The sequence below is a fragment of the Scyliorhinus canicula genome, chromosome 16 (assembly GCF_902713615.1).
Source record: "Scyliorhinus canicula chromosome 16, sScyCan1.1, whole genome shotgun sequence".
NCBI lineage: Eukaryota > Metazoa > Chordata > Chondrichthyes > Carcharhiniformes > Scyliorhinidae > Scyliorhinus > Scyliorhinus canicula.
The window spans coordinates 125067057-125128004 of NC_052161.1; the positions used below are offsets into that span (position 1 = coordinate 125067057).

A 60948-nucleotide genomic window follows, 5' to 3' on the forward strand; every position below is an offset into this window, starting at 1 on the left:
CCCCCCGTACCCTCTCCGCTTCAGCACTCCGACACTCCTCAGTCGAGAAAGAAGCACAAGCCGTTTTGGAGGCTATCCGTCACTGGATGCACTACCTCGCATATAGGAGGTTCACCCTCATCACCGACCAAAGATTGGTTGCCTTCATGTTCGACAACTCGCAAAGGGGCAAAATAAAAAACGATAAAATTCTGAGGTGGAGGATCGAACTCTCCACCTACAATTACGATATCAAATATCGACCCGGGAAGCTCAACGAGCCCCCTGATGCCCTGTCCCGCGGGACATGCGCCAGCGCGCAGATCGACCGATTAAAAAGTATCCACAATGACCTCTGCCACCCAGGGGTCACCCGGCTCACCCACTACATCAGGGCCCGAAACCTGCCTTTCTCCAACGAGGAGGTAAAAGCGGTCACCAGGGACTGCCCGATCTGTGCGGAGTACAAACCGTACTTCTATAGACCAGACAGGGCCCACCTGGTCAAGGCTTCTAGGCCCTTTCAACGCCTCGCGATTGATTTCAAAGGGCCACTCCCCTCAACTAACAAGAACATTTACTTCTTAAACGTCATAGACGAGTTCTCCCGCTTTCCATTCGCTATCCCGTGTCCCGACATGACCTCCCACACAGTCATTAGGGCCCTGCATAGCATCTTCACCCTGTTTGGTTTCCCCAGCTACGTGCACAGCGACCGGGGTTCGTCCTTTATGAGCGACGAGCTGCGTCAGTACCTGCTCGGAAAGGGCATTGTCTCGAGCAGGACTACCAGCTACAACCCCAGGGGGAACAGGCAGGTGGAATGGGAGAACGCGATGGTCTGGAAGACCGTCCTACTGACCCTCCGGTCTAGAAAGCTCCAAGTCTCCCAGTGCAGGAAGTCCTCCCAGACGCGCTCCACGCTATTAGGTCCCTCTTGTGTATGGCGACCAACCAGACCCCTCACGAGAAGCTCTTCATTTTTTCCAGGGGCACTACCACGGGGATCTCACTTCTGGCATGGCTGAGGACGCCGGGTCCCGTACTCCTGAGGAAACACGTCAGGGGGCATAAAACCGACCCCCTTGTTGAGAAGGTGCGCCTGCTCCACTGCAACCCCCAGTACGCATTCGTCGAGTGCCCTGACGACCGTCAGGACACTGTATCCCTCCGGGATCTGGCACCCGCCGGATCCAGCGCCCCCTCTGCCCCCACAGAAGGATTTCTCACCCTACACCGCATGCTGCCGCGCCCTTGCGCTCCCGAGCCCACGAGCTCGCTCCACCAGTCCCGTGCACCCGCGCCGGCCAGCCCTCAGCGCCCCCAGTCCCCGGTCGAACCAGGAGAGTATGAAGCTCAAATACAACCCTCCCTGGAGTCTGCCATCATACCCCAGCACACCACACCCATCCTGCCACCGCAAGAGGCTGCAACCCCGGTGCTCCGCAGATCTCAGCGGACAATTTGACCGCCGGACGGACTGACTTTATAAACTAGACCACCATCCCCGCCGGACTTGATTTTTTTGCAGGGGGTGAATGTGGTGAATGTAATATATGAATGTATATATTTACCAATTCACACTGTTATTGTAAGCGCAGCAGCACCATCCTACCACTAGGGGGAGTAGCGCTGGGAGCACTTAGGAACTTGTACTGGGCTCCACCCTTGGTTCCGCCCACGACTCCTCCCCCTAGTGCAGCTGTATAAGTATCCGTGTCCAGAGTCAGCCTGGGTCACTACGAGTTCATCGACAGGTAACAGGCTGGCTCTGAAGTAAGTGGATTAAAGCCTAGATTCACATCGGAAACACATGTCTGGTGAATTGATGGTTCCATCACTAGCTAGAGGCACGCAGCCACCTACACAGGCCTCAATCTCGCTGATACCTAAGAAATATGAAGACCAAACGGAATGTGGATCATACAGACCCATCTCACTACTGAACGTAGACGCCAAAATACTGGCCAAAATCCTAGCCAAAAGGCTGGAGGACTGCATTCCAGAAGTGGTTGCAGAGGACCAAACAGGCTTTGTCAAAAGGTAGACAGCTAACATCGAACATCAGGCGCCTGTTGATAATGAGCTCATCCGGGGAGAGAATACCAGAGGTGATCGTCTCCCTGGACGCAGAAAAGGCCTTCGACAGTGGAGTGGAAGTACCTCATAGAGCTCTATGCGGATGACCTGCTCCTCTACACCTCGGACCCACAAAGCAGCATGGAAGGAATCATCAAGCTCCTGAAAGCGTTTGGTGCCTTCTCGGGCTACAAAATCAACATGAACAAAAGTGAGATTTACCCGTGAACCCGCACTGGTGGGATTGCCGTTTAAACAAGCCTGACACAAATTCCGCTACCTGGGGATCCAAATCGCTCATGACTGGACGGGGTCCGCAAATGGATCCTGACCTGTCTGACAGATGAAGTAAAAAAGGACCTGCAGAGATGGATCACACGCCCCCTCTCTCTCGCGGGGCGAGTGCAGAGATCAAAACGAACGCACTGCCCAGGTACCTCTTCCTACTTAGATCCATCCCGATCTACATATCTACATCCCCAAGGCCTTTTTCAAATCACGAGACAAACTAATCACGGTGTTCGTATGGGGAGGGGAGAATGCTAGGATCCCAAAGAAGGTCCAATAGAAAATAAGGAGACCTGGATCAGTGACATGGCAGGATTTATAAAATTGGAGAGGGTCAAATTTGCCCTGAGAGGATCAGTACAAGGATTCTATAAACGGTGGCAGCCTTTTCTGGACTTTCCTACAATTCTACCGCTGGGCGGCGATGGCCGAGTGAATAAGGGGATGGATCAAGGAGCCAGAAGCCGAGTGGGTGCGCGGGGAGGAGGCCTCCTGCAGGGGGACCACGCTCTGGGCCCTCGTCACGGCAGCACTCACATCCCCAACCAAAAAACCACTCCAGCAGCCCGGTGGTAATAGCCACCCTCCAGTCCTGGAGCCAGCTATGGCAGCAATTCGGCCTGATTAAAATGTCGGACAAAGGCCCCATCTGCAATAACCAAAGGTTTGCACCAGTGCTCACTGACGCCACCTTTAACAAGTGGAGACAGGACAGGGGGACACTGACAGTCAGGGACCTATACACTGACGGCAGGGTCACAGCACTGGACGAACTGACGGAGAGATTTCAGCTAGCATGGGGAAACAAACTAATGTACCTGCAGCTTAAAAACGTCCTTCAGAAGGAGACAAGGACATACCTGCGACCACCACGACAGACAGTATTAGAAGAATTACTTGATGCAAACATCCTAGGTAAAGGAAACTGTAGTGACATGTACGAACGACTGGTAGAGAGGGCTGACACCGTACTGGCGCTACGAGGAAGAAATGGGAGGAAGACCTGGAGCTCGAGAAACTGTGGGGACACCGAAGCGAAGCACTGCATAGGGTCAACTCCACCTCCACATGCGCAAGACTCAACCTAATGCAACTAAATGCGGTACATAGAGCCCACTTAATAATAACCCGAATGAATAGGTTCTTCCTGGAGGTGGAGGACAGATGTAAACGGTGCCAAGGAGCCCCGGCCAACCACGCCCACATGCTCTGGTCTTGCCCCAGACTTGTGGAGTACTGGACAGCCTTCTTTGAGGCAATGTCCAAAGTGGTGGGGGTGAGGGTGGAGTCATGTCCGATAGTGGCGGTCTTTGGTGTATCAGCCCAGCCAGATCTATTCCTGGGGAGGAAGGCGGACGCCCTTGCCTTTGCCTCCCTGATCGCCCGCCGTAGAATCCTGTTTGGCTGGCGGTCAGAACACGAGAGGGGAACCGGGGATGGTGGGTAAGACGAGGGAACACAAACTGGAAGGGGAGCAAAAGAAACAACAACGACCACAGCAAACACAGTAACAGAGAGTAAGAAAGTACAGGAGGAAGAAATGACGAATGGTCAAAGCGGAGGCAAACGCACACTAACAACAACAGCGACAAATTGACCGGGAGAAGCCAATCGACCGGGAGTAGCAAATCGACCGGGAGTAGCCAATCGACCGGGAGTAGCCAATCGACCGGGAGTAGCCAATCGACCGGGAGTAGCAAATCGACCGGGAGTAGCCAATCGACCGGGAGTAGCCAATCGACCGGGAGTAGCCAATCGACCGGGAGTAGCCAATTGACCGGGAGAAGCCAATCGACCGGGAGTAGCAAATCGACCGGGAGTAGCCAATCGACCGGGAGTAGCCAATCGACCGGGAGTAGCCAATCGACCAGGAGAAGCCAATCGACCGGGAGTAGCCAATCGACCGGGAGTAGCCAATCGACCAGGAGAAGCCAATCGACCGGGAGTAGCCAATCGACCGGGAGTAGCCAATCGACCGGGAGTAGCCAATCGACCGGGAGAAGCCAATCGACCGGGAGTAGCCAATCGACCGGGAGTAGCCAATCGACCGGGAGTAGCCAATCGACCGGGAGTAGCCAATCGACCGGGAGAAGCCAATCGACCGGGAGAAGCCAATCGACCGGGAGTAGCAAGCAACATCAGGGCGCCACCCAGGCCGGTGTTGTATTCACTCTTGTTGTTTTGGGGGGAAAAAATGTATAAAAATGGAAGAATAAACAAGACAGGCGTACAGGTTTACTGTAATTATCTCTCCAGTACCTCGATGTATATAGACTTCCCCAGTTCCCCCCCACCTCCCAACAACATGTTTTTCTTTACTTGTTAATCACGTGATTAACTGTACAGTGTTGTTTTTATCTTGTGTATACTATCTTCTCAGTTTTTTCTTTCTTTTTTGTGTACACTTGTAAATATTCTATATTCGAAAACCCAATAAAAAACATTTATGAAATAAACCAGGCAAATCCAGTCTGCTCCTCCGAAATCACCCCAGGAGGCAGGGCTCCAAACACATTGTCAACACCTTAGTACCAGCATTTAACATTGAAATAGGATAAGAAAAGAAAAAAAAGGAAAAAATTGCTTATTGTCACAAGTAGGCTTCAATTAAGTTACTGTGAAAAGCCCCTAGTCGCCACATTCCAGCACCTGTTCGGGGAGGCTGGTACGGGAAAATAGGCCAATACAACCTATGTTTCATGCGATCCTTGTCCTTCTTCAGGACCAAGGAAATCGATACCATGTCAGCGTTGCCGGCAACACTCCCCGGGGCACGGAATCATTAACCATGTCCAGCAAAAGTGGGACCAACTGACCAGCAAACTGATTGTAAAATTCAGTGGGGAACTCTCCTGGACACGGTGCTTTGCCCGTCTGCATTAACTGAAAGCAACTCACGATCTCCTCTGGCCTCCAGCTCCTGCCTTCTCTCCTGCTCCACCTCCAGGAAAGTAGACCCATCCAAAAATTCCTTCATTGATGAACCCTCCTCCAGGGGCTCAGACTCGTACAGGTAGAAGGCCTCAAACACCTCATCAAACCTCTCTGAGGCAGAACCAACTCTCCACCCGAGTCCCTAACCTGCCCTATCTCACGGGAGGCACCTGCTGTCTCAGCTGGTGAACCAACAGACGACTGGCCTTCTCCCCTTACTCATAAAATGTCCCCCTCGAGCATCGCAGCTGGCTCACCACCTTACCCATTGACAACTCAAAATCCTTTGGCAATTTCTTTCTTTTTGCCAATAACTCCAGTGTCGGGGCGATTGTGTACTGGCGGTCCACCCCGAGAATGGTGTCTACCGGCCACTGCCTCTCCACTTTCCCAGATTTATCTGTATGCACCTTATAAGGGACAATCTCCCCCTAATAACTGCCTTCAGGGATTCCCAGAGCGTGGAAGGTGAGACTGCGTCATTCAACGTACTGTCCAATGGCAGAGGATACATGCTCACAAGAACTCTTATCAACGCCGTGTCAGTCTCCATGGGGGGTTCGCTGAGAGCGGACTGGCTCCAATATCAGGTCTACAAAATGCAGAGCATGATCCAAGATCACAGAAACCCTCCCACCCCAGAAGAGACCTACCCACCACAAAAAAGTAAATCCGGGGGTGAACCCGATGGACATGGTAAAAAGGTGTCCCTCAGAAACCTAAATCTTCAAACAGAAAATGCTGAAACACTTACTTTAATTATTTCTCAAATCAATTTTTAAAAATAAATAAATTTAGAGTACCCACTTATATATTTTTCCAATTAAGGGGCAATTTTGGTGTGGCCAATCCTCCTAACCTGCACATCTTTGGCTTGTGGGGTGAAACCCATGTAGACACGGGGAAAACGTGCAAACCCATCTCAAAGCTATTTAAATGTTTGCTTTGGACTTTCAACTCATTTCACGTTTTCCTAGCCGTTTGATTCCACCTCAATTGTCCAATCAGATTTTATACCATTCCACTCTGTAGACACCCTCAGTGCCAATGTAAGAAATCACAGGGAAAGTGGGCACCCTGCCTTGATCCCCTACACAGTGGAAGTTACCCCAATCTTCATGCATGCCAGCACCTGTAGAAATGGCACCCCGATCCATGTGTCATCTTCCTGCATTGGCACACTGAGCTCGTCAGTGCAGGAATATTGTAAGTGCATAGCGGGGCGCTCCTTACCAAGTCAAATAAAACTGGCACAGTGCCGTTGAATAGCGGGGGGTTTACGCGGCCCCTGATTGTGTTCATGATAAGAACCAAATTGTGCAACAAGAGAACTATCGATGTAAGTTGCATTACCAGCTGCCTGCAGAGGCCATACGAAAGTTTGATGATTTGATAATTTAAACAAACACAGTCCAAATCACTTCAAAACCGAAAGTGTAAACAACAATACTTTGTCCTGAACAAGATCAAATCAATGTTAATTTTCAGTTACCAGTAGCCGGCAAGTATCTTTCCAACATCAGCACATACTTCTCAGAGATCCAATACTAAATCCCTTTCAAACAGAAAATGCTGAAACACTTACTTTAATTATTTCTCAAATCAATTTTTAAAAATAAATAAATTTAGAGTACCCACTTATATATTTTTCCAATTAAGGGGCAATTTTAGTGTGGCCAATCCTCCTAACCTGCACATCTTTGGGTTGTGGGGTGAAACCCACGCAGACACGGGGAAAACGTGCAAACCCATCTCAAAGCTATTTAAATGTTTGCTTTGGACTTTCAACTCATTTCATGTTTTCCTAGCCATTTGATTCCACCTCAATTGTCCAATCAGATTTTATAGAAACAATTGAACAACATTTTTATATCAGGCCTCTGACTGTACTGATATTACTGAATCCTCTTACACAACCCGTTTTTAAATCCTTAGAGGCAGGAGCAGCCATTGACGGTTTGTATCCTTACAACAGGGTTTTACCTCTTCCAGACTATTTCATTTTCCAATAGGAATTTTCCCACTTTGGCCAGATCATTTGTGGATCTCACTGCACGGACATGAGCAGCTGGAAGACCAGCTTTGGTCCTGTGGTGAATGTATTCACCATAATGCATGACACTGTAACCATTGTATCCAACTAAGTGGTGATATGGAAGTGGTGATACGAGCTGCTTCCAGGTACTGTACTGTAACCCCAGTGGGCTCCGCCTCTGGCTCCACCCTCACCGGGGCCAGATATAACCTGGCCACCTGCGGGTGGCACTCATCTGCACAACCGACTCTGGCTCGGCAAGTTCACGACTAATAAAGCCTTATTTTCACTCACTCTCTGCCTCTCGGTGAATTTATTAGTGCAAGATGGCCTACTTCGGGCTATCCACAATGACCTCTGTCACCCGGGGGTCACCCGGCTTACCCACATCATTAAGGCCCACAATCTGCCTTCTCCACCGAGGAGGTCAAGGCCATGACCAGGGACTGACAAGTCTGTGCAGAGTGCAAACCACACTTCTACCGGCCAGACAAGTCCCACCTGGTAAAGGCCTCCCGGCCCTTTGAACGATTTCAAAAGGCCCCTTCCCTCCACCAACCGTAATATATATTTTCTCACCTTCATCGACGAGTACTTCCGCTTCCCCTTTGCTGTCCCCTGCCCCAACATGACCTCGACCACTGTAATAAAGGCACTGCACAGCATCTTCACACTGCTCGGTTTATTGCCGATCTCACGATGCAGGGCGCGGAGTACACCTGCTTTAAGCTCTATGTCCTCCCCAACCTCTGCGCCCCCCTGCTGCTCGGATTGGATTTTCAGTGTAATCACCGAAGCCTGACCCTGCAGTTCGGAGGACCCTTGCCCCCCTTCACAGTTTTCAGCCTCGCAACCCTCAAGGTCTCCCCCTTCTTCACTCTTTGCGAATCTCACTCCTGACTGTAAGCCCATTGCCACCAGGAGCATGCGGTACAGCTCGCTAGACACGGTATTTATCAAGTTGGAGGTCCAGCGACTGTTGAATGAAGGGATCATGGAGGCCAGCAACAGCCCCTGGAGTGCGCAGGTGGTGGTCATCCGTAACAGGGAAAAGAACCGGATGGTTGTGGACTACAGCCAGACAATTAACCGGTTCACGCAACTGGATGTGTACCCCCTCCCCCGCATAGCGGAGATAGTCAACCAGATCGCACAGTACCGTGTGTTCTCCACAGTCGATCTCAAGTCGGCCTATCACCAGCTCCCAATCCGCCCGGAAGAATGCCACTACACTGCCTTTGAAGCAGCCGGCCGACTCTTCACTTCCTCAGAGTTCCCTTCGGCGTCACTAATCGGGTCTCGGTCTTTCAGAGAATGATGGACCGAATGGTGGACCAGTACGGTTTGCGGGCTACATACCTGTACTTGGACAATGTCACCATCTGTGGTCATGATCAGCAGGACCATGACGCCAACCTTCAGAGATTCCTCCAGGCCGCCCAATCCCTCAATCTTACAAACACCAAAGAAAAGTGTGTCTTCTGTACTACCCGACTGGCCATCCTTGGCTATGTCATGGAGAACGGAGTCCTAGGGCCCACTCCTGACCGTATGCACCCCCTCACAGAACTTCCCTCTCCCCACAGCCTTGAGGCCCTAAAACGATGCCTGGGGCTGTTCTCCTACTACGCCCAGTGGGTCCCCAACTACACGGACAAAGCCCGCCCACTTATTCAAACCACCAGTTTCCCCCTGACGGATGAGGCCCGTTTGGCCTTCAGCCGCATCAAGGCTGACATCACCAAAGCCGCAATGCACGCGGTGGACGAGTCCGTCCCCTTCCAGGTAGAGAGCGATGCGTCAGACGTCGCCCTGACCGCCACTCTCAACCAGTCGGGCAGGCCAATAGCATTCTTCTGTAGGACCCTCCATGCTTCTGAAATCCGACACTTATCGGTCGAGAAGGAAGCACAAGCCATAGTGGTAGCCGTGCGGCACTGGAGGCACTACCTAGCCAGTAGGAAGTTCACCCTCGTCACCGACCAGCGGTCAGTCACCTTCGTGTTCGACAACACACAACGGGCAAAATAAAGAAAGACACAATCGTGAGGTGGAGGATCTAACTCTCCACCTACAATTACGATATCAAGTATCGTCCTGGGAAGCTCAACGAGCCCCCAGATTCCCTGTCCCACGGCACATGCGCCAGCACGCAAGATGACCGACTTCGGGCGGTCCACAATGACCTCTGTCACCCGGGGGTCACCCGGCTTACCCACTTCATTAAGGCCCACAATCTGCCCTTCTCCACCGAGGAGGTCAAGGCCATGACCAGGGACTGAAAAGTCTGCGCGGAGTGCAAATCCCACTTCTACCAGCCAGACAAGCCCCACCTGGTAAAGGCTTCCCGGCCCTTTGAACGATTTCAAAAGGCCCCTTCCCTCCACCAACCGTAATATATAATTTCTCACCTTCATCGACGAGTACTTCCACTTCCCCTTTGCTGTCCCCTGCCCCAACATGACCTCGACCACTGTAATAAAGGCACTGCACAGCATCTTCACACTGCTCGGTTTCCCTGCCTGCATCCACATCGTTCATGAGCGATGAACTACGCCATTACCTGCTCAGCAAAAGCATCGCCTTGAACAGGACTACGAGCTATAACCAGCAGGGAAATGGACAGGTGGAGAGAGAGAACGTGACGGTATGGAAGGCCGTCCTTCTGGCCCTCAGGTCTAGAAGTCACCCGACCCCCCGCTGGCAGGAGGTCCTCCCCGATGCCCTCCACTCCATTAGATCACTCCTATGCACAGCCACGAACGAGACCCCTCTCGACCGTTTGTTTATCTTCCCCAGGAAGTCCACCTCCGAGGTCTCACTTCCATCTTGGCTGACAACTCCGGGGCCCGTCCTTCTCCGGAGGCACATGAGGAGCTATTAGACTGACCCGCTGGTCGAGAGGGTCCAGCTGCTCCACGCCAACCCCCAATGTGCCTATATCGCGCACCAGGACGGACGGCAAGATACGGTCTCCCTACGAGACCTGGCACCAGCTGGTTCCCCTGCCAACGCCCCCGCTACTCGCCCCCACCTCCAGTGCCCTGTATTCCCCCTGGGTCTCCTGTACTGTCCCGCGCCGACACTGCCGAAACCCACCACCCCCTGCCTACCCCCACACCCCAACCGTTTCCGACTCGCTGGACTGAGGCTCTAGCTCCAGACACAACGCCCCTGGAGTCTGCACTAGCAACAACTGTGCCCGCCGCACCACCAGAGCTGAGGAGGTCGAAGAAAATGATCCGGCCTCCAGAGAGAATGAATATGTAATGACCCCATGTCACCCCCGCTGGACTTGATTTTTAACAGGAGGTGAATGTGGTTATATATTCACCATAATGCATGACACTGTAACCATTGTATCCAGCTAATGTAACCTATGACCTGGAAGTGGTCATACGAGCTGCTTCCAGGTACTGTACTGTAACCCCAGTGGGGTCCGCCTCTGGCTCCACCCTCACCGGGGCCATATATAACCTGGCCACCTGCGGGTGGCACTCATCTGCACAACCGACTCTGGCTCGGCAAGTTCACGACTAATAAAGCCTTATGTTCACTCGCGCTCTCTGCCTCTTGGTCCTTTCTCCAGAGAGTTCCTTTCTCGCTAGCAGGCCATCCACTCTCACTAACAGCTCCAATCTCTCCACCAGGGGCATGGGTTCCTCAGCTCCATCGATCACCGACAGATGGTCCTGGATTTCCTGTTTTACACACAACAGCTCTGTCACTCTCCACTGGGAACCTGTTGGGAACCGAAAGCAGTACGTGCCTGAAAACTCTGGTGCCAACTGCCATGCCCATTATGAGACCTGACGCTGGTAAGCAGTGTGGTACCCGGTTGGGCCACCCACTCCCATGAGGCGGGCAGACAATTAAGCTCATTAAGAAGCTTGTAAGAGTGTGTAGTTTACACCCCGTGTCTGCGTGGGTTTCCTCCGGGTGCTCCGGTTTCCTCCCACAGTCCAGAGACGTGCAGGTTAGATGGATTGACAATGCTAAATTGTCCCTTAGTTTCGAAAATGGTTAGGTGGGGTTACTGGGTTATGGGGTGAGGGTGGGGCTCTTTCAGAGGGTCAGTGCAGACTCAATGGGCTGAATGGCCTCCTTTGGGTTATGGGGTGAGGGTGGGGCTCTTTCAGAGGATCAGTGCAGACTCGATGGGCTGAATGGCCTCCTGCTGCACTGCAGGGATTCTAGGATTCTACACAAGGCCAACTGGGTTTTTCCTGTCCACATCCAGTTTCCTGACCTATTGGGACAGTTGATCTGCCTGGGAGCAGGCACCCAATGGCTGGCAGGGGCATCAGCACTCCTGGCAGACTCACGTGCCCTCCTTGCCTGTCTGGGTGAAGGTATAGCCAACGGATACCCTGCAGAGCGTCCACTCACACCTCTACAATGGTGGTCTGGCTATTTGTTAGGTTTTTAAAATTAAAGTTTTCAGCATACCTTTATTGGACAAGAACCGTTTGCATTCCAATGAATGGCCAACCCACATTAAAATGTTAACTTTAAGCAGTTTCCCACTGCAGGCACCTTCCTACCAGAAAACAAATCCAGCTCCTGTTTCCAGAGTCCATTGCAAAACTTCTGTCAAATTTCTCCTTCTTTACTCTGTTAAAATTATTCACCATTTTAAACATCTCTTTCAAATCTCTTTTCGACCTTCTCTGCCACTCGGAGAGCTATACCAATGTAGCCACTCTCTTGACATAACTCAAGTCCTTCATCCTTTGTATAATTCCAGGTAAGGGCAAACGTGTCCCAGGACATACCTTGTGATTTCCCATTTGCCAATGACAGTTCATTAGCTACTGCTTCAGAGTTGGACATGCATTGCAGCATGCGATTGTTCACTTGTTCTCTAATGCAGGCAGCAACTTTGCCCTTATGATCAGTGCAAAGAAAAGTAATGTATCAGCCTGCTCCAGGAAAGCTGTATGTCAAGCCCAAGGTTTCAGTCTCATTTGGCCAGAAGCTGTCAGCTGTGGATAAGTTCCCTTATCCCAGCAATACTCTGCCCCCTCGAAAACGTCGGGATGGCCCCAGGACGTCACCTGAGACCCTCCCCCGATGCAATGCCCCCCGATGAGCCAAGTTCCCGATGGCGTGGAACACTTGTCCTTTTTATTTTTGTGAACCCTACGTGGTGGCTGCGGACTGCGTCCAGTGGCACCACACTTGCGAGGGAGCCGTTCCGCCGGCGGAGGGGGGGGGGGGGCGGGGACTTTGGTGGGGGCTGGGAGCGCTGGTGGGGGGATGTTCCGGGGCTGGCAAGGCTGGTCACAGGGAGGCAGTTTTTGGCAGGCCGGGTGTGCTTGCGGCCGGCACCATGTTGCACGGCGCGGCCGCTGCAGGCTACCACCGTGCGCATGTGTGGCCACAGATCTGGCAATTCTCCGGCCTCATCCGCAGGCCGCTACGTTCCTGCTAGCCCTCCACCGGACGGTGGATCGGTGCAGCTTTTGCGACGTTTTCGGGCGTAAAACGCCACTGTTTCCATGGCGGCATCAGCAACTAGTCTTCAAATCGGAGAATCCAGCCCATGAATTGTCAAACCTGTAGCCTTCAGCAGAATTCAAACATTAATCTGGGAACAAAGTGGAGTCTGTCTACCACAGAGGAATAGACCTGCCCCCTCAGCTCGACATATGTGAGACTTGGACTGTGTACCAGCTTCATTTTAAGGCAATCAAACACTTTCACCTGAGCTGCTTTCAGAAGTTTCTGAAGATCACTGGACACAGACTTTGATACACTCATCTGAGCTGGGGTGGCAAGCATCCACACGAGAGTAAGACAGTCACAACTAAATTGCCTTTGTCTTGGAGCCAGAGTGCTGGGCACTGCCTTACCAAAGCAAATTTCCTATGGAGAGTTGAGTTTGCCACTACCTACAGTCTCTTCAGAGGTCCCGTAGAGCAGTGGGTCAGAATATTTTGGAAGGGTTGAGAAATTTGTAAAAGCTGATGTTCAAAGAGACTTGGATAGGCTTGTGCAAGAAAGGCAGAAAGTTAGCCTGCAGGTACAGCAAGCAATTAGGGAGGCAAATGGCATGTTGGCCTTCATTGCAATTGGAGTACAAAAACAAAGACGTTCTGGTGCAATTGTTGGCGAGACCACATTTGGAGTCCTACGTGCAATTTTGTTCTCCACATTTAAGAAAGGCGATATTTGCATTGGAGTTGGGACAGTGCAGATTCACTAAATTGGTGGGCCATGCTCGATGCAGAGTGGCACCCCAAAAGCTATGCGCCTCAGGCAAAAAGCTTATAACAATAATCTTGATTAATGTCACAGGTAGGCTTACATTAACACTGCAATGAAGTTACTGTGAAACGCCCCTAGTCGCCAACTCCGGCGCCTGTTCGCGTACACACAGGGAGAATTCAGAATGTCCAAATTACCTGATGGCACATATTTCAGGACTTGTGGGAGGAAACCGGAGCACCCGGAGGAAACCCACGCAGACACGGGGAGAAGGTGCAGACTCCACACAGACAGTGACCCAAGCCGGGAATCGAACCTGGGTCCCTGGAGCTGTGAAGCAACAGTGCTAACCACTGTGCTAGCGTGCCGTCCTTGTTGTGATCTATGCTAGGAAAATACTAACCGTGGAAACCGATGAAGTTCTGCCTTGTGCACCACCTTTGCAGGAAGAGAAAAAACAAACAACTCTATAATTCCATGTACATTTTTCTAATGGCTGCTGGAGATAGTTATAGAACATAGAACATAGAACAGTACAGCACAGAACAGGCCCTTTGGCCCTCGATGTTGTGCCGAGCCATGATCACCCTACTCAAACCCACGTATCCACCCTATACCCGTAACCCAACAACCCCCCCCCCCCTTAACCTTACTTTTTAGGACATTACGGGCAATTTAGCACGGCCAATCCACCTAACCCGCACATCTTTGGACTGTGGGAGGAAACCGGAGCACCTGGAGGAAACCCACGCACACACGGAGTTGTTGGAAAAATATTTGTAATATTTTTTTAGAATTCATAACTTGTTGAGATCTGTCGCCAGACAGTAATCTCTACCTATTCTGATAACTGATGTTATCTGCTGGAATACGTCAATAAAACATTTAAAGCAAAATATTGAAACCAGATATAATAGTGACTTGTGCCAACTGTGCTCAGGATGCTAGATAACCACACAGATCAGTTTCATTTTATTCTTTCACGGAATGTAAGTATTGCTGGCTCGGCCAACCTTTATTGTCCATCCCTGATTGCCCTCGAACTGAGTGGCTTGCTAGGCTATTTCTGTCGCCATGATGTGGAGATGCCGGCGTTGGACTGGGGTGAGCACAGTAAGAAGTCTTACAACACCAGGTTAAAGTCCAACAGGTTTGTTTCAAACTCTAGCTTTCGGAGCGCTGCTCCTTCCTCAGGTGAAGGAGCTCCTTCCTGAGGGAGGAGCAGTGCTCTGAAAGCTAGTGTTTGAAACAAACCTGTTGGACTTTAACCTGGTGTTGTAAGACTTCTTACTGTATTTCTGTAGCAGTTGCGAGTCAGCCACATTGTTGTGGGCCTAGGAAGTGTCACATGTAGTCCAGATCAAGTAAGGATGGAAGATTTCCTTTCATAAAGAATGTGAGTCAAGTAGATGTTTTTTTGTGAGAATCGATGATTGTTTCATGATCACCATTAGTGAGACTTACTTTCAATTCCAGATATGTTTTACTATTAATTTTTAAAAATTTAGAATACCCAATTACTTTTTTCCAATTAAGGGGCAATTTAGCGTGTCCAATCCACCTATCCTGCACATCTTTGGTTTCACCCCGACAGACACGGGGAGAATGTGCAAACTTCACATGGACAGTGACCAGGGCCAGGATCGAACCCGGGTCCTTGTTGCCGTAGGTAGGCAGCGCTAACCACTGCCTCACCGTGCTGCCCTATGTTTTATTATTAATTAAGTGAATTTAAATTCCACCCATGTTCCCAAAGGATAAGCCTGTGTCTGTGGATTACTAGTCCAATGACAAAGCCACTGCATCACTGTCTCCCCTCTTCTGCCTCCTTCACCTGAGGAAGGAGCAGTGCTCCGAAAGCTAGTGTTTGAAACAAACCTGTTGGACTTTAACCTGGTGTTGTAAGACTTCATACTGTGCTCACCCCAATCCAACGCCAGCAACTCTCCACATCATCCTCTCTTCTGAGCACAGGTGCTCAAATAGTAATATTGTCAGGTGTAGGCTTACATTAACACTGCAATGAGGTTACTGTGAAAAGTCCCTCGTCGCCACATTCCGATGCCTATTCGGGTACACAGAGGGAAAATTCAGAATGTCCAAATAACCTAACAAACACATCTTTAAGTACTTGTGCGAGGAAACTGGAGCACACAGAGGAAACCCACGCAGACACAGGAAGAATCGAACCTGGGACCCTGGTGTTGTGAAGCAACAGTGCTAACCACTGTGCTACTGTGCCGCCCACACAAGGTGATAGACGTTTCCAGATCAGATCTTTCAAACCAGCTACAAACCATTTACAGTTTGAATTCATTCTGTCTTTCTCTCTCACACACCTATTCCATGGTCGCAATCTCACAGCTGCCTCCTGTCTGACTTTGGGCATAATGCTAATCTGGCTAATCTGCATATTAAGGTACTCAGTAAGCAGCACTCACTGGAGTTACCCCACCCCTCGGAGACCCTGAGTGAGTGCCTGCTTTAAAAAAAATTTATTTTATGGACTTCCGGTGGCGGCCATGAAGGAGTAGGCTGCACATTTGATGGCTCCCACTCGGGTTGGACATTTGGACCTTTTCCCCGATTTTTACTCGGATTTTACTCGGAAAATTGATGGTGGACGCAATTGTGAGGAGGAGTCTCACATCAGTGCATGGACAGGCGGACCAGGGGAGCTCGCAAAGGAAGAAATAGGAGAACAGAGAAGGCCTGGGTTGAATCTGCAGTGGGAGAAAGCATGGCAGATGACCAGAGTCCTGGCTCGACAACCCAGCGGTCGACGGAGCAGCTTATGAAGTTTATACAAGAGGGCTTCACCAAGCAGAAACAGGAATGCTTGGACCCGATTAAAGAATCGATTGCTCGGCTGGATGATCCAGAAAGTGGAGAAGGCACTGACTGAGCAGGAGGAACACCAAACAGCAAGGAAATGAAAGGAAATGAAAATCACTTTTGTCACAAATAGGCTTCAAATGAAGTTACTGTGAAAAGCCCCTAGTCGCCACATTCCGGCACCTGTTCAGGGAGGCTGGTACAGGAATTGAACCGTGCTGCTGGCCTGCCTTAGTCTGCTTTCAAAGCCGGCAATTTAACCCTGTGCTACAGCGATGGAGGTGGAGGTGGGGATGCTCAGAGACCAGCAGAAAATGCTCCAGGAGAAGGTGGAGGACCTAGAGAACAGGTCCCGCCGGCAAAACTTGAGGATCGTTGGTCTCCCGGAGGGATCCGAAGGAGTGGATGCAGGGGCATATATAGCGGGCATGTTCGAGAAGCTAACAGGGGATGGGACATTCACCCGACCCTTGGAGGTGGACAGGGCTCACAGAGTGTTAGTGAGGAAGCCGTGTGTAGGTGAACCCCCGAGGTCGATGGTAGTGAGATTCCACAGGTACCTGGACAAAGAGTGTATCTTACGGTGGGCCAGGCAGACACAGAGCTGTAAGTGGGAGAACAGCATCCTGCGTATCTACCAAGACCTGATCGCGGACGTAACCAGGAGAAGAGCGGGGTTCAACCATGTAAAGTCGACCCTTTTCAAGAAGAAGGTGAAGTTTGGACTGTTGTATCCGGCCCGTCTTTGGGTCACTTATGAGGAGCAACATTTCTACTTTGAGTCACCTGAGGAAGAAATGGACTTCGCCAGAAGGAAAGGGCTGGTAGTGGACTGAGGTGTTTGAACTTTGCAGCAGCGCTCACGTAAAAAAAGCTTTTGGTTTTGGACTATATCTGTAATGCCCTCTGTAATTATCCTGGGGCTGCCGCATTTTTGTGTAATTAAAGTTTGCATTTGCACAGATGGGGGGTGGTGGTGTGAATTTTTGATGTGGGGTTTTTGCTTTCCGTTGTGTTTCTTTCAGTCAACTGGGCTGGGGATGTTTTCTTTTGCATATGTGTGGCCGAGCGGTGGGAGGGGAGGGGGAGCAATAGGTGGATAAATGTCTGCCGCCATGGGCGGAGACTACCAAGCTAGCTGGGCCGGCTGGCTCACGGAAGCACAGTGGGAGGTGAGCAGATGTTACGCTTACTGAAGGGGGCTGTTTGTATAGTGTTGTTATTGCAGGAAGGGGGAACTGGTCTGCTGCCGGGGAAGGACTTTTGCTGGGGGACAAAAGGGGGGTCGGGGACGGAGGCTGCCTGGTGGGGCGGGTCTGCGAACGCAAGGGACGCGAGCTGGAGACTGGCCCAAGAAAGGTGATGGCTGATAGACGGAGGGAGGTGGGCAGAAGCCCCCAACCAGGCTGATCACATGGAATATAAGAGGGCTAAATGGGCCGGTTATGAAGGCATGCATGTTCGCGCATTTGAGGGGATTGAAGGCGGACGTGGCAATGTTGCAGGAAACACATTTTAGGGTAATTGACCAGATTAGATTAAGGAAGGGATGGGTCAGACAAGTTTTTCACTCGGGGCTGGACTCTAAGACTAGAGGGGTTGTGATCCTGATTAACAAGCGAGTGTCATTTGAGGTGGGAAGAATAGTTGCAGATGTGGGAGGCCATTACATCATGGTTAGTGGGAAGCTGGAAGGGCTGAAGGATGATGTGGAGTTCATAAAGAGGATGTTGAGGAAGATCCCGGGCCTGGATTCGCATAACTTGATCATGGGGGGCGGGGGACTTTAACGTAGTCATTGACCCAGTGCTAGACCGGTCGAGCTCAAGGACAGGCAGGGTGCCAGCAATGGCAAAGGAGCTAAAGGGATTTATGGAGCAGGTGGGGGGAGTGGACCCATGGAGGTCTGGGTGGCCAAGAGTGAAGGAGTTTTCCTTCTACTCGCATGTGCATAAAGTGTAGTACCGGATTGACTTTTTTATCCTGAACAGGGCTTTGCTGACGGGGTTAGTGGATACTGGGTAGTCAGCGATCACGGTCTCGATCATGCCCACACTGGGTGGACCTACAGGTGAGCAAGGATTGAATGTCGGACTGTTAGTGGATGAGGAGGTGTCCAAGTGGGTGAGGAAATGTATCCAGAACTATCTGGAAGTTAATGACACAGGGGAAGTCTCGGCTGCAATGGTCTGGGAGGCGCTGAAGGCGGTGGTCAGAGGGGAGTTGATCTCGATACAGGCCCACAGGGAGAAGGTAGACAGAGCAGAAACGGAACGAATGATCAGAGAAACACTACAGGTCAACAGGAGATATGCGGAGACCCCAGAGGCAGGGCTTTTAAGGGAACGGCGGAGGCTACAGGCGGAGTTTGGCTTGTTAACTACAGGGAAGGCGGTGGAGCAGCTGAGGAAGGCGAGGGGTGTGATATATGAATGTGGAGAGATGGCCAGCAGAATGCTTGCACAGCAGCTCAGAAATAGGGAGGCAGCCAGGGAGGCAGCCCCTCTGGCTCAAACCCATGATTCTCGCACAGCGGCGTTAACATCAACATGTCTTCCACACTAAAAGGCCTTCTCAATTGATTCCATTCTACCTGTATTCTCAATACTTCAAAGTATCAGCATTTGCATCGCCTAAAATTGATGAGTTCTCCCGCGGTTTATGCTCCTTGATTAAATCATTGGACGCTTCTGGGGTCTCAAAATTGTATTCCCAGCCTTCATAGGTCACCCATAGTTTCGCCGGGTAGAGAACTCCAAACCTGATCTGAAGTTGATATAACACCACCTTGTCCCTGTTGAACCCCACATGCCATTTTGTCAACTCCAATGCCCTGGTATATTTGGACCTTGTTCCCCTCCCATTCACTGTTCTGCTTCTCCCTGGCCCACGGCAGAATCTTCTCTTTCTCCACAAACTTCTGGAGCCTCATGATCACTGCCCGCGGTGGCCCCCCTGCTCTTGCCTTCTGGCTCAGAGACCTGTGCTCTCTGTCCACGTCAGGGGCCTTGTCCAGCACCCCCTCCGCCACCAGCACTGCCAGCGTCCTCGAAACATGCTTCGTGACACTCGCACCTTCCTCCCTTCATAGGCATATGGATGATAAGGGAATAGTGTAGAGGGACTTTAGAGAGGTTTCAAAGGACGATGCAACATCGAAGGCCGAAGGGCCTGTACTGCGCTGTAATGTTCTATGTTCTATGTTCAGGCAGGCCGACGATGCGCAGGTTCTGCCTTCTCAACCTATTTTCCTTCTCCTCCACCTTTGCTCTCAATGTCTTGCAAAGGTCTCCTAAGAGCCCCACGTCCGCCTCCATCTACCCGATCTCTGTGGTCCAATATCGGCCTCTCATCCCTCGGATCAGCGGCCCCCTGTGCCTCCAAGCATTTCTCCACCTCTCCATTCTCCATTGAGCTTTTCAGGGGTGCCATAGACTCTTTGATGGCCTTCGAACAATCCTCCTGCATAGCCTTCCTCTGCTGGCGGAACTCTTCCTTGATGAAATCCATCAACTGTTCCATCTGGGTCTTTGCTACTGGCATTAGCCCCTCCCCCTCCACCATCTTTTCACTGGCTGCTGCGCCACAGGTCCCTCCAACTCCTTGGTCAAGCCCTTCACCTTTTTCTGCCAGGTTTGATAACCAGCAGACATATCACTCCCGGGGGGAACGTCTTCTCTGACCTTCAGTTACACTTTTCTGTCAAAGATACACCCGATTTTGGGTAAAAAGAGTTATTTTCTACACAGAGCAGGAGCTGCCCTGTGTGCGACCACTCACACCATTGCCGCCACCGGAAGTCTCTATTCTTTCATGATCTTGGGATAAAACCCGGAAGGGCCGGTGGCGATGGGGAACGACGAGGGGTACCTCCTTTGAGAGCACCCACTAAAGTGGTACACCCCTTTGTACTCTTCATTGGCCTCCAATACCTGAGCTTGTCCTGATTTTTGTGTACAGGACATACCTGGGTAATTTTTCACTTTGCCAGATAGATGCCTGTGTTGTAGCTGTACTGGGACAGCTTGGCTAGGGGAGAGGAAAGTTCTGGAGCACAAGTCTTCAGTACCATTTCCAGAATATTGTCAGGGCTCATTGTCTTTGCAGTATCCAGTGCCTTCAACAGTTTCTCAATATCATATGGGGCCAAGATGCATCATCCACTCAGCACCTGAGGCTGAAGATTGTTGCAAATGCTTCAGCCTTGACTTTTACATATGCTGAACTCCCCTATCATTGGGGATGGGGATATTTGTGGAGCCTCCTCCTCCAGTGAGTTGTTTGATTGTCGACCACCATTGACAACTGGATATCGCAGAGCTTAGATCTGATTAATTGGTTGTAAGATTGCCTAGCTCTGTCTATGGCAGTGTTTTTCAAACTTTGTTTCCGGGGAACCATTTTTACCAACCGGCCAACCTTTGGGACCTGTGGTGGTATGATTTGCATAGCTGTCTGCCATTAGTGCAGAACACTGGTTTACCATTGGCCCTGGTCGGTCATGTGCCTCTCGACCGATTGGTTGAGACCAGTCATGTGATGACTCTCCAATTGGTCAAGAGGCTGAGTTAACCCCGCCTCCAGAGCGAGGTATAAATCCCCAGAACGCCCGGCGGTCGTCCATTTACTGTAGTCGACCGCAGGGCTAACTTCTAGCTTATTAAAGCCTAACATTTGTACAGCTACCCGTCTCGCATTCGATTGATGGTTCATCAATTTAATAAGCTAGAGTTTTGAAGATGGAGCTCCGGATCAAGCCCGAATGCCTCCGCATCAGCCCGCAAACTCAGAACGCCTCAGAAATCTTTCAACATTGGCTGGCATGTCTCGAGGGATACCTGGCATCCGCAAACAGCCCCCCCCCCCACCATGGCACAGAAGCTTCACATCCTCCACTCCAGCGTGGGCACGGCAGCCTACGCGATGATTGCGGAGGGAAAAGATTACGATGCGGCCATGCTTAAGCTGAATGGACAGTTTCTTAAACCGGTAAACAGAGTATTCGCCCGACATCTGCTGGCTACCAGACAACAGCTCCCCGGTCAGTCATTAGACCAATTTTACCAGGCCCTCGCTGTCCTGGGGAGGAATTGCTCCTGCCTCCATGTTTCAGCCACGGAGCACATAGAACTTCTGATTAGAGATGCTTACGTGGCTGGGATGCAGTCTGCCACTATCGGCCAGCGGATGCTGGAGAAAGACAACCTCAGTCTAACTGAGGCACAGACTCTCTCCACCTCCCTGGAGGTCGCCGATTTAAATGCCCGCGCCTATGTCCCCAGCTGCGCGGCACCACCCTGGGCCTCCTGGCACGCTTCCCCTCCGCCATCCGCCGCTCCCGACCCCCCTCAGGCCTGCGCTGCGGGACGCCCCGACAAGTCCACGGGGCCCCGCTGCTATTTCTGTGGGTTCGCGAAACACCCTCGCCCGCACTGCCCACCCCGCTCTGCCCTCTGTAAAAGCTGCAGGAAGAAGGGCCACTTTTCATCTGTCTGCCAGGCTAAATCGGTCGCTCCTGTACCGAGCAGCGACCAGGGATCCCCCCCTCTGGGCCCTTGCGGTACCCTCCAGTACACCGCGCCAATCTCCCCTCCATGCCTCCAGGCCCCCGTGCCCACCCTACGTGCCTCCCCCCTCCTCCGGGCCCTTCCAGCGCACCGCGCAACTCCTCTCCTCGCCGCCCCCGGACCCCTGCGCCTGGCCTGCGCGCCTCTCTGCCCCCGCTCTCAGCCGCTCCAGTCGGCCCGCCGGCAACGCTAACCCCGCCCCCAGCAACCACGAGGGCCCCGCAGGCACCGCCATCTTGGGCCCCGGACGCCACGTGCGGGTCCTGGGCACCGCCATCTTGGGGCCCTGACTCCACGTGCGGGTCCTGGGCGCCGCCATCTTGGGACCTCGACTCCACGTGCGGATCCTGGGCACCGCCATTTGGGCCCCGGACGCCACGTGCGGGTCCTGGGCGCCGCCATCTTGGGGCGCTGACTCCACTTGTGGGTCCTGGGCGCCGCCATTTTGGGGCCCCGACTCCACGTGCGGGTCCTGGGCGCCGCCATCTTGGGGCCCCGACTCCACGTGCGGATCCTGGGCACCACCATCCTGGACTGGCACGCAAGGTTCTGCCAGCTACTACTCGGCCGACGACGACTGCGACGATGGTTCTTCTCCACGGCTCGCGGCCATTCAACTCGACCAGTCACGGCCACGCACGCTCGCCAAAACAACGACGCTGATCCACCTCAACGGCCACGAGACGGGCTGCTTGCTGGACTCTGGGAGCACGGAAAGCTTTGTTCACCCTGCCACGGTAAGACGCTGCGCGCTCCCTGTCTATCCTGTAAAACACAAAATCGGGTTAGCCTCAGGTTCGCACTCCGTTCGCATCACCGGCTGCTGCATCGCGGACCTCACGGTCCAAGGGAAGATTTAAAAAAATTACAAACTCCTTGTCCTCCCTGACCTTTGCGCACCGGCACTCCTAGGACTGGATATCCAGTGCAATCTGCAGAGCTTGACCTTCCAATTCGGCGGCCCTGTACCCCCCCTCACTGTCTGCAGCCTCGCGTCCCTCAAAGTGGACCCCCCCTCCTTGTTTGCTAATCTCACCCCCGAATGCAAACCCGTCGCGACACGGAGCAGACGGTACAGCGCCCAGGACCGGACCTTCATCAGGTCCGAGGTCCAGAGGTTACTGAAGGAAGGGGTCATCGAGAGCAGCAACAGTCCCTGGCGAGCCCAAGTGCTGGTGGTCCGGACTGGGGAGAAAAACCGGATGGTCATCGACTATAGCCAGACCATCAACCGGTTTATGCAACTGGACGCGTATCCTCTCCACCGTATTTCCGCCATGGTCAATGATATCGCGAAATACAAAGTCTTCTCCACTGTGAACCTTAAGTCCGCTTATCACCAGCTCCCCCTACGCGCGAGTGACCGCAAGTACACCGCGTTCGAGGCTGATGGACGCCTCTACCACTTCCTCAGGGTTCCATTTGATGTCACAAATGGGGTCTCGGTCTTCCAACGGGAGATGGACCGAATGGTCGACAAGTACGGATTACGGGCTACCTTCCCGTATCTCGATAATGTCACCATCTGCGGCCACGACCAGCAGGACCATGACGCCAACCTCCGGAAATTCCTCCAAACCGCAAAACTCCTTAACCTCACATACAATAAGGATAAGTGCGTGTTTAGCACCGACCGTCCAGCCATCCTCGGCTACGTAGTGCGTAACGGAGTGATAGGCCCCGACCCCGAACGCATGCGCCCCCTAATGGAACTCCCTCTCCCCAATACCCTCAAATCCCTCAAACGCTGCCTGGGTTTCTTCGCTTACTACGCCCAATGGGTTCCCAATTACGCTGCCAAGGCCCGTCCCCTCATGCAAACCACGACCTTCCCGCCGTCGACAGAGGCCTGCCAGGTCTTTAGCCACATCAAAGCGGACATCGCAAAGGCCACGATGCGCACCATCAACAAGTCCCTCCCCTTCCAGGTCGAGAGTGACGCATCAGAAGTAGCTCTGGCGGCCACTCTAAACCAAGCGGGCAGACCCGTGGCCTTTTTCTCCACAACCCTCCAGGCTTCCGAACTCCGCCACTCCTCTGTGGAAAAGGAAGCCCAGGCCATAGTCGAAGCTGTGCGACATTGGAGGCACTATTTGGCCGGCAGGAAGTTTACCCTCCTCACAGACCAACAGTCAGTGGCCTTCATGTTTGATAATGCACAAAGGGGCAAGATTAAGAATGACAAGATCTTACGTTGGCGGATCGAGTTGTCCACGTACAACTATAAGATCTTGTGTCGTCCTGGGAAGCTCAATGAGCCTCCTGATGCCCTGTCCCGCGGTACCTGCGCCAGCGCGCAGATAAACCGCCTCTGCTCCCTCCACGCGGACCTCTGCCATCCAGGGGTGACCCGTTTCTTCCATTTCATAAAGGCCCGCAACCTGCCTTTCTCCATCGAGGAAGTCAGGACAGTAACCCGTGACTGCCACATCTGCGCAGAGTGCAAACCGCACTTCTACAGCCCCGAGCGTGCTCATCTGATCAAAGCATCCCGTCCCTTCGAATGTCTCAGCATTGACTTCAAGGGGCCCCTTCCCTCTAGCAACCGCAACATTTACTTCCTAGCGGTATTGTCCCGGACTCCAGGACATCAGCGGAACCCGGCTCTCATTGACGTCGGTCATGTGCCTCTCGAACGATTGGTTGAGACCAGTCATGTGACGACTCTCCGATTGGTCGAGAGGCTGAGTTAACCCCGCCCCCAGAACGCCCGGTGGTTGTCCATTTACTGTAGTCGACCGCAGGGCTAACTTCTAGCTTATTAAAGCCTAACTTTTGTACAGCAACTCGTCTCACGTTCGATTGATAGTTCATCAGGACCCAACCTTGCCGACCTTTGCGCCCCACGCCGGCCGACCTTCGCGACCCACCATTTTCTCTTACCTTGCTTGTTGCTGCCAAAAATTGAGGAAATGGTTTTGGGTCCCTTTGGCCCTTTGACCCCCCCAAACTTGAAAAAGAAAGGCTGTAACCAAATTTTTTTAAAATGTGGCCGTATTGCGCATGCGCACTGATGATCGGGCACGCATACACAGTGCCATTTGAAGGCCCCTCGCTGCCGGCCTAATTAAAGCTGTTGTACACAGATTTGCACGATCGGGAGCACTCCGCGACCCTCCCGAAACCTGTCCGCGGGTCACGCCCCTGAGTTTGACAATGCCTGGTCTATGACATGCTGTCGCCATTGTTTTTAAAACAAATTTAGAGTACCCAATTAATTGTTTCCAATTAAGGGGCAATTTAGCATGGCCAATCCACCTACCCTGCACATCTTTGGGTTGTGGGGGTGAGACCCACGCAGACATGGGGAGAATATGCAAACTCCACACAGACAGTGACCCAGAGCCGGGATCGATCCTGGGACCTTGGCGCAGTGAGACTGCAGTGCTAACCACTGCGCCACCGTGCTGCACGTCCAATTGAATATGCAAACTCCACACTGACAGTGACCCAGAGCCGGGATCGATCCTGGGACCTTGGCGCGGTGAGACTGCAGTGCTAACCACTGCGCCACTGTGCTGCCGGCTGCTCCCATTGTTTTATTCATATTGCCTCTCTTCATTCTAGCTACCAAAATATATCACTTCACACTTCCCTGTGCTAAATTTCCACTGCTATGTGCCATTTAACCAGCAGGTCTACATCCTCCTAAAGTCTGCTATTATCTTGCTCACTGTTGCTATATTTCTGAGTTTTGTGCGGCCAGCAAACTTTGAAATCATGCTGTGCGCATGAAAGTATATATCAGAAAGAGCATTGGCCCTAATACCGACTCTTGGGGAATATCACTCTACGCTTGTCTTAAATGCACAAAAATAATGGCCCAGAAGTCAATTTTATATCTTTACTGGCACTCTCCGTTAAATACCGTGCATTTTAATTATTGCCATTATTTGTTGATTGGAAATTCCCTTGTAACATATTTTGCATCTCTTAGCGTGTTGGAAGTTGCAGTCAAACTGTGATTTTTATTGGTTGGAGAAGAACTAATCATAAATGCTTGATGATATCTGCTGGAAACGGTATATTGAAACCAGATATAACAGTGCAGCTCTTAGGCAGCTAAATACCAAATGCCCAGCTGATCAAGGATCTGAGGAGTGACACTCACAATATAAAGTGTCAGAATCTGCAGGTTCCAGGATCATCAAGCAGTGCCTTTGTTGGACCAATATCGCAGTGGTGAGTTCTCCAGCTAATTATTTAATTTAATTTAGTTCCCTCACGCACGTTTTCTTTTTTCCTAATGGAATGTACAGACGACCTCCCTCACTCCCAGATGCTTGCTGTATCCTGCTGCCTTTGTGTTTAGTACACATGATGGCCTGGATTTTGGTGTCGGAGTAACGGTGTGGCTGCCGGCATTCACTGTTTTTATGGAGTAAATCGGACGGCAACTTTTGGTATCCGCACAGGTGCAGTAAAAGTTGTAAATTCAATAGTTTTGCTCTGATTATTCCAGCTCCTGCACAATCTTAGCCATACCATTGATAGACAGCATTAAAATCCATGTAAGTGCATGACGTTATGCAGCAGGGTTCTCCGTTCCTGAGACTTCCACAACAGAAAAACTGGCTTCACATCTGGACCGATTCAGCAACTGTTGAGGGGCTAGAACCGGGCCACGTGGAACACAATCGATTCCAATAGAAAACGGTGTCTGATTCACCAGGGTCGGGATTGACACTCAAGATGCTGACAAGCTGCAGCCGCGTATTAGCACTCCACTCCCCACACACACCATCCCAGCCAACAGGATGGCACTGGTTGCGTTGGAGCGGCCTATCCAGTTTATGGGTTGGCTGGAATCAGAGGACACCTCGGGGGGGTTGGCCTGGGGGACACACCCATACGATCCATGGCACTAAGTTCACAGTGGACGGTCAGCGACGTACTCAGCTGCATGGGTCCTTTTCCGGCCGCGGCAATGGTGCTCCATGTCTGTCCATCCTGACCCCAGAGCCACCTCCTGGCCAGACCCTGCTACTCCCCCCAGGCCTGGCAGAAGCCCCCCTGGCCAACGGCAGCACTATCAGCAAACTATGGCAATGTTGATCACTTTCCGTCCCCCCTCTCCTTCATCTGCCACGGCGCCTGTTTCACGATTTTTAAAAGCACAAGTGAACCTCGCCACCGGGAATTCTCCCGATTGGAGGCGGAGAATCGCGGAGGCGCCAGAGAATACTGGGTTGGGCCCACTAATAATATGCCAACGGTGTCTACTGTACGTGCGGAGTGGAAGGCATTGACGCCGCAGTCGAGGCACCGGAGAATTGCAATTTGCCGTGAAACCGGAGCCCACCACGTTTTCGGCATCAAAACTGATTCTCCCCCCCAATAACGTTTCCCGATTTTGGTGTCAGCTGACGGAGAATTGGTATTTACCCACCTGATATACATTAAAAACATCAGAGAACGTCAGAAAACAGTAGAGCTTGTGCATTCAAATATAAATGAATTTTTGGTGGATGATATGTCAAAAATGTTACTAAATACTCTCTCTTAGATTTAGACTAGTCACTCCTATGTCAATAGATTTCTTGGAAATGTGTTTCTTGCAAAGAAGTGCAGTAACTACAAAATCAGAGAGCCATCGCAAATGTCATTGTTTTTTTATTAAGGGATATTGGAATTGTTTGCAGTGAAATTCCAACCAGTTAATCAAAAAGCTGCGACTCAGCTTGAAATGCTTAAAAGGTATGAGATCAACTTCTTAAAAAAACAATTCAGCAACGCAATTTGGTATTTTTTTTGTCTTCTTTTTAAAAATAAATTTAGAGTACCCGATTATTTTTTTCCCGATTCAGGGGTAATTTAGCGCGGCCAATCCACCTACCCTGCACATCTTTGGATAGTGGGGATGAAACCCACGCAGACACGGGGAGAATGTGTTGAACTCGGGTCCTCAGTGCCATGAGGCAGCAGTGCTAACCACTGTGCCACCACAATTTGGTAAGTTCAAGTAAAATAATAATTGGGTCATTTAAATTTATTTTAAAAAGCAGACAAAGAAATCCCAAATTGCGTTGCTGAATTTTTAAAAAAACTCAAGTCACAATTAATTACTTCCTCCTCAAAGAGAACCAGTGCTGGGGTGGGAGAGGAACTGGAGGGATGGTTCCTCTTTCCCTCTCAAACTTCATATTTAATGATGGGGGAATCCACACCCCGTCTCTTTAATTTGAAATGCATAAAGCCAACTTTCAAACTCCATTTCTCCTAATCTAGGGATAAATTGAAATGAAAACTCAACAATCATTCAGTCTTATATGTAATTTAATAAAATGTATTCCTGTAACTCTGATATTTTTCACGATAACAGCAAATTGCACAACAAAAGCACAATCGACGTAAGTTGTATTACCAGCTAGCTGTACAAACGGTAAGAAAAAATGTTTTATCATTTGATCATTTAGTCCAACACGCAGCCCAAATCACTTCAAAGCCAAAAGTGTAAACAAAGTACTTTCGACCAACCAAGATAAAATCAATGTTAACTTTCAGTTATCAGTAGCCAACCGGTATCTTTCAAACATCAGCCCATACTTTCAGAGATCTCAAATAAAATTCTGCAGCTTTCGCCCTTTCAGATTACAGGGAGGCAGTCACCTAGTGGTATTGTCACTGGACCACTGATGCTCCAGGGATCTGGGTTCGAATCCCACCATAGCAGATGGTAAAATCTAAATTCTGTCAAAGTCTAATGATGACCATGAAACCACTGTCGATAGTTATAAAAAACAATCTGCCTAATGACTAATATCATGGTGGCCCGTGGTAAATATCCCTGAGTGATTTTAAAGGATTATGACTGAGTGACTAATAAGGAAATCTGTCATCCTTATTTGGTCTGGCCTAAATGTGACTTCACAGCCATGTGGTTAACTTTGAAATGGCCCATGACCTATTGTTGTATGTGACTGACCGGGTGGGGGGAATGCCGGTGGTGATGGGGATTCTCCGGGAATTTGGGGATTTCCCAGGGTATAAGCTTAACTTTGGGAAAAGTGAGCTGTTTGTGGTCCCCCCGGGGGACCAGGAGGGGGGGATTGGGAGGCTCCCACTGAAAAGGGCGGAGAGGAGCTTCAGGTACTTGGGGGTTCAGGTGGCCAGGAGCTGGGGGGCCTTGCATAAGCTAAACCTCACAAGGCTGGTGGAGCAAATGGAGGAGGGGTTTAAGAGGTGGGACATGCAGCCGCTGTCTTTGGCGGGTAGGGTGCAGTCAGTCAAGATGACGGTGCTCCCGAGGTTTCTGTTCCTGTTCCAGTGCCTCCCCATCCTTATCCCAAAGGCCTTTTTCAGGCGGGTTAACAGGAGCATTACGGGACACGGTTGGGCACACGGGACTCCAAGGGTGAGACGGGTGTTCTTGGAGCGGGGCAGGGATGGGGGGGGCTGGCGTTGTCCAACCTCTGTGGGTATTATTGGGCTGCCAACGCAGCGATGGTGCGTAAGTGGGTAATGGACGGGGAGGGGGCGGCATGGAAGAGGATGGAGATGGCATCCTGTGTGGGCACGAGCCTGGAAGCGCTTGCAACGGCGCCGCTGCTGCTCCCTCCGACGAGGTATACCACGAGCCCGGTAGTGGCAGCTACCCTCAAGATTTGAGGGCAATGGAGGCAGCACAGGGGGGAGGTGGGGGCCTCGATGGGGTCCCCGATACGGGGGAACCACCGGTTTGTTCCGGGGAGAATTGATGGCAGGTTCCTGAGTTGGCACAGGGCAGGTGTCAGGAGGCTGGGGGACCTGTTCATAGACGGGAAGTTTGCGAGCCTGGGTGAGCTGGAAGGGAAGTTTAGGCTCTCCCCGGGGAACACCTTTAGGTACATGCAAGTAAGGGCGTTTGTCAGGCGGCAGGTGGCGGTGTTCCCCCTGCTGCCGCCGCGTGGGGTTCAGGACAGGGTGCTCTCGGGGGTATGGGTTGGAGAGGGGAGGATCTCGGAAGTGTACCACGTGATGCAGGAGGTAGACGAGGCCTCGGTGGAGGAGCTGAAAGATAAATGGGAGGAGGAGCTGGGTGAGGAGATTGAGGAGGGGACGTGGGCGGATGCCCTAGAAAGAGTGAACTCCTCCTCTTCGTGTGCGAGGCTTAACCTCATACAGTTCAAGGTGCAGCATAGGGCTCATATGACCGGGACGAGGATGAGTAGGTTCTTTGGGGGCGAAGACAGGTGTACTAGGTGTTCGGGGAGCCCAGCGAACCATGCCCATATGTTCTGGGCATGCCCAGCGCTGGGGGAATTTTGGAAGGGTGTAGCAAGGGCGGTATCGAGGGTGGTAGGATCCAGGGTCAATCCAGGCTGGGGACTCGCAATATTTGGGGTTGCAGTTAAGCCAGGAGTGCAGGAGGCGTAAGAGGCCCGTGTTCTGGCCTCTGCGTCCCTAGTAGGCCGGCGGAGGATTCTTCTTCAGTGGAAGGATGCGAGGCCCCCAAGCGTGGAGGCCTGGGTCAACGATATGGCGGGGCTTATTAAATTGGAGTGGGTGAAATTTGCTCTAAGGGGGTCAGTGCAGGGGTTTTTCAGGAGATGGCAACCATTCCTAGATCTCCTGGCAGAACAGTAAAAACAAAAGGTCAGCAGCAGCAGCAACCTGGGGGAGGAGGGGGGTTGTCTCTTTGTTTTTGTTTTTGGTTGAATATCTGTTTTTTGCCAATGACGGGCGTTAATTTATTGTTTCTCTTTTGTATTTACGGCGGGGGGATGGCTCTGTTTTTTTTTTGTTCTTAGAATTTTCTGTTATTGTTTTCTTTTTGGTGAAAATGTGAAAATTTGAATTAAAATTATAATTTTTTTCAAACTTTGAAATGGCCCCGAAACCCACTCTGTTCCAGGGCAATTAGGGTCAGCCGGCAACACACAATCCACGATTGAATTAAAAAAAACAGAAAATGCGAAAACGCTTACTTAATTCTTCTCAAAGCAATTTAAATGTTTGCTTTGGTCTTCCAGTTTCTTTCTTGTTTCCTAACCATTTAGTTCCACCTCAATTGTCCAATGGGCAGCACAGCATCACAGTAGTTAGCATTGTTGCTTCACAGCTCCAGTGGCCCAGGTTCGGTTCCCGGCATGTGTCACTGCTGTGCGCAGTCTGCACGTTATCCCCGTGCCTGCGTGGGTTTCTTCCGGGTGCTCCGGTTTCCTCCCACAGTCCAAAGATGTGCAGGTTAGGTGGATTGGCCATGATAAATTGCCCTTTAGTATCCAAAAATGTTAGATAGAGTTACTGGGTTACGGGTATAGGGTGGAGGCATAGGTTTAAGTAGTGTGCTCTTTCCAAGGGCTGTTGCAAACTTAATGGGCCAAATGGCCTCCTGCTGCACTGTAAATCTATAAACTCAGGGTTTTATAGTAACAATTTAACATTTTTACATCAGGCATCCATCTACGTTGATATTAATTTTGCATCCTCCTGTGCAATCTAGTTTTTAAATCCTCAGAGGCAGGAGCAGCCATTGACCGCAGATGGTTTGTATCCTTACAACAGGATTTTATCTCTTCCAAACTATCTCATTTTCCAATGAGAATTCTCCCACTTTGGCCAGATCATTTGTGGATCTCACCGCACGGACATGAGCAGCTGGAAGACAAGCTTTGGTCCTTTCTCCAGAGAATTCCTTTCTCGCTACCAGACCATCCACTCTCACTAACAGCTCCAATCTCTCCAGGGGTTCCTCAGCTCCATTAATTACAGACAGCCATTGCTGGATTTACTGTTATACACACATTGTCACCTTACTTTCTGTGTAAGTGTGAATATTAACAAGCCTTGCCGAGTAAAACAAATGTCCTCATGTCACCTGATCTGGTTCTTTCTTACTTAAAATTTGAGTCCTGTGGCCTGGGAACCAGTTGGTGAGCAGAGGTAGCTGGGGCCCAGTCTAACAGTTATGTCCTTTAGCACTCAGCCAGCTCGGTCAGTAATGGTGCTACTGAGCCACTCTTGGTGATGGGCATTGAAGTTTCCACACTGAGTACATTGTGTGCCCTTGCTACTCTCAGTTCTTCCTCCAAGTGGTGTTCAATACGGAGGAGCACTGATTTAGCATGGATTTATGAAGGAGTATGATGTGTTGGCTTGTGTTGGCTTGAGAGATGAACAGACACTTCCAACACAGATGAAGGTTCAACTCAATTTTATTAACTACTTCTAACTAACTAACACACGATGCTAACTTGAACTAGAGACTTAAGCCTTGTAAAACCAGTTGTTTCTCTCAGCACGTGGTGTGAGTCTGTGCTGGGCTGGATGAGTTCCTGTTACACTCAGAGGCAGCACCCAGAATGAGCAGGAACCGTGGTGCCCTCTGCCTTTATAGTGTGTGTATTCTAACTGGTGATTGGCTGCGGTGTTTGTCCATGTTGATTGGTCCCTGTGTGTGTCCATCAGTGTGTGTCTGCACCATGATATTCTGGTGTATATTATGACATTCCCCCCTTTTATAAAAAAATGTTGATATAGGCAGGTGCTAATAAATAGTGTGGGTGTGTGGAGAATGTACCTAGCTACGTGTGAGGTGCAAAGACATATGTACAAAGCTATATACAGGGAACAAGACTATTTACAGAGGAAGGTGCCTGGTGCAGATGACTACCATGAACTGGAACAACCAACGAATCTATTTACAAATCACTGGATAACGAATGCAACAACAAAGAATATGGGAAAAAGAACATTTCAAAAAGTCCACATGTGTACAGAGTTGATAAGTTCAGTCTCTGAGGTGGGCGACGGACTCTGGTTGACCGCCTCAAGGGTGGGGCAATGGCTGGCACCTCAGGTGCCGGGAGGGCTGCAGCACCATCAGGGGCAAGCAGAGCGACCGAAAGCGCCACACAGTCCACGGCGGGATCAGTAGAGGAGCTGGTCGGAGGATCCCGTGACGACTCTGGAACCAGGAGAAGAGCACGCCTGTTGCGGCGCCGAATGGATCCATCCGGTAAGCAGACCAGGAAGGAGCGGGGGGCCACCTGCTTTAGAACGACAGCAGGCGCAGACCAGCCACCGTCCGGGAGGTGGATGCGAACCTTGTCGTGTGGATGGATGTTAGGAAGGTCAGCAGCCCGTGAGTCGTATGAAGTTTTCTGCTGCAGTCGAGACATGTGCATGCGGTGGAGCACGGGGACATCATTGAGGTTGGGAGTGAGAATTGATGGCATCGTCGTTCTGAGGGTGCGGTTCATTAGTAGCTGAGCAGGCGACAGGCCGGTGGAGAGCGGGGCAGAGCGATATGCCAGCAGAGCAAGATGGAAATCTGAGCCGGCGTCGGCGGCCTTGCTGAGGAGCCGCTTTATGATGTGGACCCCCTTTTCCGCCTTCCCATTGGATTGGGGGTATAGGGGACTGGACGTCACGTGCTGGAAATTGTAGTGTCGGGCGAAGCCGGCCCATTCCTGGCTCGCAAAACAGGGGCCATTGTCCGACATGACCGTCAGCGGAATGCCATGTCGGGCAAATGTCTCCTTACATGCCCTGATCACAGCCGAGGTTGTGAGATCGTGCAGCCTGATGACCTCTGGGTAACTGGAGAAGTAGTCGATGGTGATGACGTAGTCCCTGCCCAATGCATGGAACAAGTCGATGCCAACTTTGGTCCAAGGTGATGTGACGAGCTCATGGGGCATCAGGGTCTCCCGTGGTTGGGCGGGCTGAAACTGTTGGCAGGTAGAGCAGTTGAGCACGACATTGGCGATGTCATCATTGATGCCCGGCCAATAGACGGCATCTCTGGCGCTGCAGCGGCATTTCTCGATTCCTAAGTGCCCTTCATGGAGTTGCTCCAACACCAGCTGGTGCATGCTTTGTGGAATGACGATGCGATCCAATTTCAGGGGCACCCCGTCGACAACCGCCAGGTCATCGCGGACGTTGTAAAATTGCGGGCATTAGCCCTTGAGCCACCCGTCCGACATTAGGCGCATCACCCGCTGCAGAAGTGGATCAGCCACTGTCTCGTGGCGAATTTGCGTCAGTCGTGCATCCGTAGCTGGCAAATGGGAGGCTGCAAACTGGACATGAGCGTCTATTTGGCAAATGAAGCCGTCATGATCACATGGAGATGTGTTTGACCTTGAGAGGGCATCGGCAACGGCAAGGTCCATGCCAGGGGTATAGATCAGTTGAAAGCCGTACCTGCGCAGCTTGAGTAGGATACACTGGAGACGAGGCGTTATGTCATTCAGGTCCTTCTTGATAATATTTACAAGAGGGCAGTGGTCTGTTTCAACCGTGAACTGCAGAAGCCCATAGACGTAGTCGTGGAACTTCACGACTCTGGTGAGAAGGCTGAGACACTCTTTCTCGATTTGCGCATAGCGCTGCTCTGTTGGAGTCATCGCCCGCGACGCATACGCAACGGGGGCCCATGACGAGGTCTCATCTCATTGCAGGAACATGGCACCAATGCCCGACTGACTGGCATCAGTAGAGATTTTGGTCTCTTTTGTCAGGTCGAAAAAAGCCAACACTGGGGCCGTGGAAAGCTTGGCCTTCAGCCCCTGCCAGTCACGCTCGTGAGCAGGGAGCCATTGGAAATCTGTGGTTTTGCGAATCAGGTCTCTGAGGGCCGTGGTGTGTGAGGCAAGATTCGGGATGAACTTCCCGAGGAAGTTCACCACACCCAGGAACCGGAGAACCGCTTTCTTGCCCTCGGGTGTCTTCATGGACGTGATTGCTGCAATCTTGTCCTCGTCCGGACGCACCCCCTGGTGGGAGATGTGATTCCCCAGAAACTTGATACTTGACTGGCCGAAGGAGCATTTGGCCCTATTGAGGCGGAGGCCGTGTCCGTGGATGCACCTGAAAACGCGCTGAAGGCGGGCAAAGTGTTCCTGCGGGGTGGTTGACCAGACGATAATATCGTCGACATTTAACCGAACGCCGTCGATCCCCTCCATCATCTGCTCCATGATCCGGTGGAAAACCTCGGACGCAGAGATGATGCCGAACGGCATCCGGTTGTAGCAGAACCTGCCAAAGAGTGTGTTGAATGTACACAGCTTCCTGCTTGACTCATCTAGTTGGATCTCCCAGAAGCCCTTCGAGGCATCCAGTTTTGAGAATAGCTTGGCGTGGGCCATCTCGGACGTGAGCTCCTCACGTTTCGGAATCGGGTAGTGCTCCCGCATGATATTCTGATTCAGATCTTTAGGATCAATACAGATCCGCAGCTCGCCGGATGGCTTCTTGACACAGACCATGGAGCTTACCCAGTCTGTGGGTTCTGTGACCCGAGATATGACTCCTTGGTCCTGGAGCTGTTTCTTGAGGAGGTCCTTGAGGGGCGCTGGGACTCTGCGAGGGGTGTGAACGACAGGCGTGGCGTTGGGCCTGTGTAAGATTTTGTACGTGTAAGGGAGCGTGCCCATGCCTTCGAAAACATCACGGTATTGTTGGATGATGGAGTCGAGCTGCGCCCTGAAGTCTGTGTCAGAGGATGCAGACACATCGCTTGAAGAGAGAGAGTGTACTCTCTGCACTAAGTGGAGCAGCTTGCATGCCTGCGCACCAAGCAAGTAGGCTTTTGAGGCAGCAACAATCTCGAACGGAGAATGACTTTGTGAGCACGATATATCACCTCAAGGCGGCAGGAGCCACTGGCGGCGATGGCATTGCCATTGTAGTCCAGCAATTTACACGCAGATGTCAGGATAGCAGGCTGCACGCAGAGCTTACGGAAATCAGATGACGCAATGAGATTGGCAGAAGCGCCGGTGTCCGGGCGGAACCTGACAGGGGACCGGTTGACCGTAAGGGTGGCACACCACTCATCATCCTGGCTGATGCTGTGGACGTGGACAGGTTCAGTGCCACGGTTGGGGGACATCCTGTTGGTAGTAATGACGCCGATTTGGAACAGGACCTGTGGGTCATTGCAGGCAGAGTCGGAATCAAGGTGTAGAGTAGGTTCATTGATGGCAGGCTGGATAGCCCTGAAGTCTCTGTGGGGTTGGGTGGACCTTCAAAAAGCAGCAGGCATGGAAGATCTGCACATTGCAGCGTAGTGGTCTCGTTTTCCACACTGCAGGCAGCGTCGGGACGTCACGGGACATTGCCGCTTTAAGTGGGCGGAGCCGCAGTTGCCGCACGCCGGAGCGTCAGGACGTTCGTCGCGCCACCTTGCATGCGTGGGGCGATCCAGCGATCCATCTGCGTGAAGCGGTCCGTGACGTCAGCGCACTCGCTGCGTGTGGGCCCGGGACTCCGCTAAAAACGTGCGCAATTTGTCCTCCCCCTCATTGTAGGTGAGCGAGTTGTAAATGTGCAGAGCATGGTCACCGGCAGTGAAGAGGAAGAGAGAAATCTTACGTGCGTCTGAGGCAGCTTCCAGTTCCCTGGCTTCGAGGTACAGCTGGAAGTACTGTTTGAAAAGTTTCCAGTTCGAGCCCAGATTCCCTGCAATGCGGAGAGGCGGCGGCGGGCAAACGGAGTCCATTCTGTAGGATGGCTGGAGACTGGTGGAAGGCAGATCACTGAAAGGTAGGTCTCAGAAGTGCGAGCATTCCTCAACTCCTGGTATCATGATGTGTTGGCTAGTGTAGGCTTGAGAGATGAACAGACACTTCCAACACAGATGAAGGTTCAACTCAATTTTATTAACTACTTCTAACTAACTAACACACGATGCTAACTTGAACTAGAGACCTAAGCCTTGTCCGAACCAGTTGTTTCTCTCGGCACATGTTGTGAGTCCGTGCTGGGCTGAATAAGTTCCTGTTACACTCAGAGGCAGCACCCAGAATGAGCGGGAACAGTGGTGCCCTCTGCCTTTATAGTGTGTGTATTCCAACTGGTGATTGGCTGCGGTGTTTGTCCATGTTGATTGGTCCCTGTGTGTGTCCATCAGTGTGTGTCTGCACCATGATATATTGGTATATATTATGACAGAGTAATCATGCTTGACAAATCTACTGGAATACTTTGAGGATCTAACTAATAGTGTTGATGAAGGGGAGCCAGTAGATGTGGTTTATTTGGACTTTCAGAAGGTTTTTGATCAAGTCCCACATAAGAGATCCACGTAAAATTAAAACACATGGGTTCAGGGGTAGTGTATTGAGATGGATAGAAAACTGGTTGGCAGAAAGGAAACAAAGCGCAGGAATAAACGTGTCTTTTTCCAAATGGCTGGCAATGACGAGTGGGGTGCTGCAGGGATCGGTGCTGGGACTCCAGCTATTCACAATATATATTAATGATTTAGATGAGGGAATGAAATGTAATAACACCAACTTTGCAGATGACATCAAGTTGGGTGGGAAGGCGAACTTTGAGGAGGATACAGAGATGTTTCAGTGTGATTTGGACAAGTTGAGTGAGTGGGCAAATGAATGGCAGATGCAGTATAATTTGGCTAAATGTAAGGTATCCATTTTGGCAGCAAAAACAGGAAGGCAGACTATTATCTGAATGGCCATAAATTATAAGCAGGGATTGTGCAACAAGACCTGGGTGCCCTCGAACACCAGTCGATGAAGTTACGCATGCAGGTACAGCAGGCGGCATAGAAGGCAAATGGCATGTTGGCCTTCATAGCGAGAGGATTCAAGTAGAGGAGCTGGGATGTCTTGTTGCAATTATACAGGATCTTGGTGAGACTACACCTGGATATTGTGTGCAGTTTTGGTCACATATCTGAGGAAGGATGTTCTTGCTCTAGAGGGAGTGCAGAGTGTTGTGTTCTTGTACAGAGACAATTGCTAAGTCAGCGCACTAAAGGACATCTAGTTCAAGACTAGTTAATTTTATTATAGTACAATAAACCGTGGGTAGGAAACTAATGCTATAAAACTGGAACTAATACAAGTAGAGTGAGTGGTTTCTCCTCAAGACTCCCCAGGCAGCTGTGTCACGTCATGTGCTACTACTTGCCTGACACCAACTAGTCGGAGGCTATATATATTTACACATATACTTGTTAATGCATATCACTACACAGAGAAGCTTTAGCATATTGATTCTTGGGATGACAGGACTGACGTATGAGGAGAGATTGAGTCGGTTAGGATTGTATTCTCTGGAGTTCAGAAGAATGAGGGGGATCTCATAGAAACATATAAAATTCTAACAGGACTAGACAGGGTAGATGCAAGAAGGATGTTCCTGATGGTGAGGGAGTCTGGAACCAGTGGCCACAGTCTGAGGATGCGGGGAGATCTTTTAGGACTGCAAAGAAGATAAATTTCTTCACCCAGAGAATGGTGGCTCTGTGGAAATCACTGCCACAGAAAGCAGTTGAGGCCAAAATACTGTATGGTTTCGAGAAGCAGTTAAATATAGCACTTGGGGTGACGTGGATCAAAGGATATGGGGGGAAGGCAGGATTGGCTATTGCATCAGCCTTCATAGTGGAAGCCACAAGTAAGAAGTCTTACAACACCAGGTTGGGTGGCACGGTAGCACAGTGGTTAGCACTGGTGCTTCACAGCTCCAAGGCCCCCGGTTCGATTCCCGGCTTGGGTCACTGACTGTGTGGAGTCTGCACGTTCTCCCCATATCTGCGTGGATTTCCTCCGGGTGCTCCAGTTTCCTCCCACAAGTCACGAAAGACGTGCTGTTTGGTGAATTGAACATTCTGAATTCTCCCTCAGTGTGCCCGAACAGGCGCCGGAATGTGGCGACTAGGGGCTTTTCACAGTAACTTCATCGTAATGTTAATGTAAGCCTACTTGTGACACTAACAAAAATTATTATTAAAGTCCAACAGGTTTGTTTGGAATCACCAGCTTTCGGAGCGCTGAAACATCAAAAACAGGCCAACTACTGATGGCGAAACATTAGAACGCAAGTTAGTCCGAATAGTGGAATCGCAAGCTGTGTAATTTCTGAGGTACTACCAGTATCTGATCGCAAACTACAGACCATAAAAGCCAAAACCAAAAATGACTTGATGCTCCAGAAGTTAAAATAATACCTCAGAGAAGGATGACCTGCTGGATGCAAATCACCCTTTTGAGACATAAGAGATGATCTGACTATGATTGATGATGTCCTGCTAAAAGGAGACAGGATAGTGATACCTGCCAGTTTACATCTCGGGATTCTGCAGCAGATTCACGAGGGTCATCAAGGCATCGATAAGTGTCGTAGGTGAGCCAGACACTGCATTGTGTCTGGTGTATTGGCCAAGAATAAATAGAGAAATCGGTCAGCATGTTCAAGCATGTCCAATTTGTCGGATGCATCAGCCAGCAGAGAGCAAAGAAACCATGCAACAGGTGGAAATTGTGACCAGTCCATGGAACACAGTGGGCATGGATCTATTTCATTTCCAGGGTCATAACTACTTGATAGTCATAGGTTATTACTCCAACTTTCCAGAGGTGATGTTGTTAAAAGATTAAACTGCCAGATCAGTGATAAAGGCAACAAAATCTATTTTTGCATGCCATGGTATTCCGCTAACGTTGTCTCTGACAATGGTCCGTGTTTCTCAAGTTGACAGTGGACACAGTTTGCACAGCAATATAATTACAACCATGTGTTGTCTAGCCCACATTATCCTCAGTCTAACGGGAAAGCAGAGTGAGGAGAAGGGATAATTAAGAGATTATTCCGCAAGGTGAGTGAAGATGGTCAAGATGTTATTAGCGTTGTTAGCATAATGAGCAACATCGTTATCGACGGGTCTCTCACCTGCACAAATGTTGATGGGGAGAAGACTATGCACCACTTTTCTTCAAATCATCAGTCCAGAAACTAATAACCAGAAGGTAAGTGAAAGAATCACAAAGACAAAACAGAAGCAACAAGAGGTCTACAATAGACATACCAAGCCTCAAAATGAGCTTCACAAAGGGGACTTTGTATGGGTTCAAAATCCAAAAGGTGGCTAGCCAAATCTTGCCAAAGATCTAAAACAGATAGCACCTAGGTCCTACCTAGTACAAACAGGACAAGGATCGTTGTTCAGAAGAAACAGATGAGCATTACGAGGCAAGCACCAAGGTTCAAGCTCAATGTGAAAAAGTTGTTCCATGTGACAACATATTCAAGGACATTGCCTTACCAGATCCCTTACAAACACAGCTAGAAGATGAGATAGAGAAATCCAATGCCTTGAACATTCTACTGAGACATTCTACCAGCAGAAGACGACCTCAAGAGAAAGTGAACTTGTGATTGTAATTTAACCTATTCTCATCTAAGTGATGTAACTGTCATTTTAAACATACTGTATTGTATGATAACAAGATAGTGATAGTTACTAGTTATTTAAATCGCAATACTGCAAGGTCAGAGTGAAAAGAAAATATAACCGCTGTAATAATATTTTCTTTCACAAAGAAAGGGGGATGTAGTATTATCATAACTATCAGCATTACAAGGGTTAACGCTGTACCATGAATAGCCACTAGAGGAAACAGCAGACTACTATATAAAGCATTGATACTAGACCCTGGGGGAGGAGTATATGAAAAAGATAGCTAGTGAAGGTCATAAAAGCAGTTACTATGAGAAGGTTAGATTATGGTTTATATCAGTAGTGAGATTAGCAGTAGGTGAGTGTAGTTAGATGTTATTAATCAATTCTGTATTCTAAAAGGACTAAGTGTCAAAACCCAGTTTAATAGTATAGATAAAATCATAGCTTTGTTTATGTAAAAGCTATACTGTGACCTTTGTGGAGCACTGCGCAAACTATCCTAAATAAGCAACACAAAGAACACCACACACCTTCCCTATTGAAATTGCTAATAACTCTCCATTATAGGTTTGGTTTCATGATTCTTTTTTCCATGACATCTTTAAAGATTTCAATAACCTTCCTGTCACTGACCTTAAATTAGTGAGTCTACAGTTTCTCAAAATTGTTCCGACTCCATTTTTGAACATAAGAATACATAATCAATAATTAAATCTTCTCTTTCCACCAGGTGGGTCATAGGCCATAATGCCGGGTGTGGTGAGCGCTGATTTATTTGAACGGGTTGTTCCTATTTTACCGTTGCTTTCAACGTTTGGGAGTCAGAAACATTTTAAATGCAACAGTTACCTAGAAAGCCTGGCGCAAAATATTTTAATAATTACCATGATGTTTGTGTTGGTCCTCTTTGCCAACGATGTTTTCGACGGTAAGAATTACATTTTGTTTAAATTCTGTCTTCCTCCATTTAAATGTATTATTCTCTTTCGCTCCCTGATTGTAAAGATGGACGTAGATGTTAACAGGATTGTTTAAGTAGTAGTCAGGTCTGATAAGTAAGAGATTGATTTAAATATCTTGACAGGAGTCCCGGAACATGTTAATGGGAGTGAGTGGGCAACACTATTTTGTGCTCAAGTCTCTGGAGTGGGATTTGAACCCCGCAATTTATTAACTCAGCTACAAGGGTACTTGACACTCAGCCCCAGCATAATCTTTCAGATTGTAACCACCCAGAAGGAAAAATAAATAAAATGGGGAAATACGGGGCAGAATTCTCTGGCCAATGGAATTCCCTGTTCCCGCCGGCAGTGTCCCCTGACCGTGGGGAGTGGGTTGGCTTCAATGGGAAATCCCATTGACAAGCGGTGAGAGTAGAGAATCCTGCCGCCAGTGAACAGCACGCGGCCAAGGAACACACGGCTGGGAGGCCAGAGAATCCCAACCAAGATTACTGGTCTGAACTGGTCTTGTACACTTTAAAGTGGAACACCAGTAAAACAGGGAAATAAGAATTCTGGCCCAACCTGTTCTTTCCCTTCTGGGATCCTCCATCCTGCCAGCTGGCCAATGGGGTTTCCCGTTGCGGGCACCCCCATGCCTTTGGGATATCGGCGGGCGTGAGTATGCTGCCGGTGAAGCAGAGGATCCCGCAGGCGGAGAATCCCGTTCCTGATTTTTCCAATTCACTACACCCCCCCCCCTCCACTCCCCAGAGCTCCAGCACCAGTGAATTAAGAGAAAAGTCTTTATAAATCCTTTTCTGTGCAATCAGAGTCCTGATAGTTGCTGGATATTGAGCAGCAGTGAGGATTAGTGAGAAACCTGATTATTTAAAAGTTGTTCACTTTGTAGATGTGGTGTTCGTTTTGTTCTTTCTAATTCTCTGCGTTGTTTCCTGTCTGTCCAGGATCTCAGCTGCTTTTTGTATCTTTTATGAGAACTGTGTGTCATAGTGCTTGTTAGTAATATGTCGTTACTCTTTGCTTTATATTTCCAGAATGGTATGATGGTGCAATTCTCAAGAAACCATTAATCTTTAAATCAAAGCAAAATCGGTGTAGTGAATAATGAATTGATTAATGTTGAGTTTGTTCACTCTTACAGAACTATAACTAGTGATTAAGTAATTCAAAATAAAGTATTAACTATTTTAACTACAGGTGCTAACTATGCTATTATCTATCTCTCTAACACTCTGCTGTCTAGTCACTCCTGGTTTGAAGAGCCCCAAGAACCTTTGTGTCCACAGATATATACGTGAATGTAGTGCTGCTATCTAGTGTTGTCTTACACTATGATGTAGTCATTAACCCTTTATATATCTCTATATATACATATCACTACACTGAGGTTTTTGAACATGTAAAACCAGTGCTCAACATAGGATCCAGATAGTCTAAGCCTGTCCGACAGAACCACACAGCTTCCCTTCGTTCTTGCTGCTTGCCTTTTTCTGCTTTTGGTAATGTTTGCATTGTTTCCAGCCACTTTCTGTGTCATTTGTATAAGAGCTGAGTTCTTTAAACATACAAAAAAAGATCCAAGGCTAATTGGGGGAACAAAACTTGGATAATTCCTCACCAACTCGGCTAAACAATATGAAGTTCCCCAGCAGACTATATAGACCATGCATAAAACAACGTGTGTTGTATCCAGATTTTATGAGAAGTGGAGCTGGATTCTGCTGCTGGCAGATTCCCGATGTGGTGGAGAATTCAGTATCGGGCAATAAATGGGATCAGAGCTCGTCCAAAGCTCCAGTTCCCCGCAGCCGGCGGCACCGAGATTCGTGCCACGCACCAGCGGGAGGATGTAAATGAGTCACATTTATTAATTTGCAGCCCATTAACAGGGTGGGCACTGGATCCTCCGGTCATCTGGGCTGGAATTCACATGGGTGAGAATTGGTGCAGGTATTTTCCAGCATTGGACTGACGTGATGGTCCTTGGGTTGGGCCAAGGGGTTCATCCTTAAAGGAAGTTGCCCACAATGGAAATCCTGCCCACCCCACCCCCACAAGACCCTCCCCCACCTGTCCCTCACCAGACACCCCCTAAGAGAGACCCCCACAAGAGACCCCCAGAAAACCTCACCATTACAGTGGCCACTACAGAAACCCCCCATGAAAGAACTTCCCACCAGAGCCCCGTGTCAAATCTGTTGGGCAAGAAACACTCGTAGGATACAAAGTAAGAGATTTATTAAGATGCATTTCTAAACTCCCACGCCCCAAAGTGTCACCCTCCCCGACCTGTAACCAGGCCTGGGTTTTTTACTGCGAAGCCTTCCCTGTAAAGGGGGAAGTTCCATCTACAATTACCGGGAGGGGAGGGGTTGGGGGGGGGGGGGGGGGGGGGGGGGGCGGATTCATACTAGTTGTGAGTTAATGGGAACCGGATGCTGTACACTTCCCTACTTCCCAGGGGGTTCATAACACCCCTCCCTTGCACAAGCGCAAATCAGTGGGGATACATCTCCAGGGGGAGAACACAGTCTCCCAAATGAAGAATCCTGCCCATGTTCTTCTTCCCAGGAAACACAGCAAGTCTGCACTCACCACATTTCTCATGTAATCTTCATTCAGTTTCAGCTTCATGTAATTGACCCTGGGATCTGGGGGAGGTGGGACCAGTACAAACCGGACGGTCTGCACCTGGGCAGGACTGGAACCGTTGTCCTGGGGGGGTGTTTGCTAGAGCTGTTGGGGAGGGTTTAAACTAATGTGGCAGGGAGATGGGAACCAATGCAGGATGTTGGAGGGTAGTAAAACAGGGACAGAAGCAAAGGAAGTAAGGGGAAAAGTGCAAGGCAGAGAAGACATAGTCAAAAATCAAAAAGAGCAACAGTACAAGGTACAGTGACAGAGGGGAGTTCAGTGAATAGGCCCAGTAATACTAAAAGGAGTAAAATTGGAGATGTTAAGATTCAAAACAGAGGTAAAAAAACCAACATAAGTGTATTTTACCTGAATGCTCGTAGTATTCGGAATAAAGTAAATGAGTTGATGGCGCAAATCATCGTGAATGACTTTGATTTAGTGGCCATTACTGAAACATGGTTAAAGGATGGTCACGACTGGCAGTTAAATATCCGAGGGTATCAAACTATTCGGAAGGACAGAGTGGATGGTATGGGAGGTGATGTAGCTCTGTTATTTAAGGATGACATCCGGGCAATAGTTAGGGATGATATCGGTGCTATGGAGGATAAGGTTGAATCCATTTGGTTGGAAATCAGGAATAGTAAGGCGAAAAAGTCACTGATAGGAGTAGTCTATTGGCCACCAAATACTAATATTATGGTGGGGCATGCAATAAACAAAGAGATAACTGATACATGTAGAAATGGTACAGAAGTTATCATGGGGGATTTTAATCTACATGTCGATCGGTTTAACCAGGTCGGTCAAGGCAACTTTGAGGAGGAGTTTATAGAATGTATCCGCAATAGTTTCCTAGAACAGTATGCAATAGAACCTACGAGGGAACACGCGGTCCTAGATCTTGTCCTGTGTAATAAGACAGGATTGATTCATGATCTCATAGTTAGCGATCCTCTCGGAAGGAGTGATCACAATATGGTGGAATTTAAAATACAGATGGAGGGTGAGAAGGTAAAATCAAATACTAGTGTTTTGTGTTTAAACAAAGGAGATTACAATGGAATGAGAGAAGAACTAGCTAAGGTAGACTGGGAGCAAAGACTTTATGGTGGAACAGTTGAGGAACAATGGAGAACCTTCCAAGCGATTTTTCACAGTGCTCAGCAAAGGTTTATACCCACAAAAGGGAAAGACGGTAGAAAGAGGAAAAATCGACTGTGGATATCTAAGGAAATAAGGGAGAGTATCAAATTGAAAGAAAGAGCATACAAAGTGGCAAAGGTTGGTGGGAGACTAGAGGACTGGGAAATATTTAAGGGGCAACAGAAAGCTACTAAAAAAGTTATAAAGAAGAGTAAGATAGATTATGAGATGAACTTGCTCAGAATATAAAAGCAGACAGCAAAAGTTTTTACAAATATATAAAGCAAAAAAGAGTGGCTAAGGTAAATATTGGTCCTTTAGAGGATGAGAAGGGCGTTCTAATAATGGGAGATGAGGAAATGGCTGAGGAACTGAACAGGTTTTTTGGGTCGGTCTTCACAGTGGAAGACACAAATAATGCCAGTGACTGATAGAAATTAGGTTATGACAGGTGATGACCTTGAGAGGATTGTTATCACTAAGGAGGTAGTGATGGGCAAGCTAATGGGGCTAAAGATAGACAAGTCTCCTGGCCCTGATGGAATGCATCCCAGAGTGCTAAAAGAGATGGCTAGAGAAATTGCAGATGCACTAGCGATGATTGACCAAAATTTACTAGACTCTGGGGTGGTCCCGGTGGATTGGAAATTAGCAAACGTGACACCACTGTTTAAAAAAGGAGGTAGGCAGAGAGCAGGAAATTATAGGCCAGTGAGCTTAACTTCGGTAGTAGGGAAAATGCTGGAATCTATCACCAAGGAAGAAATAGCGAGGCATCTGGATAGAAATTGTCCCATTGGGCAGACGCAGCATGGGTTCATAAAGGGCAGGTCGTGCCTAACTAATTTAGTGGAATTTCTTGAGGACATTACCAGTGCAGTGGATAACGGGGAGCCAATGGATGTGGTATATCTGGATTTTCAGAAAGCTTTTGACAAGGTGCCACACAAAAGGCTGCTGCATAAGATAAAGATGCATGGCATTAAGGGTAAAGTAGTAGCATGGATAGAGGATTGGTTAATTAATAGAAAACAAAGAGTGGGGATTAATGGGTGCTTCTCTGGTTGGTGATCAGTAGATAGTGGTGTCCCTCAGGGATCCGTGTTGGGCCCACAATTGTTCACAATCTACATAGATGATTTGGAGTTGGGGACCAAAGGCAATGTGTCCAAGTTTGCAGATGACACTAAGATGAGTGGTAAAGCGAAAAGTGCAGAGGATACTGGAAGTCTGCAGAGGGATTTGGATAGGTTAAGTGAATGGGCTAAGGCCTGGCAAATGGAATACAATGTTGACAAATGTGAGGTTATCCATTTTGGTAGGAATAACAGCAAACGGGATTATTATTTAAACAATAAAATATTAAAGCATGCTGCTGTGCAGAGAGACCTGGGTGTGCTAGTGCATGAGTCACAGAAAGTTGGTTTACAGGTGCAACAGGTGATTAAGAAGGCAAATGGAATTTTGTCCTTCATTGCTAGAGGGATGGAGTTTAAGACTAGGGAGTTATGCTGCAATTGTATAAGGTGTTAGTGAGGCCACACCTGGAGTATTGTGTTCAGTTTTGGTCTCCTTACTTGAGAAAGGACATACTGGCACTGGAGGGCGTGCAGAGGAGATTCACGAGGTTAATCCCAGATCTGAAGGGGTTGGATTACGAGGAGAGGTTGAGTAGACTGGGACTGTACTCGTTGGAATTTAGAAGGATGAGGGGGGATCTTATCGAAACATTTAAAATTATGAAGGGAATAGATAGGATAGACGCGGGCAGGTTGTTTCCACTGGTGGGAGAAAGCAGAACTAGGGAGCATAGCCTCAAAATAAGGGGAAGTAGATTTAGGACTGAGTTTGGGAGGAACTTCTTCACCCAAAGGGTTGTGAATCTATGGAATTCCTTGCACGGTGAAGCAGTTGAGGCTCCTTCATTAAATGTTTTTAAGGTAAAGATAGATAGTTTTTTGAAGAAAAAAGGGATTAAGGGTTATGGTGTTCGGGCCGGAAAGTGGAGCTGAGTCCACAAAAGATCAGCCATGATCTCATTGAATGGCAGGGCAGGCTCGAGGGGCCAGATGGCCTACTCCTGCTCCTAGTTCTTATGTTCTTATGTTCTTATGTTATTGGAAGCTTATGTCCCAATGTGCAAATACTGAGAGAACATTACTTCAAATTTGAATTATTTCCCTCTATTCTTTACAGTCGGACATTACGTTGTCTGCTATGAAAACAGCACAGTTGTTAAAAGAAAGGACATCAAAATCTGTGTGGAAAGTATGAAGGCGTCTAATGAAACACAAGCCCCTGAGGTCAGAGCCTGATGCAATTTTTAAAATCTTCCCTTCATTCTCCTTCCCTTTGTTTTACATTTTCTGTGAAACATCCAGTACAAAATCTTTATTTGTTTGCCCATTTGGTCACCTGCCCTGATATCTCTATCTGTAACTCGGTGCCCAATTATTTTCTGGTAACGCCCCTGTGAAGTACCTTGGGACATTTCACTACATTCCTGGTGTTATATAAATGGACATTGTTAACCCCTGTTCTGTTCCTCATGGCTCCCTGGAATCACCGGATTCCAATTCTTGGAGATTCCAGACCCCCTCACTTCATGAAGTTCAATAATCTCCTAATCTTCAGGAATTTTCAGTTTGATTCAATGTGGTGACATCAATGTTCTCCGTCGATAGTGGTTCCAGCTTTTGTATTGATCAGCTTAGCGATGAAGAGTAACTTGTTAAGCAGCTCACGGCAACATCTTGGGAATTTAACCTCTCACACCATTGAACTCATCTGACCATCTTGATGATCAGTAAAGAATCTCATGGACAATACTGATTGGCATCAAGATTTATCCCGACAGCTTTGTCTCCTCTACTTTCTGGATTCTAATAAGATCCCAGGCCGTGAGGAAAACTATCCTCCAATGTTTTTAAGATTTGTATCTCTGAATTGACCCCTGTCAATGTTCTCTCATTAATCTTTCTACCTACCTTTCTTAAATTTGCACATTAAAAATAATTATTCAATAGGGTATAATATCCTTCAGGAGACCCGCAGAGTCTCCCTGTGGGACTCGTAGAATACGAGCTCCCCCTCTAGTGAATGGAGGCCCACCCCAATGGGGCTCGTAAACTTGTCCTTTAAAAGCCGGCCTGGACTGGGCCCGGCACTTCTGGTAGTCCCGACTGGGGCCTGTGAGCTGTGATCCACGTTGCAGCCTTTACTTTATGTTTATGAATGAAATGTTGTTTCATTTACCTTCTCGTGCCTCCTGATTTTTATAAGGATGTGGGTTTTATTGGCCATGTTAGCTTTTGTTACCCATCCCAAATTGCCCTTGAACTGAGTGATTTACTCAGCATTATCAGAGGGTAGTTAAAAGTGAACAAGACGCTGGCCTGGCAATACATCTAATAAGGACGGTAGATTTCTTTCCGTGAAGGGTATCAGTGAACCAAACAAGTTTTTGCAACAATATATTTTAGTTTCAAGGTCTCCATTAATGGGATTAGTTGTTAATTCCAAATTCTATTAATTGAATTTAAATGCCAGAGGTTGTCATGGTGGGATTTGAACCCATGTCCCCAGAGCAGTCACCTGGGTCTCTGAATATTCACTCTATTTTTGTTTATTTATTTTTCCAATTAAGAGGCAATTTAGCGTGGCCAATCCACCTACCCTGCACATCTTTGGGTTGTGGGGGTGAGACCCACGCAGACACGGGGAGAATGTGCAAACTCCACACGGACAGCAACCCAGAGACGGGATCGAACCCGGGTCCTTGGCGCCGTGAGGCAGCAGTGCTAACCACTGTGCCACCGTGCCGCTCTCCTCATGTTCACTCCAATAAGCTCTAAGAAAGATAACCTTTTTCCCCTTCACAACTCAATTATATTTATTACTGGTATCTCTTTATTCTGATTTTACTACATCAATGTTAAAACATGTTCAGTTAACATTTATCGAATGTGTTTGGAGCAGATATATCAATGATTACAAAAATTTTAATGATTCTTTCTACAGTACCTGACGTTGCTGATAGGAATCTTTCTTGGAGTGATGTTCCTCATCAACAGATTCTGGGAATTTTACTTCCAAAATTGTATCCGGAAACATGTGGAGGAGGTGATCTATGAGCTAAACGATAGTGTTTACCGGGCTATGATGGTGAACATTAGTGAAGACACTGAACGACCTGCACGCAGAATTAGGTATGATCTGTTGGTTATCTGGGGCGGGATTCTCCGACCCCCCCTGCCGGGTCGGAGAATTGCCAGGGGCTGGCGTGAATCCCGCCCCCGCCGTCTCCCGAAGTCCCCGAACGGTAAAGAGTCGGCGAGGCACCAATCCCGCTGTCCGCCTTGGAGAATGGCGGGGGCTATGGATCCCGGGGCTGCCCGTATTCTCCCAGCCGGATGGGCCAAAGTCCCGCCAACCACGGGTCACGTTGGCGTCAGTCAAAACACCTATTTAACGGCGTCAACAAGTGCTGATGGTTGACGCCGTTCAGCGTGGAGTTAGGTCACGGCGTGGGAGGTGGCCGCAGGAGAAGTGACGGCATGGCCACAGTCTGTGGGTGAGGGGGGAGGGGGGGTGGGGGGGCTGTGTGGGGGAGGCTGTGTGGGGGGGCTGCGTGGGGAGCCTGTGGGGGGCTGTGGGGGGGAGGCTGTGTGGGAGGGGGGGTGGGTGGGCCTGTGGGGGGGGGCAGCTGTGGGGGGAGCAGGGGGGGCGGCTCTGGGGGGGGAGCAGGAAGGGCTGTGGGGGGAAGGTGGGGGGAGATGCCAGGAAGGGGTGGAGAGAGTGAGTGTCGGGGAGGGGCGGGTGAGTGTCGGGAAGGGGGGGGATTGAGAGTGTCGGGGAGGGGGGGGAGAGAGCGAAATGTCGGGGGGGGGGGAGAGCGAGTGTCGGGGAGGGGGGCTGAGAGTGAGTGCCGGGGAGGGGGGTGAGAGAGTGAGTGTCGGGGAGGGGGTTGGGATAGAGTGTCGGGGAGGGGGGGTATCGGGGAGGGGGGTGTCGGGGTGGGGGGGAGAGTGTCGGGGAGGGGGGGTGTCGGGCAGGTGGGTGAGAGTGAGTGTCGGGGAGGGGAGGGAGAGCGCGTGTCGGGGAGAGGGGAGAGCGAGTGTCGGGGAGGGGGGTGAGAGAGCAAGTGTCGGGGAGAGGGGGAGAGCGAGTGTCGGGGAGGGGGGAGAGCGAGTGTCAGGGAGGGGGGGGAGAGCGAGTGTCGGGGAGGGGGGGTGAGTGCCGAGTGTCGGGGGGGGAGAGAGAGAGCGAGTGCCGGGGAGGGGGGTAGAGAATGAGTGCCGGGGTGGGTGAGTGCCGAGTGTCGGGGACGGGGACGGGACGGGACGGGGGGGGGGGAGGGGGGGGGGGGGGGGTGAGAGCGAGTGTCGGGCAGGGGGGGAGAGAGAGTGTCGGGGAGGGGGGAGAGCGAGTGTCGGGGGGGGGAGACCGAGTGTCGGGGAGGAGGGGGGGTGAGAGCGAGTGTCGGGGAGGAGGGGGGGGGGGGTGAGAGCAAGTGCCGGGGAGGGGGGGGAGAGCGAGTGCCGGGGAGGGGGGGGGAGAGCAAGTGTCGGGGGGGGGGGTGAGTGTCGGGGAGGGGGGGTGAGTGTAGAGGAGGGGGGGAGAGAGAGCGAGTGTTGGGGAGGGGGGTGAGTGTCGGGGAGGGGGGGGTGAGAGCGAGTGTCGGGGGGGAGAGCGAGTGCCGGGGAGGGGGAGGAGAGCAAGTGTCGGGGAGGGGGGGGGGGTGAGTGTCGGGGGGGGGGGGGTGAGTGTCGGGGAGGGGGGGTGAGAGCGAGTGACGGGGGGGTGAGAGCGAGTGTCGGGGAGGAGGGGGGGGTGAGAGCGAGTGCCGGGGGGGGTGAGAGCGAGTGTCGGGGAGGGGGGGGGGTGGGAAGAGAGCGACTGTCGGGGAGGGGAAGGGGGAGAGCGAGTGTCGGGGAGGGGGGGTGAGAGCGAGTGTCGGCGGGGAGGGGGGTGAGTGTGAGTGTCGGGGGGGGGAGAGCGAGTGTCGGGGAGGGGGGTGAGTGTCGGGGAGGGGGAGAGAGCGAGTGTCGGGGAGGGGGGAGAGAGCGAGTGTCGGGGAGGGGGGGAGAGTGTCGGGGAGGGGGGCAGAGCGTGTGCCGGGGAAGGGGGAGAGAGCGAGTGTCGGGGAGGGGGGAGAGCGAGTGTCAGGGACGAAGGGGGGAGAGCGAGTGTCGGGGGGGGGAGCGAGTGTCGGGGAGTGGGGGGGTGAGCGAGTGTCGGGGAGTGGGGGGGAGAGCGAGTGTCGGGCAGGGGAGGGGGAGAGCGAGTGTCGGGGAGGGGGTGAGTATCGGGGAGGGGGGTGAGAGCGAGTGTCGGGGGGAACAGCGAGTGTCGGGGAGGGGGAGGGAGTGTCGGGCAGGGGAGGGGGAGAGCGAGTGTCGGGGAGGGGGTGAGTATCGGGGAGGGGGGTGAGAGCGAGTGTCGGGGAGGGGGTGAGTATCGGGGAGGGGGGTGAGAGCGAGTGTCGGGGGGAGAGAGCGAGTGTCGGGGGGAACAGCGAGTGTCGGGGAGGGGGGAGTGAGAGCGAGTGTCGGGGAGGGGGGGTGAGAGCAAGTGTCGGCGGGGAGGGGGGTGAGTGTGAGTGTCGGGGCGGAGAGCGAGTGTCGGGGAGGGGGGGTGAGTGTCGGGGAGGGGGGAGAGCGAGTGTCGGGGAGGGGGGAGTGTCGGGGAGGGGGGGGTGAGTGTCGGGGAGGGGGGGTGAGTGTCGGGGAGGGGGGGAGAGCGAGTGTCGGGGAGGGGGGAGTGTCGGGGAGGGGGGGGTGAGTGTCGGGGAGGGGGAGGGTCGGGGATGGGGGAGTGTCGGCGAGGGGGGGAGAGTGTCGGGGAGGGGGGCAGAGCGTGTGCCGGGGAGGGGGGGATAGAGCGAGTGTCGGGGAGGGGGAGAGCGAGTGTCGGGCAGGGGAGGGGGAGAGCGAGTGTCGGGGAGGGGGTGAGTATCGGGGAGGGGGGTGAGAGCGAGTGTCGGGGGGAGAGAGCGAGTGTCGGGGGGAACAGCGAGTGTCGGGGAGGGGGAGGGAGTGTCGGGGAGGGGGGAGTGTCGGGGAGGCGGCGTGAGGGCGAGTGTCGGGGGGGTGAGAGTGAGTGTCGGGGAGGGGGGGTGAGTGTCGGGGAGGGGGGTGAGAGTGAGTGTCGGGGAGGGGGGGTGAGTGTCGGGGGGGTGAGAGCGTGTGTCGGGGAGGGGGGGTGAGTGTCGGGGGGGTGAGAGTGAGTGTCGGGGAGGGGGGTGAGTGTCGGGGAGGGGGGGTGAGAGTGAGTGTCGGGGAGGGGGGGTGAGTGTCGGGGGGGTGAGAGCGTATGTCGGGGGGCGAGAGAGAGCGTCGGGGATGTGGAGGGAGTGGCGGGGTGGGGGGGTGAGTGTCGGGGAGGGGTGGGAGAGAGCGAGTGGCGGGGGGAGCGAGTGTCGGGGGGGGGAGGGAGTGTCAGGGAGGGGGGTTGAGAGTGTCGGGGAGGGGGGGAGAGAGCGAGTGTCGGGGAGGGGGGGAGAGCGAGTGTCGGGGAGGGGGAGGGAGTGTCGGGGAGGGGGGAGAGTGTCGGGGAGGGGGGAGTGAGAGCGAGTGTCGGGGAGGGGGCAAGTGTCGGGGAGGGGGGAGTGAGAGCGAGTGTCGGGGAGGGGGAGTGAGAGCGAGTGTCGGGGATGGGGGTGAGAGCAAGTGTCGGCGGGGAGGGGGGTGAGTGTGAGTGTCGGGGCGGAGAGCGAGTGTCGGGGAGGGGGGGTGAGTGTCGGGGAGGGGGGGAGAGCGAGTGTCGGGGAGGGGGGAGTGTCGGGGAGGGGGGGATGAGTGTCGGGGAGGGGGAGGGAGTGTCAGGGATGGGGGAGTGTCGGCGAGGGGGGGAGAGTGTCGGGGAGGGGGGCAGAGCGTGTGCCGGGGAGGGGGGGATAGAGCGAGTGTCGGGGAGGGGGAGAGCGAGTGTCAGGGAGGGGGGGGAGAGCGAGTGTCGGGGAGGGGGTGAGTATCGGGGAGGGGGGGGGAGAGCGAGTGTCAGGGGGGGGGAGAGCGAGTGTCGGGGGGAACAGCGAGTGACGGGGAGGGGGAGGGAGTGTCGGGGAGCAGGGAGAGTGTCGGGGAGGGGGGACAGAGTGAGTGTCGGGGAGGGTGGGGAGTGTCGGGGAGGGGGCGTGAGGGCGAGTGTCGGGGGGGGTGAGAGTGAGTGTCGGGGAGGGGGGGTGAGTGTCGGGGGGGTGAGAGCGTGTGTCGGGGGGCGAGAGCGAGCGTCGGGGATGTGGAGGGAGTGGCGGGGTGGGGGGGTCAGTGTCGGGGAGGGGTGGGAGAGAGCGAGTGGCGGGGGGAGCGAGTGTCGGGGGGGGAGGGAGTGTCGGGGAGGGGGGTTGAGAGTGTCGGGGAGGGGGGGAGAGCGAGTGTCGGGGAGGAGGGGAGAGCGAGTGTCGGGGAGGGGAGGGAGTGTCGGAGAGGGGGGAGAGTGTCGGGGAGGGGGGAGTGAGAGCGAGTGTCGGGGAGGGGGCAAGTGTCAGGGAGGGGGGAGTGAGAGCGAGTGTCGGGGAGGGGGCAAGTGTCAGGGAGGGGGGAGTGAGAGCGAGTGTCGGGGAGGGGGGGTGAGAGCAAGTGTCGGCGGGGAGGGGGGGTGAGTGTGAGTGTCGGGGCGGAGAGCGAGTGTCGGGGAGGGGGAGGGAGTGTCGGGGATGGGGGAGTGTCGGCGAGGGGGGGAGAGTGTCGGGGAGGGGGGCAGAGCGTGTGCCGGGGAGGGGGGGATAGAGCGAGTGTCGGGGAGGGGGGAGAGCGAGTGTCAGGGAGGGGGGGGAGAGCGAGTGTCGGGGAGGGGGTGAGTATCGGGGAGGGGGGGTGAGAGCGAGTGTCAGGGGGGAGAGAGCGAGTGTCGGGGGGAACAGCGAGTGACGGGGAGGGGGAGGGAGTGTCGGGGAGCAGGGAGAGTGTCGGGGAGGGGGGACAGAGTGAGTGTCGGGGAGGGTGGGGAGTGTCGGGGAGGGGGCGTGAGGGCGAGTGTCGGGGGGGTGAGAGTGAGTGTCAGGGAGGGGGGGAGAGCGAGTGTCGGGGAGGGGGTGAGTATCGGGGAGGGGGGGTGAGAGCGAGTGTCAGGGGGGAGAGAGCGAGTGTCGGGGGGAACAGCGGGTGACGGGGAGGGGGAGGGAGTGTCGGGGAGCAGGGAGAGTGTCGGGGAGGGGGGACAGAGTGAGTCTCGGGGAGGGTGGGGAGTGTCGGGGAGGGGGCGTGAGGGCGAGTGTCAGGGGGGGTGAGAGTGAGTGTCGGGGAGGGGGGGTGAGTGTCGGGGGGGTGAGAGCGTGTGTCGGGGGGCGAGAGCGAGCGTCGGGGATGTGGAGGGAGTGGCGGGGTGGGGGGGTGAGTGTCGGGGAGGGGTGGGAGAGAGCGAGTGGCGGGGGGGAGCGAGTGTCGGGGGGGGAGGGAGTGTCGGGGAGGGGGGTTGAGAGTGTCGGGGAGGGGGAGAGAGCGAGTGTCGGGGAGGAGGGGAGAGCGAGTGTCGGGGAGGGGGAGGGAGTGTCGGCGAGGGGGGAGAGTGTCGGGGAGGGGGGAGTGAGAGCGAGTGTCGGGGAGGGGGCAAGTGTCAGGGAGGGGGGAGTGAGAGCGAGTGTCGGGGAGGGGGCAAGTGTCAGGGAGGGGGGAGTGAGAGCGAGTGTCGGGGAGGGGGGGTGAGAGCAAGTGTCGGCGGGGAGGGGGGTGAGTGTGAGTGTCGGGGCGGAGAGCGAGTGTCGGGGAGGGGGAGGGAGTGTCGGGGATGGGGGAGTGTCGGCGAGGGGGGGAGAGTGTCGGGGAGGGGGGCAGAGCGTGTGCCGGGGAGGGGGGGATAGAGCGAGTGTCGGGGAGGGGGAGAGCGAGTGTCAGGGAGGGGGGGAGAGCGAGTGTCGGGGAGGGGGTGAGTATCGGGGAGGGGGGGTGAGAGCGAGTGTCAGGGGGGAGAGAGCGAGTGTCGGGGGGAACAGCGAGTGTCGGGGAGGGGGAGGGAGTGTCGGGAGCAGGGAGAGTGTCGGGGAGGGGGGACAGAGTGAGTGTCGGGGAGGGTGGGGAGTGTCGGGGAGGGGGCGTGAGGGCGAGTGTCGGGGGGGGTGAGAGTGAGTGTCGGGGAGGGGGGCAGAGCGTGTGCCGGTGAGGGGGGGAGAGAGCGAGTGTCGGGGAGGGGGGCAGAGCGTGTGCCGGGGAGGGGGGGAGAGAGCGAGTGTCGGGGAGGGGGGAGAGCGAGTGTCAGGGAGGGGGGGGGGAGAGCGAGTGTCGGGGGGGGGGGAGAGCGAGTGTCGGGGGGAGCGAGTGTCGGGGAGTGGGGAAGAGAGCGAGTGTCAGGGGAGGGGGGAGAGTGAGTGTCGGGGAGGGGGGGAGAGCGAGTGTCAGGGGAGGGGGGAGAGTGAGTGTCGGGGAGGGGGGAGAGCGAGTGTCGGGGAGGGGGGAGAGCGAGTGTCATGGGAGGGGGGGAGAGTGAGTGTCAGGGGAGGGGGGGAGAGTGAGTGTCGGGGAGGGGTGAGAGTGAGTGTCCGGGAGGGGGGAGATAGCGAGTGTCCGGGAGGGGGGAGATAGCGAGTGTCGGGAGGGGGGGAGATAGCGAGTAACGAGGAGGGGGGGAGATAGCGAGTAACGAGGAGGGGGGTGAGAGGATGCACCGGTGCATCCGGGCAGTGACAGACCCTTTATGCCATTGCGGACCGCTACATCCAGTTCCCTGTGGACCGGGTGAGCCAGGATGCCCGGGCCATGGGCTTCTCTGCCATGGCCAGTTTTCCCATGGTCCAGGGCGTGATCGATGGGGTGCACATCGCCGTGCGGCCACCTGCAGATAACAGGGCCGTGTTCACCCCCCCCCACACCGTTAACCTTACTTTTTAGGACACTACGGCAGAGTGTGGCAGAGAACAGCTGCAACAGTGCCCATACAGCAACAAGGGGTGTGATAGAGAGGTGCTTTGGCGTTCTCAAAATGCGTTTCAGGTGCCTGGATCGCTCTGGAGTGGCTCTCCAGTACCCGCCAGATAGGGTCGGCCACATTGTTGTGGTCTGCTGTGTCCTGCTCAACATCGCCCAGCAGAGGGGCGATGTGCTGCAGGGCAGAGGAGGGGGGAGTGAAGGAGCAGCAGGAAGAGGCACAGTCCTCCCCAGATGAGGGAGATGGGGGCAATGGTCAGGGCAGATGGGCTGGACAGGGTGGCTGCCCACCTTTACCGGCTGGGCCAGCGGGCACGGGCAGGCTGATAGTCGGCCGGTTCACTGACTAGGGGACATGCGAATCGGCGAGTATGGCCACATATCGCACACCATGGCAACATCCGACCAACCTCACCCCCCTCACCCACCCGTGCAACACCCTCACCCACCCAGCACCAACACCCTCATCCCAGCACCAACACCCTCACCCCAGCACCAACACCCTCACCCCAGCACCAACACCCTCACCCCAGCACCAACACCTTCACCCCCCTCACCCCAGCACCAACACCCTCACCCCCCTCACCCACCCAGCACCAACACCTTCACCCCCCTCACCCCAGCACCAACACCCTCACCCCCCTCACCCACCCAGCACCAACACCCTCACCCCCCTCACCCACCCAGCACCAACATCCTCACCCCCTCACCCACCCAGCACCAACATCCTCACCCCCCTCACCCACCCAGCACCAACACCCTCACCCCCCTCACCCACACAGCACCAACACCCTCACCCCAGCACCAACACCCTCACCCCCTCACCCACCCAGCACCAACACCCTCACCCCAGCACCAACACCCTCACCCCCCCACCAACACCCTCACCCCCCTCACCCACCCAGCACCAACACCCTCACCCCAGCACCAACACCCTCAGTCCAGCACCAACACCCTCATTCCAGCACCAACACCCTCACCCCCCTCACCCACCCAGCACCAACACCCTCACCCCCTCTCACTCACCCACCAACCACACCCACCCCACCCGCATGCACACCACCCCTCCATTGCACATCCACCTGCGGCACGATGGGCCGGGCTCACACGGTCGCCGGTGGAAGCGTGTCTATTGCAGGCCATGGAGGACGATGACGACCCGCTCTGCGATGAGCTCCTGGCTCCACATTGTTGGACAATGTCTGACCCATGGCCACCCTCCACCCGGACCATCCCTGCATGCGGCCGTGACACTGCAGCGCACGGTCCCATCCTCTGCCCGGGGGGGATGGAGAGGGCGGCCCAGGTGGAGGGGAGGCACACTCATCTGGGGCCGACGTAAGACCACTCCTCACACACACACACACTGGTCCTCAACGTACATGACACTCCCGCACGCTTCGGACAGAGCACAAAGGCAGAGCACAGGACTGTCCTGGGCAGTGGTGTCCTGGGTAGGGCTGTCCTGGGTAGTGGTGTCCTGGGTAGGGGTGTCCTGGGTAGGGCTGTCCTGGGTAGGGCTGTCCTGGGTAGTGGTGTCCTGGGTAGGGCTGTCCTGGGTAGGGCTGTCCTGGGTAGGGCTGTCCTGGGTAGGGCTGTCCTGGGTAGGGCTGTCCTGGGTAGGGCTGTCCTGGGTAGGGGTGTCCTGGGTAGGGGTGTCCTGGGTAGGGCTGTCCTGGGTTGGGCTGTCCTGGGTAGGGCTGTCCTGGGTAGGGCTGTCCTGGGTAGGGCTGTCCTGGGTAGGGCTGTCCTGGGTAGGGCTGTCCTGGGTAGGGCTGTCCTGGGTTGGGCTGTCCTGGGTTGGTGTGTCCTGGCTCGGCTGCGACGGGGGCCTGGCTGCTCCCCTTGTTACTGGGTGCCACACGCCTGCGTCGCCGCACCCGTACGAGACGGGTGTGTCGTCTCCGTCTGGCTCTGGGTCTCCCCTCTCTCGTGGCCACCCTGGGGCATCCTGTGGGCGGTCGGCATCATGGGGACGAGTGCCTTGACGATGGGCCGAATGGCCTTACTTCCACTCCTATGTCTTATGGTCTTATGGTCTTAATACACAATACAGCAGCATGGTTAGACCCCGGGCGGTGATCAGGGGATATGGGGCATATGGGGGAGGGGGGCTATGGTGGAGGGGGATATGGGGGAGGGGTTATGAGGGAGGGGGCTATGGGGGAGGGGGCTATGGGGGAGGGGGGCTATGGGGGAGGGGGGCTATGGGGGAGGGGGCTATGGGGGAGGGGGGCTATGGGGGAGGGGGATATGGGGATATGGCGGAGGGGGATTGGGGATATGGGGAGGGGGATATGGGGAGGGGGGATATGGGGAGGAGGATATGGTGAGGGAGATATGGGGGAGGGGGGAAATGGGGGATATGTGGGAGGGGGATATGGGGAGGAGGGAAATGGGGGATATGTGGGAGGGGGATATGGGGAGGAGGGATATGGGGAGGGGGATATGGGAGGGGGATATGGGGGATATGGGGAGGGGGATATGGGGGAAAGGAGATATGGGGATATAGGGGAGGGGATATGGGGGAGGGGGGAAATGGGGAAGGGATATGGGGAGGGGGATATGGGGGAGGGTGATATGGGGAGGGGGATATGGAGCATATGGGGAAGGGGTATGGGGAGGGGGATATGGGGCATATGGGGAGGGAGGAATATGGGGCATATGGGGAGGGTGATATGGGGAGGGGGATATGGGGGATATGGGGAGGGGGGATATGGGGGAAAGGAGATATGGGGATATAGGGGAGGGGATATGGGGGAGGGGGGAAATGGGGAGGGGATATGGGGAGGGGGGATATGGGGGAGGGTGATATGGGGGAGGGGGATATGGGGCAAATGGGGAGGGGGATATGGGGGAGGGTGATATGGGGAGGGGGATATGGGGAGGGGGATATGGGGCATATGGGGAGGGGGTATATGGGGGAGGGGGACTCACCCTGGCTGCCCTGACGAGGTAATTCACCTTCTTGTTTCACGGTGCCTGTCCTTGGTGTCACAGCCACAGTGCTGACGGCCTCTGCCACCACCCTCCACAGGCGCCGGCTGAGGCGTGGGGCGACCCTGCGGCCGTGTCCGGGGTACAGGTCCTCCTTCCTCTCCTGTACTGTGTCCAGGAGCGCCTCAATGTCGCGCTCCTGGAACCTCAGGGCTGCGTGGTGGCCGGCCATCTTAACGGGTCTTCTGGGGGGGGGGGGGGGGGGGGGAGACCGTCTTTTGTGCGCATCCACGGCGGGTGGCGACGTCACGAATGGCGTCACGCCACTGCTAGCCCATTCGGGCCTGGAGTCTTCACGACGTTTGGGGGGCCCGATACCGAGTGATCCGCGCCGTTTTTGGCGCCGGTTCCCGGCCATCGCACCGGTTTTCGGAGAATCCAGCCCCTGGTGAATAAATTGTCTTGTAGCTGGGTTTTAGTTCCACTGGTTCAGACAGACCTCTAGGTTCCCTCTGAAATCAACATTCTTCATGGGTCTAGGAACTTTGTGCCAGTGGTTATTTGATATTGGAGGACATCATAACCAAGCGGGATCAACGATTCTGTACCTGCAGGCCACCAGTTTATTTATTTTTTTAAATAATTTTTATTCAAGTTTTTCAACAACAAATTTTCTCCCCACAGTTAAAGTAGACAAGGTGTGATACTACACCGAAACAAGAAAATAACTCCCCCCCCAAAACAGCATAATAAATAATAACAAACAACAATACAAGAAAGAAGAAAATAACAAGCCCACCATCGCAAAAAGAAATCCCCTTAATCAGCCCCGAACCCCCCCCCCCCCCCCAACACCCCCACCCCCCGGTTGCTGCTGAGATTGACCACCCTCTACCCCTTCGGCAGGAAATCAAGAAAGGGCTGCCACCGCCGAAAGAACCCCTGTACTTAACCTTCTCCAGTCTGATAAACCCAGCCGTGTCGTTGATCCGCCACCTGTCTATTTTAATGCTTCAATCCGGCCCTGTTCTAAACTGGATCCAAATTAGTCATTTCTTTACTGCATCTCCTCGATGCAGGATAGGTAGATAGCAGCAGCTATGGTTCAGTTCTGATATGGTTACCGGAACAATTAATGTCACTAATCAGAATCTATTTTCCTTCCACTTTAGCATTTATAAGAAGCTCCTGACACTGCGTATCGAAGATATCTCCCCCATGAACAGCCACAGATGCTATTGGATTCCATGTTTATTCGTCATGAAGAATTTGGCTTATTGTGGTGTAGCAATAGCACTCATTACATTTCTTTCGTTATTGGTTGACAGTTACAAGGAAGAATTTGAAGAATGCAAGATTGAGAACAGAAACCTTTTGTGCACCATTCCAGAATATAAAACTTTAAAACATATTCAAATAATAGCTATTATTTGTTGTTGCATTAGCATGCTGATCATTTTTATTCTTCTGGCTTATACTTGCTGTAAAATAAATTCCAAGTGGACCTCATTCTTAGCTGTTTATAACCGTAACATTATACCTCATTACAATTATGCAGCATTGAAATTTCAAAGTGAGGATACTTGTGCATGGGGTGTAATCCTTCTCTATTTGAAAGAGAATGAATCCATGCTGACACATTATCGGTATTTGAACAGTTTGGACAGTATACGGGAGATCATTGGTCCCGGTGGAAACTGCCGTCTTCTCCTAAATCGAGAACAACTCAAGCTTCTGAAAGAAATGAAAGAGCAAGTTCTAATTGATGCATTGACAGAGATTTGCCTGACAGGACATATTCTCTGCCTATACCAGGCTTCCAATGTCAGAGATCTATTTCCTTATGAACTTAACGCTTTAAAAAAATATTTTATTCAGTCATTTTCATAAAAATGAACCGAAGCAGAAGTAAATTTATACAACATTATAAATAACCAACACCCACTCCCCCCTCTGCTCCCCAATCATGCCCCCTCCTCCTGTCCTACCCTCCCCATTTTAACCCCCATGCCCCCTTTGCTGATCCCTCAATCCTCCTGAAAGAAGTCAATGAAAGATTTCCACCTCCGGGCAAACCCATCGACCGACCCTCTCAAGACGAACTTGAGCTCCTCCAGCCTCAGGAAGTCTGTCCGGTCACTCACCCACACCCCCACTTTAGCAGCTCCGAGTCCCTCCATCCAATAAGATCTGTCTCTGGGCTGTCTCGGAGGTAAAGGCCAAGATATTGGCCTTTCTCACCTCCTGGACCCCCGAATATCGCTATCTCTGGACTTGGGGCCACCTTTACGCCCAACACCTCGGACATGACATCCGCAAACCCCTGCCA

General features: G+C 52.3%; 1 protein-coding gene across 1 annotated transcript; it reads left to right on the forward strand.

Annotated features, from left to right (window-relative positions):
- The first annotated feature begins 25995 nt into the window (after positions 1-25995).
- Positions 25996-60509, forward strand: LOC119951060. Its single transcript, XM_038774097.1, has 4 exons — positions 25996-26109; positions 47017-47123; positions 48841-49028; positions 59792-60509. The coding sequence occupies exons 2-4, from the start codon at positions 47091-47093 to the stop codon at positions 60507-60509; spliced, it is 939 nt and encodes a 312-aa protein (XP_038630025.1). The 5' UTR covers positions 25996-26109; positions 47017-47090.
- Positions 60510-60948: the final 439 nt, after the last annotated feature.

What these genes read in the sequence shown, in the direction of transcription:
- LOC119951060 (XM_038774097.1), top strand. Translation starts at nt 47,091, where the DNA reads ATGAAGGCGTCTAATGAAACACAAGCCCCTGAG. An exon ending in ATGAAACACAAGCCCCTGAG is followed by an intron (nt 47,124 to 48,840) that starts GTCAGAGCCTGA and finishes TTCTTTCTACAG; the next exon opens with TACCTGACGTTGCTGATAGG. An exon ending in CGACCTGCACGCAGAATTAG is followed by an intron (nt 49,029 to 59,791) that starts GTATGATCTGTT and finishes CTTCCACTTTAG; the next exon opens with CATTTATAAGAAGCTCCTGA.